This window comes from Capsicum annuum, chromosome 1 (genome assembly GCF_002878395.1).
Source record: "Capsicum annuum cultivar UCD-10X-F1 chromosome 1, UCD10Xv1.1, whole genome shotgun sequence".
Lineage (NCBI taxonomy): Eukaryota > Viridiplantae > Streptophyta > Magnoliopsida > Solanales > Solanaceae > Capsicum > Capsicum annuum.
Window position 1 is genome coordinate 1,706,162 of NC_061111.1, and position 65,803 is coordinate 1,771,964.

The 65,803-nt window shown below is 42.5% G+C and overlaps 2 protein-coding genes and 1 non-coding gene across 3 annotated transcripts; 2 read left to right on the forward strand and 1 right to left on the reverse strand.

Moving 5' to 3' along the window:
- The first annotated feature begins 47,390 nt into the window (after window positions 1–47,390).
- Window positions 47,391–52,219, forward strand: LOC107855325 (putative glucose-6-phosphate 1-epimerase). Its single transcript, XM_016700329.2, has 8 exons — window positions 47,391–48,321; window positions 48,662–48,736; window positions 49,331–49,387; window positions 49,486–49,649; window positions 49,783–49,917; window positions 50,081–50,183; window positions 50,726–50,825; window positions 51,746–52,219. Exons 1-8 carry the CDS (start codon window positions 48,214–48,216, stop codon window positions 51,913–51,915), a joined length of 912 nt encoding a protein of 303 aa, XP_016555815.1. The 5' UTR covers window positions 47,391–48,213; the 3' UTR covers window positions 51,916–52,219.
- A 65-nt stretch (window positions 52,220–52,284) lies between these two features.
- Window positions 52,285–52,356, reverse strand: TRNAM-CAU. Its single transcript has one exon. It is a non-coding gene; the product is annotated as a tRNA-Met (tRNA).
- A 5,669-nt stretch (window positions 52,357–58,025) lies between these two features.
- On the forward strand, window positions 58,026–63,128 carry LOC107855302 (probable inactive receptor kinase At4g23740). Its single transcript, XM_016700297.2, has 2 exons — window positions 58,026–60,490; window positions 62,091–63,128. Exons 1-2 carry the CDS (start codon window positions 59,218–59,220, stop codon window positions 62,756–62,758), a joined length of 1,941 nt encoding a protein of 646 aa, XP_016555783.2. The 5' UTR covers window positions 58,026–59,217; the 3' UTR covers window positions 62,759–63,128.
- The last annotated feature ends 2,675 nt before the right edge of the window (window positions 63,129–65,803 follow it).

A 65,803-nucleotide genomic window follows, 5' to 3' on the forward strand; every position in this document is an offset into this window, starting at 1 on the left:
AAATGGCCAAAAAAATTAAACAGACCATAATGGGATGATTCCTAACCTCCCTGGCATGCCCCGGTCGATTTTTGGCCCACAGCACGCCCGTACCCATGGCCCACGCCTAAAATCATAGGCTATAGCAGAACGATTTGGCCTGAATATGCCCCGTTTGCACCGTTTCGCCCGTTTGTCTACCCAAATGGCCACGAAAAATTAAACGAACCACACTAGGATTATCCCCAAACTCCCTGGCATGTCCCGGTCAATTTTCAACCCATAACACACCCATACCCCAGCCCACCCCTAAAATTGTGGCCTATAACATACCGATTTGGCCTGAAAATGCCTCGTTCACGCCGTTTCGCCCGTTTGCCCACCCAAATGGCCATGAAAAATTAAATGAACTACACTGGGATGATACCCAACCTCCCTGGCACTCCTTGGTTGATTTTCGGCCCACAGCACGCTCGAAACCCGGGACCACCCCTGAAATCGTAGGCTATAGCACACCAATTTGGCCATAATATGTCCCATTCGCACCGTTTTGCCATTTTTCCACCCCAATGGCCACAAAAAATTAAACAGACCACACGGGGATGATCCCTAACCTCCCTGTCATACCTCGATTAAGTTTCAGCCCACAGCACGCCCGGACTTAGAGTCTACCCCCAAAACCGTGGGCAATAGCACACCGATTTAGCCTGAAAATGCCCAATTTGCGCCGTTCCACCTGTTTGTCCACCTAAATAGCAGCAAGAAATTAAACGGACCAAACTAGGACGATCCTTAACCTCCCTGGCATGCCCCGGTTGCATTTTAGACCACTGCATGCCTGGATGCGGTGCCACCCCCAAAACCGTGGGCTATATCACACCAATTTAGCCCAAAAAGTCCCCGTTTGCACCGTTTTGCCCGTTTGTCCATCCAAATGGCCACAAAAAAGTAAATGAACCATACTAGGACGATCCCCAACCTCCCTGGCATGCCTCGATTGATTTTTGGCCTACAGCACGCTCGTACCCACGACGCACCCCCAAAACTGTAGGCTATAGCACACCAATTTGGCCTGAAATTGCCCCGTTTGCGCCGTTTTTCCCGTTTGTCCACCTAAATGGCCATGAGAAATTAAACGTACCACACTGGGATGATACCCAAACTCCCTAGCATGCTTCGATCAATTTTTGGCCCATAGCACGCCCAAACACTCAGCCCACGGCTGAAACTCTGGGCTATAGCATACCAATTTGGCCCGCAAATGCCCTGTTCGCACCGTTTCACCTGTTTGTTTATTCAAATATCCACGAAAAATTAAACGGATGACACAGGGGATAATCCCCAACCTCACTGGCATGCCTCGGTCAATTTTCGACCTTTAAAATGCCTGGACCTGGGGCCCACCCCCAAAATCGTGTGTTATAGCACACCACTTTGGCCTGAAAATGCCCCGTTCGCGCCGTTTTTCCTATTTGTCAACCCAAATGGCCATGAAAAATAAATGGGATGATCCCCAACCTCCCTGTCATGAATCGATCCATTTTCGGCGAACAGCACGCCTGAACCCTTGGCCTACCCCCAAAACCATGGGCTATGGCACATTGATTACTCCTGAAAATGCCCCATTTATGCTGTTTCACCCGTTTGTCCACCCAAATGGCAACTAATAATTAAAAGAACCAAACTGGGACAATCCTCAACCTCCCTAACATTCCCCGAACGATTTTGGGCCCACAATACGCTCGAACCCTGGGAGCACTCGAAAAACCATGGGATATAGCACACCGATTTGGCTCGAAAATGCCTAGTTCACACCGTTTTGCCTGTTTGTCTACCCAAATGTCCACAAAAAATCAAATGGACCACACTAGGCTGATCCAAAATCTCCCTGGCATGAATCGATCGATTTTTGTCCCACGAAATACTCAAACCCTGGGCCCACCCCTAAAACCGTGGGCTATAGCACACCGATTTTGCCTAAAAATGCCCCATTTGCGCCTGTATCCCTTTTTGTCTACCCAAATGGCCATAAAAAATTAAACGGACGACACTGGGATGATCCCCAACCTCACAGGCATGCCTCGATTAATTTTTGATCAACAGCACGCCCGGACCCTAGGCCCACCATCAAAACCGTGCGTTATAGCACACTCATTTAGCCCGAAAATGCCCAATTCATGCCGTTTTGCCCGTTTGTCCACCCAAATAGACACTAAAAATTAAATGGACCACACTGGGATGATCCTCAACCACCCTGTCGTGCCTTGGCTAATTTTCAGCCCACAACACGCCCGGACCCTCGGCCCACCCCCAAAACTATGGGCTATAGCACACTGATTTGCCCCGTTCATTCTGTTATGCCTGTTTGTCAACCCAAATGGCCACAAAAATTTAAACGGACCACACTGGGATGAACCCCAACCTCCCTGGCATTCCTCAATCAATTTTCGGCTAAAAGCACGCCCGGACTCCAGGCCCACCCTCGAAACCATAGGCTATAGCACAGTGATTTGGCCTAAAAATGCCTCGTTTGCGCTGTTTCGCCCGTTTGTCCACCCAAATGGCCACAAAAAATTAAATAGACATCACTGAAAAGATTCGAAACCTCCCTGGAATGCCCCGGTCAATTTTTGACCCACAGTACGCCCGAACCCCGGGCTCACCCCTGAAGCACACCAATTTAGCTTGAAAATGCCCCGTTTGCACTATTTCGGTCGTTTGTCCACCCAAATGGCCGTGAAAAATTAAACGGACCATATAGGGATGATCCTCAATCTTCTTGAAATGCCCCAGTCAATTTTTGGCCCACAGCACGCCCGCACCCCTGGTTCACCCGTAAAACCGTGGGGTATAGCACACCGATTTGGCCTAAAAATACCCATTCAAGTTGTTTCACCCGTTTGTCCACCCAAATGGCCACGAAAAATTAAACGGATCACACTGGTATGATGCCCAACCTCTCTAGCAAGCTCCGATTAATTTTTGACCCACAGAACTCCCAAACCCCGGGCCCTACCCTAAAAATGTGGATCATAGCACACCGATTTAGCCCGAAAATGCCTTGTTTATGCCATTTTGTCTGTTTGTCCACACAAATGGACACGAAAAAAATAAACAGACCATACAGGGACGATCCCCAAACTCCCTATCATGCCCCAGTCAATTTTTGGCCCACAGCATCCTCGAACCCCAAGCCCACCCCTAAAACCGTGGGTTATAGCACACCGATTTTACCTTAAAATTCACCGTTTGTGCTGTTACGCCGGTTTGTCTTCCCAAATGGCCATAAAAAAATAAACGGACCACACTGGAATAATCTTCAACCCCCTGGCATGACCTGATCAATTTTTGGCCAAACGCATGCTCAGACTCCACGCCCAACACCAAAACCCCGGGCTATAGCACACTAATTTGGCCCTAAAACGCCCCGTTCTCGCCGTTTTGCCCTTTTGTCCACCTAAATGGCCATAAAAATTTAAATGAACCATGCTGGGATGATCTCCAACCTTCCTGGCATGACCTGATCGATTTTCGGCTCACAACACGCCCGTACCCTAGACTCACCCACAAAACCATATGCTATAGCACACCGATTTGGCTCGAAAATGCCCCTTTCGCACCGTTTAGTCCGTTTGTCCACCAAAATTGGCACAAAAAATTAAATGGACCATACTGTGATGATCCCAAACCTCTCTGGCATCCCCCGATCAATTTTTGGCAAAAAGCACCCCTGTACTCTAGGCCCACCCCCAAAACCATGGCCTATAGCACACCGATTTGGCTCAAAAATATCCCATTCGCGTTATTTCGCCAGTTTGTCCACCCAAATGTCCATAAAAAATTAAAATGACCACACTGGGATGATCCCTTACCTCCCTGGCATTCTTCGATTGATTTTTGGCCTAAAGCACACCCGAACCCTTTCCTAACACCAAAAATTTGGGTTATAGCACACCGATATGGACTAAAAATGCCCCGTTCACGTTATTTCGCCTGTTTATCCGCCCAAATGGCCAGAAAAAATTAAACGGACCATACTGGGACAATCCCCAACCTCCCTGGCACGCCCCGATAGATTTTTTGTGCAAAGAACGCATGAGTCCACTCCAAAATCGTGGGCTATAGTACACCGATTTGACCCAAAAATGCCCCGTTCGCACTATTTCGCCCGTATATCCATCCAAATGGCGATGAAAAAATAAACGGACCTCACTGGGATAGTACCAGACCTCCCTGGCATGCCTCAGCCAATTTTTTGCCTACAGCACTCCCAGAGCCCGGGCCAACCCCTAAAACTGTCGGTTATAGCACACTGATTTTTCCTAAAAACGCCTTTTTCATGCGGTTTCATCTGTTTATCCACCCAAATAGCCATGAAAAATTAAAAGGACCACACTGGGATGATCCCCAACCTTCCTGGAATGCCTTGGTCAACTTTTGTGTCACAGAATGCTCGGACCCCGAGCCTAACCCTAAAATCGTGGGCTATATAACACACCAATTTTGCTCAAAAATACCCAGTTTGTCTGCCAGGCCAACCCATGAAACCCCAACCTCCCTAACATACCTCGATCAATTTTTACCCACAGCACGCCCGGATCCCAGGCCCACTCCAAAAACTGTCGGCTATAGTACACCAATTTGGACGAAAAATGAGTCGTTCGCGCCGTTCCGCTCGTTTGTCCGCCCAAATGGCCACAAAAAATTAAACAGACCATACTTGGATGATCCCCAACCTCCCTCTAATACCTCAATCAATTTTTTGCCCACAGCACACCCGAACCCCAGGCCTACCCCCGAAATCGTGGGCTCTAGCACACCAATTTGGCCTGAAAATACTTCGTTTGAGCCGTTTTGCCCGTTTGTCCACCCAAATGGTCACAAAAAATTAAACGGACTACACTAGGATGATCTCCAACCTCCCTGGCATGCCTCGATCAATTTTCAACCCACAACATGCCCGGACCATATGGCCACGCCCGAAACCGTGGGCTATAGCACACCAATTTGGCCTGAAAATGCCCTGTCCGCGCCGTTTTGCTTATTTGTCCACCCAAATGGCAATGAAAAATAAAACAAACCACATTAGGACGATCCCCAACCTCCCTGGCACGCGTCAATCAATTTCAACCCACAACATGCCCGAACCCTGGGCCCACCCAAGAAATCGTGGGCTATAGCGAATCGATTTTGCCTAAAAATGCCTTGTTCGCGCCGTTTTACCCATTCGTCAATCCAAATGGCCACAAAAATTAAAGGGACCACACTAGGATAATTTCCAACCTCTCTAGCATACCTTAATCAATTTTTTGCCCACAGCGCACCAGAACCCCGGGCCCACTCCTAAAACCATTGGCTATAGCACACCAATTTGGCTCAAAAATATCCCGTTTGTGCTGTTTTGCCAGTTTGTCCACCCATATGGCCTCGAAAAATTAAATGGACCACAATAGGATAATCCCCAACCTTCTTGGCATGCCTTGATCAATTTTTGGCACACAACATGCTCGGACCCCGGGCCCACCCCCAAAACCGTGGGTTATAGAATACCGATTTGGCCTAAAAATGCCCCGTTCACGTCGTTTAGCCCGTTTGTCCACCCAAATGGCTACAAAAAATTAAATGGACCACACTAGAATGATACCCAACCTCCCTGGCATGCCCCAGACAATTTTTGGCCCACAGCATTCCCGGACCCTAGGTCCAATCCCAAAACCGTAGGCTATAGCACACCGATTAGGCTCGAAAACACCCCGTTTGCACCGTTGCGCCCGTTTGTCCATCCAAATGGCCATGAAGAATTGAACGAACCATATTGGGACGATCCCCAACCTCCCTAGCATGCCTTGATAAATCTTTGGCCCACAGCACGCCCAAAACCTGAGCCCACCCCCAAAACCATGGGCCATAGCTCACTGAGTTGGTCTGAAAATACCCCATTCGTGCCGTTTCCCCCGTTTGTCCACCCAAATCTCGACAACAAAATAAACAGACCATAGTGGACGATCCCCAACCTCTCTGGCATGCCCCGATAGATTTTTAGCCCACAGCACGATTGGACCATATACCCACCCCCAAAACCGTGGGCTGTAGCACACCGATTTGGCCCAAAAAAGCCCCGTACACGCCATTTCGCCCGTTTATCCACTCAAATAGCCACAAAAAATTAAACGAACCCCGCTAAAATGATCCCCAACCTCCCTGGCATGCCCCAGTCAATTTTTGGTCCACAACACACCCAAACCCCGGGCCCACCCTGAAACCATAGGCTATACCACACCTATTTGGCCCGAAAATGTCCCGTTCGCGTTGTTTTGCCTGTTTGTCCACCCAAATAGCCACAAAAATTAAACGGACCACATAGGGACGATCCCCAACCTCCCATAAATGCCTCGATCAATTTTCAACCCACAGCACGCCTGGACCCTAGGCCCACCCCAGAAATCATCGGCTATAGCACACCGATTTGCCTCAAAAATGCCCCGTTTATACCATTTTGCCAATTTGTCCGCCCAAATGGCCACAAAAAATTAAATGGAACACACTGGGATGATACCAAACCTCCCTGGCACACCCTGACTGATTTTTTGCCAACAGCACGATCAAACCCCAGGCCACCCTCGAAACCGAGGGCTATAGCGCACCGATTTTGCCTAAAAATGCCCCGTTCGTGTCGTTTTGCCCGTTTGTCCACCAAAATAGCCACAAAAAATTAAACAGACCATACTAAAAAGGTCCTCAACCTCCCTGGCATGGCCTGGTCAATTTTTGCCCACAGCATGCCCGCACCCCAGGCCCACTCCCAAAACTGAGGGCTATAGCACATCGACTTGGCACGAAAATGCCCAATTTGCGCCGTTTCGCCACTTTGTCAACACAAATGGCCAAGAAAAAATAAACGGACCACACTGGGATGATCCCTAACACCCTGGCATGCTCCGATCAATTTTTGGCCAACAGCACGCTCGGACCTCGGGCCCATCCCTTAAACCGTGGGGTATAGCACACCAATTTTGCCAAAAAATGCCTAGTTTGCACCATTGCACCCGTTTGTCCACCAAAATGGCTACAAAAAATTAAATGGACCATACTGGGATGATCGCCAACCTCCCTGGCATGTCCTGGATAATTTTTGGCCCACAACACTCCCAGAACCCAGGCCCACCCCCGAAACCACGGTCTATAGCACACCGATTTGGCTCGAAAACACCCTGTGTGTGCCATTTCTCCCGTTTGTCCATCAAAATGGCCATGAAAAATTGAATGGACCACATTGGGATGATCCCCAACCTCCTTGTTATGCCCCGATCAATTTTTTTCCTACAGCACGCCCAAACCTCGGGCCCACCCCCAAAACCGTGGGTTATAGCACACCGATTTGGCCTAAAAATTCCCCCTTCAAGCTGGTTCACCCGTTTGTCAAACCAAATGTCCATGAACATTTAAATGGACCACAGTGGGACGATCTCCAACCTCTCTGGCATGCCTCGGTCGATTTTCATCCCACAGCACGCCCAGACCCCAGGCCCACCCCAAAAATCGTGGGCTATAGCACATCAATTTGGCCCGAAAAAGTCCTGTTTGTACCGTTTCGCCCGTTTGTCCATCCAAATGGCCACGAAAATTAAAAAAAACCCGCTGGGATGACTTCCAACCTCCCTGGTATGCCCCAGTCGATTTTCAGCCCATAACACACCTAGACCCCAGGCCCACCCCCTAAATCGTAGACTATAGCACACCGATTAGGTTTAAAAGTGCCCCGTTCGCGCCATTTCTCCCGTTTTTGTCCACCAAAATGGAAACAAAAAATTAAACGAACTATACTGGGATGATTTCCAACCTCCCTGTCATGCCCCGATCGATTTTTGGCCCAATGCACACCCGTACCCTAGGCTCACCCCTAAAATCATAGTGTATAGCACACCGATTTGGCTAGAAAATGCCCCGTTCGTTCCGTTTTGCCTGTTTGTCCATGCAAATGGTAACAAAATACCCTGTTTGCGCCATTTCTCCCATTTGTCCACCCAAATGACCATGAAATAATAAACGGACTATATTGGGATGATCCTTAACATGCCTCGCATGCTTGGTTGATTTTCGGCCAACAGCACGCCAGACCTCAGGCCCACCCCCAAAACTGTGGGCTATAGCACACTGATTTAGCCTAAAAATACCCCGTTCAAGCCGTTTTGCTGGTTTGTCCACCCAAATGGCCATAAAAAATTAAACGAACCACACTGGGAAGATAACCATCCTCCCTGGCATGTCCCGGTCAATTTTTTGCCCACTGCAAGCCCAGTCCCTGGCTCACTCCCAAAACCGTGGGCTATTGCACACCGATTTGGCCCAAAAATGCCCCATTCGCATCGTTTGTCCGCCCAAATGGCCGCAAAAAATTAAACGGACCACACTGGGATGATCCCCAACCCCCTGGCACGCCCCGATAGATTTTTAGCCCACAACAAGCCCGAACGCTGCGCCCATTCCCAAAACTGTAGGCAATTGCACACTGATTTGGCCTAAAAATGCCCCATTTGCACTATTTCACCCGTTTGTCCACCAAAATAGCCACGAAAAATTAAATGGAACACAATGAGATGATCCCCAACTTCTCTGGAATGCCTCAGTTGATTTTTGGCCCACAGCACTCCCGGACCCTAGGCCCACCCCCAAAACCGTGGGCTATAGCAATCTAATTTGGCCCAAAAAATATCTGGTTCGGGCCATTTTGCCTGTTTGTCCACCCAGATGTCCACAAAAAATTAAATGGACGACACTGGGACGATCCCTAACCTCACTGGCATGCCCCGACCGATTTTTGGCCCACAGCACTCCTGATCCTTGGGCCACCACCAAAATCATTGGCAATAGCACACCAATTTAGCCGAAAAACATCCCATTCGCGCCGTTTCTCTCGTTTAGCCACCCAATTGGCCACAAAAAATTGAAAGGACCATACTAGGATGATTCTCAACCTCCCTGGCACACCCCAATCAATTCTCGACACACAACACGCCCGGACCCTTGGCCCTCCTCTGAAACCATAGGCTACAGAACATCGATTTGGCCTAAAAATGCCTCATTTGTGCCGTTTTGACCGTTTGTCCACCCAAACGGCCACGTATAATTAAACGGACCATACTGGGATGATCCCCAATCTCCCTGGCGCGCCTCAGCCAATTTTGGTACACAGCATGCCCAGACCCTGGGCCCACCTCCAAAAACGCGGGCTATAGCAACTGATTGGCCCAAAAATGCCCTGTTTGTGCTATTTCGCCTGATTCTCAATCCAAATAGCCACTAAATATTAAACGGACCTGACTAAAATGATTCCCAACCTCCCTGGCATGCGCCGATCGATTTTTGGCCAACAAAACGCCCGAACCCAGAGGCCCTCCATAACTGTGGGCTATATAGCACACCGATTTAGCCCAAAATGGCCTGTTTGCACCGTTTCTCCAGTTTGTCCACTCAAATGGCCACGAAAAATTAAAAGGACCATACTGGGATGATCCCCAACCTCACTGGCACGCCCCAATCAAATTTTGGCCGACAGAACTCCCGGACCCTGGACCTACCCCCAAAACCATGGGATGGCATAGTGGTTGGGCCCGAAAATACCCCGTTCGCATCATTTGTCACGTTCGTCCTCCCTAATGGCCACGAATAATCAAACAGAACATATTGGGATAATCCCCAAACTCCCTGCCACACCCCGATCGATTTTTGGCCCACAGCACGCCCGGACCCCAAACACACCCTCAAAACCGTGGGCTATAGCACACCGATTTAGCCCAAAAAAGCCCCAGTTCCTCCATTTCGCCCGTTTGTTTACATAAATGGCCAAAGAAAATTAAACGGACCATACTGGAATGATCTCCAACCTCCCTGTCATGCCCCAATCGATTTTTAGCCCACAGTAAGCTCGGACCCCGGGCCCACCCGCGAAACTGTGGGCTTATAGCACATTGATTTGGTCCAAAAATGACCCTTTCGTGCCTTTTTGACTGTTTGTCCACCCAAATGGCCACAAAAAATTAAACAGACCACACTAGGATGATCCCCAACCTCTTTGGCATGCCTTCTTTTTATTTTGGGCTAACAAAATGCCCGGACCCCGGTCCCACCCCAAAACCGTGGGCTATAGCACATCGATTTGGCCCGAAAATGCCACTTTCGTGCCGCTTTTACTGTTTATCCACCCAAACGGCCACGAAAAATTAAACGGACCACACTAGGATGATCCCCATCCTCCCTGGCATGCTCCGATAGATTTTTGGCCCACAGTACGCCCAGACCCTGGGCCCACCCCCAAGCTATAGCACACCGATTTAGCTTGAAAATGCCCTGTTCACGCTGTTTCACTATTTTTCTACCCTAATAGCCACGAAAAATTAAACGGACCATACTAGGACAATCCCCAATCTCCCTGGCATGCCCCGGTCGATTTATGGCCCACAGTACTCCTGGATCTCGGGACCACCCCCAAAACCATGGGCTATAACGCATTAATTTAGCCTAAAAATGCCTCATTCGCTCCGTTTTCCCTTTTGTCCACCCAAATGGCTACAAAAAATAAAACTGACCACACTGGGATGATTCCCAACCTCCCTGGCACGCTCCGAATGATTTTCAACCCACAACAATCTCGGACCCTAGTCCCACCCCCAAAAGTGCGAGCTATAGTGATCCAAACGGTATCTAAATTAGAAAAAAATAGTCCACAATCTTTGCAAAACAGTGCACACGACAAGACACCAACAAAAACAAAAAACACAAACTTAAACGAAAAAGTAGATAGGTAACTTGACACAAAGAGAACACATAATGTAGCAACTAAAGAGTAAATTAAACTCTAAAATCTCTACAAAATACGTTAACAAGCACCAAGTTCTTACGGTGACCGCCAAGGGAATCAACTCACCTCAAGATCCATCGTTTCCAAGCAAAGAATAATATTGGATTTTCCAAGCCCTAAGCTACAGTGGCTAGTCCAAGCCCTAACTAAGAACTACACTATGGTGGTCTACTCTCAAGAGAGAGGATTTTAAATGTCTCATATTTTCATCAATAAACAACTGAAGAGAAAAAAATTAATAAGAGACTATATATAGCCTAGCTTATTACATAATATAATGGACCAAAATACCCTTAATGAACGGAGAGGTCATGGGTTGTTTCTTTAACATATGCACACCCCAAAATACCCTTAATGAAGGGTGTTTCTTTAATGCTCCAAAACCATGGGGTCACACTTCAAAACTTATAGTCTCGAATTGGCATCAAATGTAAGCCCCTACGCAATCTTCCACACACGAGTTTGTTTAATGGCATGCTCAAAACGGGTCCTCTATTCATGTTCTCGTATCCTCAAGGAGACCAAGTATTGAGCTTCTATGTGTTGGCCTCTAAAGATGTCATCAAAAGATAAGATTTCCATTTGTCCCGTATCATCCTCCCCTTCTTAAAAAGGATTCGACCTCGAATCCAAACCTTGTAAAACCAAAGAGAGGACAAAAAAATACAAACTCCTCATGGTATGAGTGTTAGGGTTAGCACAAAAAATCATCTCAACATGTCAAGGTTGCACATATTTGAAATAGAACCAAGGATCCTTTGAATGAAATATTAAAAACTCAATGAAAGATGTACGAAGGATTTGGTTATGGGAGTCACCAAGAGTGACACTTTGTTTGTCGTGTAGACCAAGCAACAAGTTGGGTGCACCAACATCACCATTTACATATTTGGCACTGGGTTCAAACGGGAAGAGTGGCCATAGACACGGGTCTAGACAACACTCTCTTTCCCGTGGTCTCCACCAAACTAAATGACATACTCTCTATAATAGCATATATATCATCGAAAGAAAATAGTGAGTAGATAAAAGTATCACTCAAGTCGACTTCTACAAATGTGCTCTCATGTGTGTACTCACTACGAGTTTCCCAATCATCACCACGAGTAGTCTCAACAATAAAGTCACACAAAGTAGAAGGAGTAACTTCCAAGACTACACATTCCTTACCCTAAAGAGTACTCTCATCTTCCAAGAAGATATTTCCATCTTTAGGAGGAATGTTGTCACACCATAGTGGGTTAACATATAGGCTATAGCCTCCAAGGTAAGCTATACCATCTTTTTCACCACTAGGCTCATCAGGAATGTTTATATCATTTTCAAACAAGACATTATACCTAAAGAGTGCATGATCCAACCCACGGCCAGATTTGGAACAAGCAAATTCCTCACTCTCTAAGAGATCAATATCAAGTTTCAAAGTGGTTTCAAGCACAAGATTGTCCCAAGAATAGCTCTCGGGTTCACTCCCCTTTTGTTGACCAACTTTTTCAAATAATTTACTCACTTGAGTTTGATTAATCACATCACACACATACTCAAGTGGTGGAAAATTTTCACAAATAGGTTGATCAACACCAATTATACAAGACGATGTACTTCTGTTCAACATATCGGCTTCAACACTAGGTGTACATAAATTGATGTCACAAGAAGAGTCAATTTGGTCATAAATAGGATCAACTAGTGTATCCACACTCACAACATGTACATCATTAACAAAAGTCAAAGAATCATTAGACTCACAAAAAAGTAAGCTACTACTCACACTCAATAGGCTACTAGCCACACAATTATCATTCACATGCAAAAAAGTGTAAGAATTAGCTATTTTACCTTGAAGTTCTTGAGTCGACTCTCCTTTGTTGTGTTATGAAGGTCCTCTACAAGCTTGGGCAGCAACTTGACTTCAGAATTTCTCTCCTTCACTTTCCATGTCGGTACCTACACAAATGTCCTTAGAAATAGAAGGACAAACAATGTTACCTCGGTTTGGTGGCAATCCCCTCACTTCACTCCACACAACCTCTCCTTTTTCCACTCTCGGATTATCACCTTGAACACCTTTACTTCTCTCAATATTTTATCTCTCATAAGCATTCGGATTGCAGTAAGTATTCACTTCTCTTTGCAGCTGGGGCAGCATGTATGTCACGAGGTGATTTTCCCACCGGTCTCTTACAACATTCGGCCAATTTTCCACATTTGGAACTCTATGTTGTGCAAACCAATCGGCACCTAAACATACATGACCGTATGTCAATGGAAGAATATCGCACCATACCTTCTCATGGTATTCAAATTGGGAGAAGATAACTTTGAACCTCTTGGTAACCTTAAACCCATCCAAGAAGTATGGAATAAGTAAAGGCTCGTGAAACAACCCCAAGTAGTCAACCATGGATGGAAGGATGTAGTTTCTATAGTACCTATTATTTAACACAACGAGATGGTCACTTTTCCGGAGTGTACACTCCTTCTTAGATCAACATTGTAAGGCACACGAATACCTTTCAATTTTGGAGATGCATACCCTTTTCTTCTCGTTGGACAACCTCCACTAGAGCTAGTATAACCATTCACACTATATCGACCTTGATAAGAAGTACTACAAGGTGGAGGATATGAATCTTCATACCCCTCACATGTACTCTTATCATAGCTCTCATAAGCTTTGCGAACGAAAGGGTTATACCTAACACCAAATCTAGGTTCGGAGTGAGAAGTGTAAGACTCCTCATATGCCTCAATATCATCATAAGATATATCACGAGGTCCTACATCATCTCCAAGTTCACCATAAGCACTAGGCACTTCATTTACCTCGTTTTCTCCCTCAAAACCGTAACTCTCAAATCTGCCCAAGTTTTGATCATGGCTATTTTCATAGCCTCTGCAATCTCCCTCAACTTCGTAGCCATAAAACCCCTTACTAAAATCATAGTCTCCCATGTTGTAGTCACAATAATCCCCATCTATCAAAGACATGTTCCCCTTATATCACCTTTGTACCTACACAATGAACAAACAAGATTAGTAGTAAAAGCTCCTCACCAACACTCGTATACACCCACTTTTGTTATTCTCACAATTGAAGCGGTGAATATTGAAAGTTGCTTATACTCCGGTAGTCAATAGGATGTCAATTCTACTTGGCGGCCGGAATGGATTCTTGTTTGATCGACTCAAGACACAAAAATAAAATTTACTTACGAACTTGAAACAAAGAAGTTACTACGAGTTAAAAATGAGAAAAACACACAAATAACGAAGACACAAAAGAAACGGATTCAACAATTAATCTACAACTAAGTAGGTGATTACTAGTTGTTAATTAATTCTAGAATCAAGCCATGAAACTAATGAAACAATAAAATGAAACTAAGAATCTAAAATTTCTGAGCTTAAGCACTTTCGATGATGACATGGCAGCCTCTCATTGGTTGTTGAAAATTATTGAAAGTTTTGAGAAATTTTTTTCTTGTTTTCAATTTGTATTGATCAATGTTCAATTGGAAGAGTGTATTTTCAGTTTGGGAGGGAAACAACAAGACTTAGAGGCTTTTCAATGTTCAAATAAAAAGCTTGACTTTTCTTTCACCCTTTTGGCAAAACACCTTTTAAAGCCTTTGTCCCTCTTTCCTCATTTGTAGGTCTTGGGAAGACCCCTTTCTTTCTTTTGGAAATAAGACTTTTTAAAAGTCTTTTAGGCCCCTTTCTTCTTTTATAATAGTCTTGGAATGTGTTTCAAGACTAACAAGACCACACATTCTTTCTTCTTTGATTTTAGATCAAACAAACCACTTTCTCTTCAACAAGATATGAAGATGTTGAAGAACACCAAGAACACAACTTTGAATCTTGGAGTTCTAAGGTTAATGTTGGACCTCTCAAACATCAACAACACATATTCAAGCTCCAATCTTCAACAACAACATCAACAAAACATTTTTTCAGCCACCAATCTTCAATAATAACATCAACAAAATATTTTTCCAGCCACCAATCTTCAACAACAATATCAACAAAACGTTTTTCCAGCCACCAATCTTCAACAACAACATCAACAAGATATTTTTCCAGCCACCAATCTTCAACAACAATATCAACAACCTTCCAACATTCAAGAACCGCTTGGATTTAGCTTTAAATTTAGATGTAGACTCTATTAGTGTTAGTGAAGAAGGGATTAACACTAGAAACAGCAAAACACAAAAAAAGTACAAGAAAACCAAGCCTCAAATCTCAGTCCAAACACAAAAATGGGACAGACTACTTTTTTTTGCATTTTTTCAGTTTTTCGAACACTATTTTTGTGATTTTTCAAGATAGCAAGCCCAAGATTGATCTCGTGGGAACGAAATCAATGATGGCTCTGATACCAAATGATATCAAATGGTATCTAAATGAGAATAAAATAGTCCACAATCTTCGCAAAATAGTCCACACGACAAGACACCAACAAAAACAACAAACACAAACTTAAACGAAAAGAAGATAGGTAACTTGACACAAAGAGAACACATAATGTAGCAACTAAAGAGTAAATTAAACTCTAAAACCTTTACAAATTACGTTAACAAGTACCAAGTTCTTACGGTGACCGCCAAGGGATTCAACTCACCTCAAGATCCACTGTTTCCAAGCAAAGAACAATATTGACTTTTTCAAGCCCTAAGCTACAATGGCTAGTCCAAGCCCTAACTAAGAACTACACTAAGGTGGTCTACTCTCAAGAGAGAGGATTTTCAATGTCTCATATTTCATCAATAAACAACTAAAGAGAAAAAAAACTAATAAGAGACTATATATAGCCTAGCTTATTACATAGTATAATGGACCAAAATACCCCTAATAAAAGGAGAGGTCATGGGTTGTTTCTTTAACAAGTGCACACCCCAAAATACCCTTAATGAACGGTGCTTCTTCAATGCTCCAAAACCATGGGGTCACACTTCAAAACATGTAGTCTCGAATGGGCATCAAATGTAAGCCCCCACAGAATCTTCCATATACGGGATTGTTTAATGGCATGCTCAAAACGGGTCCTCCATATATGTTCTTGTATCCTCAAGGTGACCAAGTCTTGAGCTTCTATGTATTTGCCTCTAAAGATGTCATCAAAAGATAAGATGGCCATTTGTCCCGTATCATATAGCACACCGATTTGGATAGAAAATACCCCATTTGCGCCATTTCACCCGTTTGTCCATCCAAATGGCCAAAAAAATTAAACGGACCACATTAGGACGATCTCCAACCTCCCTGGCAAGTCCCAATTGATTTTTGCCCAACAGAACGCCCATACCTCAGGCCCACCCTCAAAACCATGGGCTATAGCACACTGATTTGGCCCAAAAATACCCCATTCGCGCCGTTTCGCCTAATTGTACACCTAAATGGCTACGAAAAATTAAACGGACCATAATGGGAGATCCCCAACCTCTCTGACATGCCCTAGTCAATTTTTGGCCCAGAGCATGCTTGGACACCAGGCCCACCTTCAAAACCATGGGCTATAACTCACCGATTTAGCCCAAAAAAGCCTCATTCACGCCATTTTGGCTCTTTGTCAACCCAAATGGCCACAAAAAATTAAACGAATCCCGCTGGGATGATTCTTAACCTCCCTGGCATGCCCCGGTAAAATTTTGGCCCACAGCACGACCAACCCCAGGACCACCCCTGAAATCGTAGTCTATAGCACATCGATTTGGCCCAAAAAAGCCTCGTTCGTGCTGTTCTGCCCGTTTGTCCATCAAAATGGCCACAAAAAATTAAACGCACCACACTGGGACGATCCCCAACTTCCCTGGTATGCCCCGATTGATTTTTGGCCCACAGCATGCCCGAACCCCAGGCCTACCCCAAAAATCGTAGGCTATAGCACATCGATTTGGCCTAAAAATACCCCGTTCGCACCGTTTCATCTATTTGTCCACCTAAATAGACATAAAAAACTAAGCGAACCATATCGGGACAATCCCCAACCTCCCTGGCATGCTCTGATCTATTTTCGACCTGCAGTACGCCCGAACCCGGGCATACCCCCAAAACCGTGGGCTATAGCACACCGATTTTGCTAAAAAATGCCCCATGCATGCTGTTTTGCCTGTTTGTCAACCTAAATGGCCATAAGAAATTAAAAGGACAATACTGGGACGATCCCTAATATCCTTGGCATGGCACGGTCGATTTTCAACTAACAGCATGCCCGAACCCCGGGCCCACCCCCAAAATCGTGGGCTATAGCACATTGATTTAGCCTGAAAATGCCCCGTTCACACCGTTTGGCCCGTTTGTCCACCCAAATGGCCACAAAAAATTAAATGGACCATACTGGGATGACCTCAAATCTCCTTGGCACATCCCGATCGATTTTTGGCCCACAATATGCTCGGACCCCAGGCCCATCCCTCAAACCGTGGGCTCTAGCACACCGATTTGGCCTACAAATATCCCGCTCGCGGCATTTCGCCCGTTTGACCACCCAAATGGCAATGCCAACCCAAATAGACCACACTGGGACGATGCCCACCCCCACTGGCACGTCCAGGTCAATTTTTGGCCCATGGTATGCTTGAACCCCGGGTTCACCCTCAAAATCATGGGAAATATCACACTGATTGTGCCCGAAAATACCTCGTTTGAACCATTTAGCCTGTTTGACCACCTAAATAGCTCTGCCAACCCAAACAGACCACACTGGGATGATCCTCAACCTCCCTGGCATGCATAGGGCGATTTTTGCCCTACGGTACGTCCGGACCCAAGGCCCATCCCCAAAAGCGTGTGCTATAGCATACCGATTTAGCCCAAAAGTGCCTCATTTGCACTGTTTCGCCCGTTTGAATACCCAAAAGGCCCCGCCAATCCAAACGGACCACACTAGGATGATCTCCAGCCTCCCTCGCACTCCTAGGTCAATTTTTGGCCCACAACATGCCCGAACCCTGTGCTCACCCCTTAAAATGTGGGCTATAGCACATCGATTTAGCCCGAAAATGCCATGTTTGAACCTTTTTGTGTGTTTGACCGAAAAATAGCCCGCCAAACAAAACAGACCATACTAGGATGATCCCAGCCTTTCTGAAACTCCTAGGTCGATTTTTAGCCTACAGCACGCCCGGGCCCACCCCCGAAACCATGGGCTATGGCACACCGATATGGCCTAAAAATGCCCCATTTGTAATATTTCGCTCATTTGACTACCTAAATGACCCCGCCAACCAAAATAGACAAGACTAGGATGATCCCCAGCCTCCCTGGCACTCCCAGGTCGATTTTAGGCCGACGATACACCCGAACCTCAGGCCCACCCCCTAAAACGTTGGGCTATAGCTCATCAATTTATCCCAAAAATGCCCCGTTAGCTCCATTTTGCCTTCTTTACCACCCAAATAGCCCCGAAAACCCAAACGGACCACACTGGGATGATCCCCAACCTTCCTGGCATACCCAAGTCATTTTTTGGCCCACAGCACATTCGGAGCTCAGACCCACTCTCGAAATTTTGGTCTATGGTACACTGATTTGGTTGAAAAATGCTCTGTTTGAATCATTTCACCTATTTGGCAACCCAAATGGCCCCGACAATCCAAACGGACCACACTGAAATGATTCCCAGCCTCCCTGGCATGCCCTGGTTAATTTTTCACCTACGACACTCTCGAACCCCGGGCCCAACCGAAAAATCGTAGGGTATTACACACTAATTTAACCCAAAAATGCCCTGTTTGTACCGTTCTGCCCGTTTGACCACCCAATTGGCCCCGCCAACCCAAACGGACCACAATAGGATGATTCCCAGCATCCCTGGCATGTCCAGGTTAATTTTTAGCCTACGAAATGCACTAACCTCAGGCCCATCCCTTAAATCATGGGCTATATCTCATCGATTTGGCCCAAAAATGCCCATTTTCATCGGTTCGCCAGTTTGACCACCCACATGACCCCGCCAACCCAAACGGATTACACTAGGATGATCCTCAGCCTCCATGGCATGCCCAGGTCTATTTTTGACCCACGGCATACTCATACCTCGGGCCCACACTAAAAATCGTAGGCTATAGCACACCGATTTGACCTAAAAATTCTCCGTTTGCACCGTTGCCTATTTAACCACCCAAATATTCTAGCCAAGCCAAACGGACCACACTGGGATGATTCCTAGCCTTCCTGGTATGCCCAGGTTGATTTTCAGCCCAAGGGACGCTCGTACCCCGAGCCCACCCCCGAAACCATGGGCTATAGCACACTAAATTGGTTCAAAAATACCCCATTTACACCGTTTCGCCTGTTTGACAACCTAAATGCCTACGCCAACCTAAACGAGACCATACTGGGATGATCCCCATCCTCTTTGGCACGTCTAGGTCAATTTTTGATCCATTACACGCTCGAACCCCATGCCCACCCCTTAAAACGTGGACGATAGCACACTAATTTGACCCGAAAATGCTCCGTTTGCACTATTTTGTCCGTTTGACAACCCAAATGGCCTTTCCAACCCAAACAGACAACACTGGGATGATCCCCATCCTCCCTGGCATGCCCAGCTTTATTTTTGACCCAAGGCACACCCGAACCCAATGCCCACCCCATATAACGTGGGCTATAGCACACCGATTTAGCCCAAAAATGCCCTATTTCCATTATTTTGCCCGTTTGACCACTCAAATAGCCCTGGCAACCCAAACAGACCACGCTAGGATGATCTACTTTAGTTGGTTGTTGACCAACGGAAAGCATGGGATCAAAAAAGGCAAAATTGAGAATCTCAAAAAAGGCCGGCATTCATTTCTGAATGAATATTCATAGCTGAGTCTACTAAAAGAGGGACCAGCCTCATCGTGGTTATTAGAGGACACCTCTGATGCTCCATGGAAGAATATTTTAGCAATAAAGGAAGAATTTCAATCGTCAGATCAAAAGACTATGTATGGATGGTATGAACTGCCTAAACAAGAATTCTTGAACAGCAAACAACCAATTCAGTTTTCGATGCGAATTTGACACGACATAGGAGAAGCCGCCCCTTATCAAAAGTTGTCACACTCCCTGCCTTCCAAAGGTGCTAGGAATTCTAGGTAACTTTCTGTATTCCTTAAGGTTACAGGTGAAGCTTACTTCCTGCAGTAGCCCCTTCGACCTTAGCCTCTTAAGGGTTCAATTCTAGTGGCCCCAGCCTTTCTGTCATGCCCAGGTCAATTTTTGGTCCACGGCACGTCCAGACCCCGGCCCCAGCCCCGAAACCATGGGTTATTGCACACCAATTTGGCCCAAAAATGCCTCGTTAACGCCGTTTCGCCCGTTTGACCACCCGATTGGCCCCGCCAACCCAAACAGATCATACTGGGATGATGCCCATCCTCCCTAGCATGCCCAAGACGATTTTTGGCCAACGGTATGCTCGGACCTTGGGACAACCCCTGAAATCGTGGGCTATAGCACACCAATTGGCCCGAAAATGCCCCATTTGTACCAGTTTGCCCGTTTAACTACCCAAATAGCCCTGCCAACCCAAACGGACCACAATGGGATGATCCCTAGCTTTTTTGGCACACTCAAGTCAATTTTCGACCCATGACACATCCGAACACCTGGCCTACCCCTAAAATCGTTGGCTATTGCACACCGATTTCTCCTACAAATGCCCCATCTGCACCATTTTTTATGTTTGACCATCCAAATGGACCCGCCAACCAAAACGGACTATACTGGGACTATCCCCAGCCTCTCTTTCATGCCCAAGTTGATTTTTAGCCCATAGCACACCCGGACCCCGAGCCCACCCCCAAAACTGTGGGCTATAGCACACCAATTTAGCCCAAAAATGCCCCATTTGTACTGTTTCATCTATTTGACAAGCCAAATGGCCTCGCCAACCCAAACGTAGCACACCAGGACAATCCCCAGTCTCCCAGGCATGCCCAGGTCAATTTTACAACACGGCATACCCGGACCCCGGGTCCACCCCCAAAATCGTGGGGTATAGCACACTGATTTGGCGCAAAAAAGCCCTATTTGTACCGTTTCACCAGTTTGACAACCCAAATATCCCCGCCAACCCAAACAGACCATATGAGGACAATCCGCAGCCTCCTTGGCACACCCAGGTTGATTTTTGGCTGACGAAATGCCTAGACCGCAGTCCCATCCCTAAAATCGTGGGCTATAGCACATCAATTTGGACCGAAAATGCCCCGTTTGCACCGTTTTGCCAGTTTGACCATGTAAATAGCCCCTCCAACCGAAACAGATCACACTGGAACAATCCTCATCCTTTTTGGCATACCCAGGTCAATTTTTAGCCCACAGCACGCCTGAACACCGAGCCCACCCCCAAAACTATGGGCAGTAGCATATCGATTTGGCAAGAATAAGGCTAAATTTGCACCATTTCGCCAGTTTAACGACCTAAATGGCCCTCCAACCCAAACAGATCACACTGGGATGATCCCCAACCTCCCTGGCATGCCCAGGTTAATTTTCGACCAACGGCACCCCCGGACCCTGGGCCCAACCTCAAAATCATGTGCTATAGCACACCGATTTAGCTAGAAAATGCACTGTTTGTACTATTTTGCTCATTTGACCACTCAAATGGCCCCGCCAACCCAAACAGACCACACTAGGACGATCCCAAGCCTTCCTGGCATGCCTAGGTCGATATTCAGCCCATGGCATGCTCGAGCCCTGGGTCCACCCCCAAAATTGTGGGCTATAACACAATGATTTAGCCCAAAATTACCTTGTTTGTTTCGCCTGATTGACCACCTAAATAGCCCTTCCAACCCAAAAGAACTACACTGGGACTATCCCAAGCCTCCCTGGTATGCCCAGGTTAATTTTTATCCCACGACGAGCCCAAACCCTGGGTTCACCCTCAAAACCAGCGGCTAAAGCACACTGATTTCCTTTGAAAATGCCCTGTTTGCACCGTTTTGCTCGTGTTGCTACCCAAATGGACCCACCAAGCATAACGGACCATACTGGGATGATCCCTAACCTCTCTGTCAAGCATAGATCAATTTTCGGCCCACGACACGCCCGAACCCTGGGGCCATCCCTAAAATCAAGGGCTATAGGACACTGATTTAGCCAAAAAATACCTCATTTGCGACGTTTCGCCCATCCAATATGCCCCGCCAACCCAAACAAACTATACTGGGATCATCCCTAGCCTCTTGATACGTCCACATTGATATTCAAACATGGCATGCCCGGATCTCGACCCCAACCCTGAAACTGTGGGTAATAACACACGGATTTAGCCCGAAAATGTGTCGTTTGAACCATTTTGCATGTTTGACCACCCAAATGCCCACGCCAAACCAAACAGACCATACTAAGACTTTCCCCATCCCCACTAGCAAGTCCAGGTCAATTTTTGGCCCATGGTACGCTCGAACCCCAGGTACACCCTTGAAACCGTGGGATATAGCACACCAATTGTGCCAGAAAATGCCTCATTTGCACCATTTAGCTTGTTTGACCACACAAATGGCCCCGCCAACCCAAATAGACCCCACTAGGATGATCTCCAGCCTCCCTGGTATGCATAGGTCGATTTTAGTCCCACAGCATGTCCGGACACTAGGCCCATCCCTGAAATCGTAGGCTAGCACACCAATTTAACCCAAAAATGCCCCATTTGCACCGTTTTGCCTGTTCGACCACCGAAACGGACTCACCAAGCCAAACGGACCACACTGGGATAATCCCCAACCTCCGTGGCATGCCTAGGTCAATTTTTGACCAACGGCAAGCCCGGACCCCGTGCTCACCCCCTAAAATGTAGGCTATAGCACACCAATTTGGCCCGAAAATGCCTTCTTTGCACCATTTTGCCTGTTTGACTACCGAAATAGCCCCGCCAACAAAAATGGACCACACTGGGATGATTCCCAGCCTTTCTGGCATGCCTAGGTTGATTTTTGGCCCATATCATGCTCGAGCCCACCCCCGAAACCATGGGCTATGGCACACCAATATGGCCCAAAAATGCCCCATTTGCACCATTTCGCCTGATTGACCACCCAGATAGCCCCACTAACCCAAACGGACCATACTGGGATGATCTCAACCTCTCTGGCATGCCTAGGTCGATTTTCAGCCCACAGCATGCTTGAGCCTTGGGCCCACCCCCAAAATTATGGGCTGTAGAACAACGATTTAGCTCAAAATTGCCTCGTTCATTTTGCCCGATTGACCACCCAAATGGCCCTTCCAACCCAAACGAACCACACTGGGATGATCCCAGCCTTCCTGGCATGCCCAGGTCAATTTTTGGCCCACGACGATCTCAGACCCCGGGCCCACCCTCAAGACCATGGGCTAGAGTATAGCGATTTCCTTCGAAAATGCCTCGTTTTGCCCGTTTGACCACCCAAATAGACCATCCAACCGAAACGGACCACACTAGAATGATCCCATCTTCCCTAGCACGCCCAGATCAATTTTTGACCCACGACACGCTTGCACCCTGGGCCCACCCCTAAAACCATGGGCTATAGGACACCGATTTGGCCTAAAAATAACTCGTTTCAATCATTTCGCTCATTTGACCATCCAATTGTCCCCGCCATCCCAAACGATCGATACTAGGATGATCCCCAACATCCTGGAATGCCTAGGTCGATTTTCAGACATGGCATGCCTGAACCCCGAGCCCTCACCCCCGAAACTATGGGAAATAGCATACACATTTGGCCTAAAAATGCCCCGTTTACACCATTTCACCTATTTTATCACCCAAAATGGCCCCGCCAACCCAAACGGACCACACTAGGATGATACCCATCCTCCCTTGCATACCCAAATTAATTTTTGACCTATGGCACGCTTGGACCCTGGGCCCTCCCACGAAATCGAGTGCTATAGCACACCTATTTGGCTCAAAAATACCCCGTTTGCCCTGTTTTACCTATTTGACGACCCAAATGGCCTCGCCAACCCAAACGGACCACACTCGGATGATTCCAAGCATTCCTAGCATGCCCAGGTCAATTTTTAACACACGACATGCTCGAGCCCGGGGCTAACCCCCGAAATCGTGGGCTATAGCACAACGATTTGGCCTGAAAATGCCTCATTTATACTATTTTGCCTGTTTGACTACCCAAATGGCCCCGACAACCAAAAGAACCACCCGAGGACGATCCCCAGCCTCTCTAGAATGCCCAGGTTGATTTTTGACCCAAGGATCACCCGGAACAATGGACCACCCCCAAAATCATGGTCTATAGCCCACCAATTTGGCCCAAAAATGCCCCGTTTGCACCATTTTGCCAATTTGAGCACCCAAATGGCCCCTTCAACCCAAAAGGACCACACTGAGACCATCCCCAGCCTCCCCTGGCATGCCCAGGTCAATTTTTATCTGACGGCACGCTCAGGCCCTGGGTCTACACCTAAAACCGAGGGCTATAGCACACTAATTTGGACTAAAAACACCCCGTTTGCACCGATTTGCCTGTTTGACTACCCAAATGGCCCCGCCAACTCAAACGGACCATACGAAGATAATCCCCAGCCTCCCTAGCATGCAAAGGTCAATTTTCATCCCACAGAATGCCAGGATCCTAGGTCCACACCGTAAACCATGGGTCATAGCACACTGATTTGGACCAAAAATGCACCGTTTGCATCGTTTCACCTATTTGACAACCCAAATGGCCCCGCCAAATCAAACAGACCACACTAGAATGATCCCCAGGCTCTTTGTCATGCCCAGGCCAATTTTTGGCCCACGGTACGCCCAGAACCTGAGCCCACCCTCGAAACTGTGGAAATTAGTACACCAATTTGGCCCAAAAATGCCCCATTTGCACTGTTTCACCTATTTGATCACCAAAATAGCCCCGCCAACCCAAACAGACCACACTGGGATGATCACCAGCCTTCTTGGCATGCCCATGTCAATTTTTGACCTACGAATCACCCGAACCCTGTGGCCCTCTCACAAAATCGTGTGTTATAGCACATCGATTTATCTCGAAAATGCCCTACTTGTCACTTTTTTCCTATTTTACCACCCAAATAGCCCCTCTACCCAAACGGACCATACTGGGAATATTAAAACCCTCCCTGGCACACCCAAGTTGATTTTTAGCCCCCGATATATTCGGGCCCTGGGCCCACCCCCAAAACTGTGGGTTATGGCATAGTGATTTGGCTTGAAAATGCCTTGTTTGCACTATTTTACTCATTCTACCCCTGAAATCGTGGGTTATAGCATAATAATTTGGTCCATAAATGCCCCATTTGAACCATTTCTCCTGTTTGACCACCCAAATGGCCCCACTAAATCAAACGAACCACACTGGAATAATCCTCAGCTTCCTAGCACGCCAGGTTAATTTTTGGCCTACGGTACGATTGGACCCCGAGCCCACCCCTGAAACCTGGGCTATAGCACACCAATTTGGCCAAAAAATGCCCTGTTTGTACTGTTTCGCCCATTTGACCACCCAAATTGCCCTGCCAACCTAAATGGACCATAATGGATGACCCCTAGCCTCACTGGCATGCCCAGGATAATTTTTGATACACGGCACGCCCGAATCTCGGGTCCACCCTTGAAATCGTGGGCTATAGCACATCGATTTAGCCCAAAAATGCCTCGTTTGCACCATTTTGCCTCTTTGACCACCCAAATGGCCCTGCCAACCCAAACGGACCACACTGGGATGATCCCCAGCCTTCATGGCATGCCCAAGTCTATTTTCAACCCATGAATTGCTCGGACCTTAGGCCCACACCCAAAACCGTAGGCTAAAGCACACCAATTTGGCCCAAAAATGCCCCGTTTGTGCCCATTTGACCACACAAATAGAACATCAAAGCCAAACGGACCACACTGGGACAATTCCTAGCCTCCCTAGTACACCCGAGTCAACTTTTGGCCCACAGAATGCTTGGACCCCAGGCCCACCCCTGACACCGTGGGCTATAGCACACTGATTTGGTTTGAAAATGCCCCGTTAGCACCATTTTGCCTATTTGACCACCCAAATGGATCCACCAAACCAGGACCACACTAGGACGATCCCCATCCCCAATGGCACGTCCAGGTCAATGTTTGACCCATGGTACGCTCGAACCCCGGGTCTACCCTCAAAATCGTAGGCTATAGCACACCAATAATGCTCGAAAAAGCCTCATTTGTACCGTTTAGCTCATTTGACCACAAAAATACTCCCGTCAACCTAAAAGGACCACACTTGGATGATCCCCAGCCTCCCTGTCATGGCTAGGTCAATTTTTGGCCCACAGCACGCCCAGACCCCGTGCTCACCCCTAAAACGTGGGCTATAACACACTGATTTGGCCTGAAAATGACCTATTTGCACCGATTTGCCTGTTTGACCCCGAAAATGGCCCTGCCAACCAAAACAAACCACCTTGGGATGATCCCAACCCTTTGTGGCACACCTAAATCAATTTTTAGCCCACAATACGCCCGGGCCCACCCCCGAAACCATGGGTCATGGCACACTGATATAGCCCGAAAATGTCCCATTTGCAATATTTTGCCCATTTGACCACCCAAATGGCCCTTCCAACCCAAACATACCACACTAGGATGATCCCCAGCCTCCCTGGGATGCCCAGGTCAATTTTTGGCCTACGGCACGCTCGAACCCCGGGTCCACACCCAAATGGCCCCGCCAACTCAAACAAACCACACGAGGACAATCCCCAGCCTCCCTAGCATGCCTAGGTCAATTTTTGTCCCACGGAACGCCTGGACCCGAGTCTACACCGAAAACTGTAGGCTATAGCACACCGATTTGGACCAAAAACTCCCTGTATGCATTGTTTCACCCATTTGACCATACAAATGGCCCCGCCAAACTAAACGGACCACACTGGATGATCCCCAGCCTCTCTGTCATGACCAGCTCAATTTTTGGCCCATGGCACACTCAATCCCCGAGCCCTCACCCCCAAAACTGTGGGAAATAGCACACCTATTTGGCCTAAAATGCCCCGTTCGCACCGTTTCGCCTGTTTCACCACCCAAAATAGCCCCGCCAACCCAAATGGACCAAACTAGGATGATACCCATCCTCCCTTGCATACCCAGATTAATTTTTGACCTACAGCATGCTCGGACCTTGGGCCCTCCCATGAAATCAAGTGCTATAGCACACCGATTTGTCTCAAAAATGTCCCGTTTGCCCTATTTTGCCTATTTGACGACCCAAATGGCCTCGCCAACCCAAACGGACCACGTTCGGATAATTCCAAGCCTCCCTAGCATGCCCAAGTCAATTTTCAACCCACGACATGCTCGAGCCCTGGGCCCACCCCCAAAACCTTGGGCTATAGCACAATGATTTGGCTTGAAAATGCCTCGTTTATACTATTTGGCCCGTTTGACTACCCAAATGGCCCCGCCAACCAAAAAAAACCATACTGGGATGATCCCCAGCCTCCCTAGCACGTTCAGGTTGATTTTCGCCCACGACAAGCCTAGAACCCTGGCCTACCCCCGAAATCGTAGGCTATGGCACACTGATTTGGCTCAAAATACCCTATTTGCACCATTTTGTGTGTTTGACCGCCCAATGACCCCGCCAGCGCTAATGGACTATACTGGGACAATCCCAAGCCTCCCAGCATGCCCAAGTTGATTTTAGGCCCACGGTATGCTCGGACCTCAGGCCCACCATCAAAATCGTGGGCTATAACACACCAATTTGGCATAAAAATGTCCCTTTTGCTCTGACCGTTTAACCACTAAATGGACCCGCCAACCCAAATAAAAAATATTGAGATGATCCCCAGCCTCTCTATCATGCCCAGGTTAATTTTTGGCCCACGAGACACCCGTACCCCAGGCCCACCCCCAAAAATATGGGATATAGCACATCGATTTGGCTCAAAAATACCTCGTTTACACCGCTTCGCTTGATTGACCACCCAAATAGCCCTGCCAACCCAAACAGACTACACTGGGATGATCCCCAGCCTCTCTAGCATGACCAGGTCAATTTTTAACCTACGGCGAGCCCTGACCCCAGGCACACCCTCAAAACCGAGCGCTAGAGCATACTGATTTGCTTTGAAAATGCCTCATTTGCACTGTTTCACCAGTTTGATCACCCAAATGGACCTACCAACCAAAATAAAACATACTGGGATGATCCCCATCCTCCCTAGCACTCCCAGGTTAATTATCGGCCCACCAAACGCTCAAACCCTAGGCCCACACCTAAACCTTGAACTATAGCACACCGATTTGGCCCGAAAATGCCCAATTTGCACCGTTTCGCCTGTTTGACCACCCAAATGGCCCCACCAACCCAAATGGATCACACTGGGATGATCCCCAACTTCTCTGGCACTCACAGGTTGATTTTTGACCCACGGCATGCCCGGACCCTGAGCCCACCCCCAAAACTGTAGGCTATAACACACCGATTTAGCCCGAAAATGCGTCGTTTGCACTATTTTTCCTGTTTAACCACCCAAATGGCCCCATCAACCCAAATGGATCACACTGGGATGATCCTCATCCCCATTGGCACGTCCATTTTGATTTTTGGCCCGTGGTACGCTCAGAACTCGGGCCCACCCTAGAAACCATGGGCTATAGCACATCGACTATGCCCGAAAATGCCTTATTTGCACCGTTTAGCCCATTTGACCACACAAATGGCCCTACCAACCCAAACAGACCACATTGGGATGATACCCAGCTTCTCTGGCACGCATAGGTTGATTTTTGGTCCAAGGCACATCCGCACCCTAGGCCCATCCCCAAAATCGTGAGATATAGCACACCAATTTAGCACAAAAATTCTCCATTTGCACCGTTTCTCCTGTTTGACAATCCAAATGGCACCGTCAAGCCTAACGAGCCATACTGAGACGATCCCCAAGTCAATTTTCAACATACGACATGCCCGAACCCCATGCCCAGACCCTAAAACGTAGGCTATAGCACACTAATTTGGCCTAAAAAGCCCCGTTTGCACCGTTTCGCCCATTAGACCAACCAAATGGCCTCGCCAACCCAAACGAATCACACTAAGACAATCCCCCAGCCTCCCTGGCATGCCCAGGTCGATTTGCAGCCCACGGCTTGCCCAAACCCCGGGACCACCCCCTAAAACATGGGCTATAGCACATCGATTTGACTCAAAAATGCCCCGTTAGCATCATTTCTACTATTTGACCATCCAAATGGCCCCGCTAACCTAAACAGACCATACTGGAATGATCCCCAGCCTACCTGGCATACCTAGATCGATTTTTGGCTCATGGCATATCCAGACCCCGGGCCTACTACCGAAACTGTGGTCTATGGCACACCGATTAGTCTTGAAAATGCCTCATTTGTATCGTTTCGCCTATTTGACAACCCATATAACCCCATCAACCTAAATGGACCACATTAAAATGATCTCCAAGATCTCTGGCACGCCCTGGTCAATTTTTTGCCCACGACATGCCCGAACCCCAGGCCCACCCCCAAAAACGTAGGCTATAGCACACCGATTTAGCCCAAAAACACCCCATTTAAACTATTTTGCCTGTTTGACCACCCAAATAGTCGGGCCAAGCAAAACGAGCCATACTGAGATGATCCCCAGGTCAATTTTTGGCATATGGAACGCTCGTACCCCGTGTCAAGACCCTGAAATGTGGGCTATAGCACACTGATTTGACCCAAAAAATGTCTCGTTTGCACCGTTATGCCTGTTTGACCACCCAAATGTCCCTGCTAACCCAAATGGACTACACTGAGATGATCCTCAGCCTCCCTGACACACCCGAGTTAATTTTAGTACCATGGCATGCCCAAACCCCGAGCCCACCCCCAAAATCGTGGACTATAGCAAACCGATAGCCCAAAAAATATCTCATTTACACCGTTTCTCCTATTTGACCACTCAAATAGACCCGTCAACCTACACGGACCATACTAAGATGGTCCCAACACTCTCTGGCATGCCCAGGTTAATTTTTGACCAATGGCATGCCTGGACCCCGGGCCCACCCCCAAAACCATGAGCAATGGCACACCGATTTGGCTCGAAAATGCCTCATTTGCACTATTTTGCCTGCTTGGCCACCCAAGTGGCCTCGCCAGCCCAAAAAGACTATACTGGGACGATCCCAAGCCCCCTGGAATGCCCAAGTCGATTTTCGATCAATGACACGCTCGGAGCTCAGGGCCACCCAGGCATTCCTAGGTCAATTTTTGGCCCACGACATACCTTTAACCTGGGCCTACCCCAAAAATGTAGGCTATAGCATACCGATTTGGCCTGAAAACACCCCGCTTGTACTTTTTCGCCCGTTTGACCACCTAAATGGCCCTGCCAACCCAAACAGACCATACTGGAATAATCGTCAGCCTCCCTGGCATACCCAGGTCAATTTTTGGCCCACGACACGCTCGAACCCCAAGCCCACCCCCAAAACCATGGGCTATAGTGCACTGATTTGGCTCGAAAATGCCCCGTTAGCATTCTTTCGCCCGTTTAACAACCTAAATAGCCTCGCCAACCCAAACAGACAATACTTGGATGATCCCTAGCCTCTCTGGCTCGCTCAAGTTGATTTTCGCCCCAGGACATGCCTTGAACCCAAGCCCACCCTCGAAACTTTGTCCTATTGCATACCGATTTGGCCCGAAAATACCCTGTTTGCACTTTTTGGCCCGTTTGACCACCCAAATGTCCCAGCCAACCCAAACGGACCACACTAGAATGATCCCCAGCCTCTCTGGCATGCCCAACAACCCAGGTTAATTTTCGGTCCACTGTATGCCCAAAACCCGATCCAACCCCCAAAATCGTTGGCTATAGCACACAAATTTGGCCCGAAAATGCCCTATTTAAATTGTTTCTACTATTTGGTAACCGAAATGGCCCCGTCAATCCAAACGGACCATACTGGGATGATCCCAAGACTCCATGGCATGCCTAGGTCTATTTTCGACCCATGGTAAGCCTGTACCCACGATTGACCCCCAAAACCATGGGCTATAGCACACCAATTTTTCCAAGAAATGCATTGTTTCCACTGTTTCACCCGTGTGACCATCCAAATAGCCCCGCTAACCCAAATGGACTACACTGGGATAATTATTTGCCTCTCTGGCACTCCAGGTCAATTTTCGCTGACGACACACCCACACCCTGGGCCCACCTAAAAATCCTAGGTTATAGCACACCGATTTTGCCCGAAAATGCCCCGAATTAGTATGCACTAGTTCACCAGTTTGACAACCCTAATAGCCCCGCCAACCCAAACAGACCACAATGGAATGATCACCAGCATTCCTGGTATGCCCAGGTAGATTTTTGACCCACAGGTCCACCCCCAAAACTGTGAGCTATAGCACACCAATTTGGCCGTAAAACACTCCGTTTGGACCCATTTCGCCCGTTTGACAACCAAAATACCCCGATAACCCAAACAGACCACACTGAGACTATAACCAGTCTGCCTGGCATGCCCAGGTCAATTTTCATCCTATGGCATGCCCGAATCGCAGGCCCACCCTCGAAACTGTGGGCTATAACATACTAATTTTGCTCGAAAACACCCCATTTGCACTGTTTCTCCTAATTGACAACCTAAATGGACCTACCAACCCAAATGTACCATACTGGGATTATCCCCAGCCTCCCTAGCATACCCAGATCAATTTTTGGCCCACGGTATGCCTAGACCCCATGTCCACCCACAAAACCAAGGGCTATAGCACACCGATTTGGCTCAAAAATACCCTATTTGCACCGTTTTGCCTGTTTGACCACCCCAATGGACCCGCCAATCCCAAACGGACAATACTAGGACAACCCCAAGCCTCTCTAGCATGCCCATGTAGATTTTTAGCCCACAAAATGCCTGGACCCTGGGCCTACCCCTAAAACCATATGCTATAGCACTTTAATTAGGCCCAAAAATGCTCCGTTTGTATCATTTTGCTGGTTTGACCACCCAAATGGCCCAGCCAACCCAAACAAACCATAATGGAACGATCCTCAGCCTCCCTGATATGCCTAGGTCAGTTTTTGGCACACGACATGCTCGAACCCCGTGCCCACCCCCAAAATTATGGGTTATAGCACACCGATATTTCTAGAAAATACCCCATTTTCACCGTCTTACTCGTTTGACAACCCAAATCGCCCTGCTAACCCAAATGAACTATACTGAAATGATCGCCAGCCTCTCTGGTACACCCAGGTCGATTTTTGGATAATGGCACGCCTGAACCCCGAGCCCACCCCAGAAACCAAGGGTTATAGCACACCGATTTGGTCCAAAAATACCTTGTTTAAATCGTTTCTCCCATTTGACCAAATAATTGGCCCCGCTAACCCAAACAGACCATACTAGAATGATCCCCAGCCTCTCTGGCACGTCCAAGTCAATTTTTTGCCTACACACGCTCGGACCCCTGTCCCACCCCCAAAATCGTGGGCTATAGCATATCGATTTGACCTAAAAATGACTCGTTTGTACCATTTGGCCCGTTTAACCATCCAAATGGCTCTGCCAACCTAAACGGACCACACCAAGATGATGCCCAGCCTCCAAGGCAAATCCAGGTTGATTTTTGGTACACAGCACGCCAGGACCCCGTGTCAATTTTTGGTACACAGCACGCTAGGAACCCAGGCCCACCCCTGAAACTGTTGGCTATAGCACACCAATTTAGGCTGAAAATGCCCCGTTCGCATCATTTTGCCCGCTTAACTACCCAAATATCCCCGTCAACCCAAATAAACCACACTGGGATGATCCCCAGCCTCATTATCACACCCAGCGGCGCAGGTAAATTTTTGACCTATGGCACACCCGATCCCCAGGCCCACCCCCAAAATTGTGAGCTATAGCACATCGATTTAGCTCAAAAATGCCTTGTTTACAACGTTTTGCCCGTTTGACCACCTAAACAAACCATACTAGGATGATCCCCAACCTTCCTCGTACACCTAGCTTAATTTTTAGCCTACGACACACCTGGACCCTAGGCCTACCCCCAAAATTGTATGCTATATCACACCGATTTGGCCCAAAAATACCCTGTTTCGCCTGTTTGACCATCCAAATGGACTCGCCAACCCATACAAACCATACTGGGATGATCCCAAGCCTCTCTAGCACTCCCAGGTTAATTTTCAGCCCACGGCACGTCTGTACCCTACCCCACCCCCAAAATATGGGCTATAGCACATCGATTTGGCCCAAAAATAACCCATTTGCACCGTTTCGCCCGTTTGACTATCCAAATGGCCCTTTCAACTCAAAAGGACCACACTGGGATGATCCTCAATATCCCTGGCATGCCCAAGTTGATTTTTGGCCCATGACATACCCAAACCCTAGGCCCAACTGGAAATCGTGGGCTATAGCATACCGATTTAGCCCAAAAACACCTCGAGTGCACTGTTTCTCCTGTTTGACCACACAAATGGCCCCGCCAAAATAAACGGACAACACTAGGATGATCCCTAGCCTTCCTGGCATGCTCAGGTTGATTTTTGGACCATGACACGCTCAAACCCAGGGCCCACCCACGAAACTGTGGGCTACAACACACTAATTTGGCCCAAAAAATGCCCCATTTGAACCGTTTTCCCCATTTGAAAACCCAACTAGCCCCGCCCACCCAAATGGGCCACACTAGGAATAACCCCAACCTCCTTAGCAAGACCAGGTTAATTTTTGGACTACGACACGCTCGGACCCCGATCCCACCACCAAAACCATGGGATATAGCACACCGATTTGGCTAGAAAATGCCCAGTTTGCACCGTTTCGCCTGTTTTACCACCCAAATGGCCCCGCTAACCAAAATGCACCACACTGGGAAGATCACCAGCCTCTCTAGCACACCCAGGTAATTTTTGACCCACGACACACTCGAACCCCGGGCCCACACCTATAATAGTGGTCTATAGCACACCGATTTGGTTAAAAAATGCCTCGTTCGCACTGTTTTGCCAGTTTAACCAGACAAATATCCCCGCCAACTTAAACAGACCACACTGGTATGATCTTCAGCTTTCCTGGCATACCCAGGTCAATTTTTGACCCACGAAATACCCGAACCGCGGGTCTACCCCCAAAACCATGGGTTATAGCACACCTATTTGGCTCAAAAAAGCCCCGTTTGCATTGTTTCGCTCGTTCGACCACCCAAATAGCCTCGCCAATCCAAAGGGACTACACTGGGATGATCTCTGGCCTCCCTGGCATACCCAAGTGGATTTTTAGCGTATGAAATGCACGAACCCCGAGCCCACACCCAAAACCGTGGACTATAAACATCGATTTGGCTTGAAAATGCCCAATTTCAACTATTTCACCCGTTTGACCACCCAAACTACCCCCCAACCCAAATGGTCCATACTGTAATAATCCCCAACCTCCCTGGCATGCCAAGGTCGATTTTCAACCCACGACACGCCCGAACCTCGGACCAACCCTTGTAACCATGGGCTATAACATACCGATTGAGCTCGAAAATGCCTCGTTTGCACCGTTTCCCCCATTTGACCACCCAAAAAACCCCGCCAACCTAAATGGAAAATATTGGGATGATCCCCAGCCTACATGGCATGCCCAGGTTAATTTTTGGCACACGACACATCGGACCCTGGGCCCAACCCCAAAATCATGGGCTATCGCACATTGATTTATTTCAAAAACACCCTGTTCAAAATATTTTGCCCATTTGACCACCTAAAATGGCCCCGCCAACCACAACGAACTACACTGGGATGATCCCAAACCTCCCTAGCATGCCCACATCAATTTTTAGCCCATGACACGCTACGACCCCGAGTCGATCGCCAAAAGTATGGGCTATAGCACATCGATTTGGTTTGAAAATGCCTCATTTACATTATTTCACCCGTTTGACTACCCAAATAGTCTCGTTAAACCAAACGGACCACACTGGGATGATCCCTAGCCTCCCTGGAATGCCCAAATGATTTTGGTCTCACGACACGCCCGAATCCCAAGCCCACCCCCAAAACTGTGGTCTATAGCACATCGATTTGGCCCAAAAATGCCCCGTTTGAATTGTTTCGCTCGTTTGACCACCCAAATAGCCCCGCTAACCTTAATGGACCATACTGGGATGATCCCCAACTACCCTGGTATGCCCAGGTAGATTTTTAGCCCACAACACACTCGGACCCTGAGCCCGCCCCCAAAACCATCGGCTATAGCACACCAATTTGGCCTAAAAATGCCCCATTAGTACCATTTCGCCTGTTTGACTACCCAAATGAACCCGCCAACCAAAACGAACCATACTGTGATGATCCCAAGCCTTCCTAACATGCTCAGGTCAATTTTCAATCCACGATACACCCTGAACATGGGCCCACCCCCAAAACTGTGGGCTATAGCACAATAATTTTGTTCAAAAATGCCCCGTTTGCATTGTTTCGCCTGTTTGATCACCTTAATGACCCCTACAACCCAAACAGACCACACTGGGATGATCCCCGGCCTCACTGGCATACCCAGGTTAAGTTTTGGCCCACGGCACGCTTGAACCCCAGACTCAGCCTTGTAACCATGGGCTATAGCACACCGATTAAGCTCGAAAATGCCTTGTTTGCACTGTTTGACCACCCAAATAGACCCACCAACCTAAACGGACCACACTGAGATGATCCCCAGCCTTCTTCACATGCCCAAGTTGATTTTTGACTGATAGCATGCCCGGACCCTGGGCCCACCCCCAAAACCGTAGGCTATAGCACATCGATTTGGCCTTAAAATGCACCGTTTGTACTGTTTCTCTTGTTTGACCACCTAAATGGCCCCGTCAACCCAAAAAGACCATAGTCAGATGATCCCCAGCCTCCCTGGCATGCCCAGGTCAATTTTCGGCCCACGAAACACCCAGACCCCGGTCCCCCTCATAATTGTAGGTTGTAGCTCATCAATTTGGCCCAAAAATGCCCTGTTTGCACCGTTTCACCCGTTTGACCACCCTAATGGGCTCACCCAAACGGACCATACTACGATGATCCTCAACTTTTCTGTCATGCCATGGGCAATTTTCAGCCCATAGCACGCCCGAACGCTAGGCCCAATCTTGAAATCATTGGCTATAGCATATCGATTTTGGCTTAAAAATGTCTCATTTGCACCGTTTCGCCCATTTAACCACCCAATTGGCCCCACAAACCCAAATGGACTATACTGGGATGATCCTTAGCCTCCCTGGAATGGCTCGATCGATTTTTGTCCCACGAAAGGCCCGTACCCCAAGCCCACCCCTAAAATCGTGGGCTATAGCACACCGATTTGGCACGAAAATGCTCCCGCTGCACTGTTTCGCCTATTTGACCACCCAAATGGCCCCATCAACCAAAACAGACCATACTGGAATGTTTCTGTGCCTCCTTGTAATGCCCAGGTCATTTTTTAGCCCACGACACACCCAAACCTCAGGCCCACCCCCAAAACCGTAGGCTATGGCACACAAATTTAGCTTAAAAATGCCCTTTTTTGCTCGTTTGACCACCCAAATGGCCCCGCCAACCCAAAAATACCATATTGGGCTGATCCCCAGCCTCACTAGCACGCCCAGGTCAATTTTTGACTCACGACACGTCCAGACCCCGCGCCCACCCCCAAAATCGTATGTTGTAGCACCTCAATTTGGCCCGAAAATGCCCCGTCTTTATCGTTTCGCTCATTTGACCACCTAAATGACCTCGCCAACACAAACAGACCATATTAGGATGATCTCCAGCCTCTCAGGTACGCCAGGTAGATTTTTGACCCTTGGCATGCCTAAACCTTGGGTCCACCCCTAAAACCGTGGGCTATAGCACACCTATTTGGTCCAAAAATGCCTTGTTTGCACTATTTTTCCCGTTTGACCACCCAAATGGCCCCACAATCCCATACGGACCATACTGGGACAATCTCCTACCTCCCTGGCAAAACTAGATCAATTATCCTCCCACGGCACGGTCGGACCCCGAGCGCACCCCCAAAAACGTGGGCTATAGCACACTAATTTGGACCTAAAATGCCTCATTTGCATCGTTTCGCCCGTTACACCACCCAAATGGCCTCGCCAAGTCAAACGGACCATACTAGGATGATCCCCAGCCTCCCTAGCACGCCCAAGTTGATTTTTAACCCACGACACACCCAAACCTCAGGCCCACCCCCAAAACCGTGGCCCAGAGCACACCGATTTGGCCCTAAAATGCCCCGTTTCCACCTGTTTGCCCGTTTGACCACCCTAATGGTCCCGCCAACCCAAATGGACATACTGGGATGATCCCAAGCCTCCCTGAAATGCCCAAGTCGATTTCCACCGTTTTGAACATTTGACCACCCAATTACACCACTAACCCAAATGAACACCCCGGAAACCATGGGCTATAACACACCAATTTGGCCTGAAAATGCTCCATTTACACCGTTTCACCTGTTTGACCATCCAAATGGCCCCGCTAACCCATACGGACCACACTGGAACGATCCCCAGTATCTATGGCATGCCCAGGTTGATTTTTGGCCCATGAAAGGCCCAGACCCTGAGCGCACCCCGAAAATCTTAGGTTATATAGTACACTGATTTGGCACGAAAATATCTCGGTTGTACTGTTTTGCCTGCTTGATCACACAAATGGCCTCGCCAACCCAAACGGACCATACTAGAATGATACCCAGCCTCCCTGGCATGCCAAAATTAATTTTTAGCCCATGGCACGCCCAGACCCTACGCCCACCCCCGAAACCATAGGATGTAGCACCTCAATTTTGCCCGAAAATGCCCCATTTGGACCATTTTGCTCATCTAACCACCCAAATGGCCTCTCCAACCCAAATAGACCATAATGGGATGATCCTCAGCCTCCTTGGCATGCCAGGTAGATTTTTGGCTCGCGGCATACTCGAACACCGGGCCCTCCCCCGAAACCGTGGGCTATAGCTCACCTATTTGGCTCGAAAATGCCTCATTTGCACCGTTTCTCTTATTTGACCACCCAAATAGCATTCACCATCCTATACGGACCACACTGGATGATCCCCTACCTCCCTGGCATGTCCAGGTCAATTTTTGGCCCACGGCATGCAAGAACCCCCAACGAACTCCCAAAACCATGGGTTATAGCACACCAATTTGGACCGAAAATATTCCGTTTGCACCGTTTTGCCCATTTGACCACACAAATGGCCCTGCCAACCCAAACGGACTACACTAGGATGATCCCCAGCCCCCTGGCATACCCAAGTCAATTTTCGGCCCACGACATGCGTGGACCTGTGGCCCACTCCCAAAACCATAGGCTATAGCACACTGATTTGGCTCGAAAATGCCCCGTTTGCATCTGTTCGCCCGTTTGACCACCCTAATGGCCCCGCCAACCCAAACAGACCACACTGGCATGATCCCCAGCCTCCCTGGCATCCCCAAGTTAATTTCCGCCCATGGCGCGCCCAAACCCTAGGACCACCCTAAATCGTGGGCTATTGCACACCGGTCTGGCCCGAAAATGCCATGTTTCCACTATTTTGCATGTTTGACCACCCAATTACACCGTCAACTCAAGTAAACTATACTATGATGATCCCCAGCCTCCGTGGAAATCTTAGGTCAATTTTTGTCCCAAGGCACGCCTGGACCCCTGGCCAACCCTCGAAATTGTGGGCTATAGCACATCGATTTGGCCTGAAAATGCCTCATTTGCACTATTTTGCCCGTTTGACCATTGAAATGGGCCCGCCAACCCAAATGGACCACACTGGGACTATCCCCAGACTCTCAGCACGCCCAAATCAATTTTTGGCTTACAGCACGCCCGAACCCCGGGCCCACCGCCAAAACTCTGGGCATAGCTCACCGATTGGCCTAAAAATTCCCTGATTGCACCGTTTCTCCCGTTTGACCACTAAAACATCCCCACCAACCCAAACAACCATACTGGGATAATCCCCAGCCTCCCTGGTATGCCCAGGTCAATTTTCAACTCACGACATGCTCAGACCCTGGGCCCACCCCCAAACCGTGGGCTATAGCACATCAATTTGGCCCAAAAATGCTCAATTTACACCATTTTGCCCGTTTTATCACCCAAATATCCTCGCCAACCCAAACAAACCACACTGTGATGATCTCAGACTCCCTGGCATACCGAGGTTGATTTTTAGCCCACAGCATGCCCGGACCCTATTCCCGCCCACAAAACCGTGGGCTATAGCACATCAATTTAGCCCAAAAATGCCCCTTTTGCATCGATTTGCCCATTTGACAACCCAAATATCCCCGCCAACACAAGCGGACCACATTAGGATGATCCCCAGACTCCCTAGTATGCCAAGGTCAATTTTAGAACCACGGCATACCTGGACCCCGATCTCACCCCCCAAATCATGGGCTATAGCACATCAATTTTGGATAAAAATACTCCGTTTGCACCGTTTTGTCCGTTTGATCACCTAAATGGACCCACAACCCAAAAGAACCATACTGAGATGATCCCCAGCCTCCCTAGCAAGCCCAAGTCAATTTTCAGCTCACGGTACACCCGGATCTAAGGCCCACCCCTAAAATCGTGGGCTATAGCACACCAATTTTGCTCGAAAATGCCCCGTTTACACCGTTTTGCCTGTTTGACCACCCAAATGGCCCTGCTAATCCAAATGGATTACACTGGGATGATCCCCAGCCATTTTGGAATGCCCAGGTCATATTTTACTCATGGCAAGCCCGAACACTGGGCCCACCCCTGAAACCGTGGGCTATAGCACACTAATTTGGCATGAAAATGCCCCGTTTGCACTGTTTTGATCGTTTGACCACCCAAATAGCCCCGCCAACCTAAATGGGCCATACTGGAATGATACCAAGCCTTCCTGGCATGCCCAGGTCATTTTTCGGCCCACGACGCGGCCAGACCCTGGGCCTACCCCCAAAATCGTGGGCTATAGCACACCAATTTCGCTCGTTTGACCACCCAAATGACCCCTCCAACCCAAAAGGACCACACTGGGACTATCCCTAGCCTCCCTGCCACGCCAAGGTCAATTTTTGGCCAATTTTATGCCCACCACCAAAACCGTAGGCTGTAGCACCTCAATTTGGCCCGAAAATGCCCTATTTGCACCATTTTGCTCCTTTGACCACCCAAATGGCTTTTCCAACCCAAACGAACCACACTGGGATGATCCTCAGCCTCCCTGGAATACCCAGGTAGATTTTTAGTCCACGGCATGCTTGAACCCCGAGCCCACTCCCAAAACCGTGGGCAATAGAACACTAATTTGGCCTAAAAATGCCTCTTTTGCACTGTTTCACTCATTTGACCACCCAAATGGCCCCGCAAACCCAAATGGACCACATTGGGATGATTTTCTTCCTCCCTGGCACACCCAAACAATTTTTGATCCCCGGCACGCCTGAAACCCGGGCTCACCCCCCAAAACTGTGGACTATAGCACACCGATTTGGCCTAAAAATGCCTCGTTCTAACTGCTTCGCCTGTTTGAATACCTAAATGGCCAAGCCAACCCAAAAGGATAACACTGGGATGATCCCCAGCCTCCTTGGCAAGTCCAGGTCAATTTTTGGCCCACGCTAGTTTCGGACCCCGGTCCCACCCCCAAAAACATGGATAATAGCACATCGACTTGGCCCAAAAATGCCTCAATTACACCGTTTTGCCTGTTTGACTACCGAAATAGCCCCGCTAACCCAAACGAATCACACTAGGATAATCCCCAGCCTCGTTGGCACGCCCAATTTGATTATTGTTCCACTGCCGCCCGGACCTTGGGCCCACCCCCGAAACTATGGGCTATACCGATTTGGCCCAAAAATGCCTCGTTTGTACTGTTTTGCCCATTTGACCACCCAAATGACCCCGCTAACCCAAACGGACCATACTAAAATGATCCCCAGCCTCTCTAGCACGGCCAAGTCAATTTTTAATCCACGGCACACCGGACCCTGGGCCCACCCCCAAAACCGTGGGCTATAGCATATTGATTTGGCCTGAAAACACCCCATTTGCACGGTTTGACCACCCATATGGCCTCGCCAACCTAGACGGATCACACTAGGATGATCCCTAGCCTCCTTGGCATGCCCAGTTTACTTTTTGACCCACGGCACGCCCAAACATTGGGCCCACCCCAGAAATTGTAGATCATAGCGCATCGATTTAGACCAAAAATGCCTCGTTTGCATCGTTTTGCCTGTTTGACCAGCCAAATAGCCCTGCCAATCCAAACGTACCAAATTGGGATAATCCCAGCCTCTCTGGAACACCCAGGTCAATTTTCGACATACAACACGCCCAGACCCCGACCTACCCCTAAAATCGTAGGCTATAACACACCGATTTGGCCCAAAAATTCTCTATTTACATCGTTTTGTCCTTTCGACCACCCAAACAAACTATACTAGGATGATCTCTAGCCTCCCTGGCACGCCCAAGTCAATTTTTAGCCCACGATACGCCTTGACCCTGGCCCACCCTCAAAATTATGGGGCTATAGCGCACCGATTTAACCCAAAAATGCCTCATTTGTACCGTTTTGCCTGTTTTACCATCCAAATGTCCCTGCCAACCAAAACGGACCACACTAGGACAATCCCCAGCCTCCCTGGCATGCCCAGGTTGAATTTCAGCCCACAGCACGCCCAAACCATGGGCCTACCCCAAAAATCGTGGATTATAGCACACCGATTTGGCCAGAAAATACTTTGTTTGCACCGTTTCGCTTGTTTGACCATCCAAATAGCCCGGCTAACCCAAACAGACCACACTGGGATGATCCCCAACCTCCCTGACACTCCCAAGTCAATTTTTGGGCCATGGTACGCCCGAACCCCGAGCCCAACCCCAAAATCGTAGGCTATAGCACACCGATTTTGCCCGAAAATGCCTTGTTTGCATTAGTTTGCCCGTTTGACCATCCAAATGGCCCCGCCAATCCAAACGGACCACACTAGCACAATCCCCCAGCCTCTCTGTCACTCTCAGGTCAATTTTTAGCCCACGGCATGCCCGTATCTTCGTCCCACCCCCAAAATCATGGGTTATAGCTCACTGATTTGGCTTAAAATGTCTTGTTTTCACTATTTCACCTATTTGACCACCTAAATGGCTCCGTCAACCCAAATGGACCACAGTAGGATGATCCCTAGCCTCTCTGGAATGCCCAGGTTGATTTTTAGCCCATGACACGTCCGTACCCTGGGCCCACCCCCAAAATCGTAAGCTATAGCACACCGATTTAGCTCAAAAATTTTTCGTTTACACTGTTTTGCCCATTTGACCACCCAAATAGCCCCGCTAATCCAACGGACCACACTGGGATGATTCCCAATCTCACTGGCACGCCCAGGTCAATTTTCAGCCCACGACACGCTTGAACCTTGGGCCCACCCCCGAAACCGTAGGCTATCGCACATCGATTTGGCCCAATAATGCCTTGTTTGCACCGTTTCACCCGTTTGACTGCTCAAATGGCCCCGTCAATCCAAATGGACCACACTAGGACGATCCCAAGCCTCCCTGGCACGCCCAGGTCAATTTTCGGCTCACGACACCCCCGGACCCCTGGCTTACCATCAAAACTGTAGGTTATAGCACTTTGATTTGTCCCGAAAATGCCCCGTTTGGCCGTTTCTCCTATTTGACCACCTAAATGGCCCCGCCAACCCAACTAGACCACACTGGGATGATCCCCAGCCTCCCTGGCATGCCCAGGTTAATTTTTGACCTACGGCACGCCCGCACCCCGGGCCCACCCCCAAAATCGTCGGCTATAGAACGTTGATTTGGCCTGAAAATGCCCCATTTGCACCGTTTTGCCAGTTTAACCACCTAAATGGCTTCACCAACCCAAACAGACCACACTGGGATGATCCCCAGCCTCGTTGGTACGCCCAGGTCGATTATCAGCCCACGGCATGCCCGGACCTCGAGTCCACCCTCAAAAACGTAGGCTATAGCACACCGATTTAGATAGAAAATGTCTCGTTTGCACCGTTTTGCCCGTTTGACCATCCAAATAGCCCCGCCAACCCAAAAAAACCAGACTGGGACGATCCCTAGCCCCCCTGGCACGCCCAAGTTAATTTTTGGCCCACGATACGCTCGTATCCTAGGCCCACCCCCAAAATCGTGGGCTATAGCACACCGATTTGGCCCGAAAATGCCCCGTTTGCACCGTTTCGCCCGTTTGACCTCCCAAATGGCCCCGCCAACCCAAACAGACTACACTGGGATGATCCCCAGCCTCCCTGGTATGCCCAGGTTGATTTTCGACCTACGGCATGTCGGATCCCGGGCCCACCCTTGAAAACATGGGTGATAGCACACCAATTTTGTCCGAAAATTGCCCGTTTGGACCGTTTCGCCCATTTGACCACCTAAATGAACCACGCTGGGATGTTCCCCAGCCTCTCTGGCACGCCCAAGTCAATTTTCTGCCCACGGCATGCCCTGGGTCCACCTCCAAAACCGTGGGCTATAGCACATCGATTTGGGCCGAAAATGCTCCGTTTGCACCATTTCACCCGTGTTCAAAATATGAAGAAGTAAATATACAAAGAAGTCAAGAGAATTCAACACCTACTATATATTACATGAAAAAGAATAATTTTAACCTCCAGTAAACAACATAACTTTCTAATGAGGTGGGTTCCTATGTTGTCTCTTGACTCCGCCCCCGGACATGTGTATATGTGTAATGTATTTCATTGGTTAAGTAATGTAGAATTGGGTAACTCGAAACACACAAGTACTTATCATATAGTCGATAAAGTTACACTCATAAAATATATCACCTAGGACATAAAATATATCACCTAGGAACTTATAAATATTGAACTCAAACAACTAATATAAATATTGTTTCTTAAACCATCGGTGCATATAACTTATAATTCTTTATGACGCTGACATTCAGATCGAATTTTATCCATGTTTTCTTTTTTATTCGAATTTAAAGCACTTGTATCGAGGATCTTTCAGAAACAACTGCTCTATCTTAATAAAATACTGATATGATCTGTATACTTTATTATTTTATCTTTATTTGTGGAACTTCACTTGCTATATTTGTCCTGTGGAAATATGAAAAAACTTATGTAAGAGCAGTTTTTGTGACTATTCTAGAGGCACTTTTATAAAATTATCATATTATGATGATGGGGTAAGTGATGTTTTATGAATTTTGTCATTTGGCTATGGAAATGGCCCCATATTTTTAGTTGGGATGGCCATGGATTTTGTCACTTTTCTTCAGTCCGAGCATTGTCCCCATGTCTCTTTTTGTTGGTTGGCTAAAAATTTATGTATAGAATCACCATTTTAAAACAAATAATGAATTGGTCTAATCAATGGTGGAGGCTGAATTTATATAAATTTGAGAAAGAGCATAGATATATAAATTAAAAAATAACTAAATTTTTAATAAATATTAATTTTTGAATAAGTGAAATTTCACTAAATATGTTATTATTGTTATATTAGTTTTTAAATCAAAATTTTAGATGTATAATTGATTCAAGATAAAGAATCTATAGACTGAATCCATCAAATCAAAAAGATTATGTAAACTCAACAATATTTCCCTCTGTGACACAAAAAAAGTTTATCCAAAATTATTAGTTAACTATTGTATTGCGCCTAAATTTTTATTATTTGGCAAGTACTTTTATTTTACTTTTATAATGACTCATTTTTGCTTTCGAAATATCTAAAAATCAAAGATACATTTTTGTTTTAAGAAATTTGAAAAAAAAAAAAATCATAGAGTCAACTTAGGACCCATATTAGATAGCAGAGAATGGGCTAATTATCTACAAAAAGCTATAATTAAGATCTGATTAGATCTAATTATTGACTAAACAGATTGTTCAAGAAAATTATATTCGAGTGTTTTTAATAAATTCTTGATATGCTTAATATATTATATTTAATTATTTTTTGCTTGGCTGACAAGGTGCTTAATTAAATCATGTCATAGTCACTAGCCATCCAAGTTGTGCTTAAATTTGAATATATTTACAAGCTATTTAGTCAAATTTTTGTTCTCTTTTTTTCTAATCTCTCACTTTTTCCCCCTTTTTATGGCCCAACTTGATAATTGTTGGATCGAGTTCAATCCTAGAATACAGAGTCGTCTTTGATAGGAGAAAGATGTCGGATCAATTTAAATATAATTCTAATCATCAGGTTGTAAATTCTAGGACTGATATTATCGTTGTTAGTGTTTATACAGTGATTCTGCCACAAGCTACTAGATCTCCTGTAGACTTTTGCTTATATAATATCTACCATTTTTATCAAAAAAAAAAAAAAAACAAATTCAAATCAATCAAACCCTAAAATAAATATCAAATAAGATAACAGGAAAAACAAAAAGACATAGTTGGATACTTCAACAACTATATCCCTACTAATTCAAATCATATTCCTCCCCCACCTTGGAATTGACTCATAGCATATTAAATATACGAAAATTAGATAGTTGTTGGAAAAAATAAATAAGAAAGAAGACTATACAATAGCAATAACATACCTAAGGGAATTTTAGCAGTAGAGTTCTAAAAAATATAGGTAGAACTCAGAGCCTCGCTTTGAATGGCTTCACTTGTTGCATGAATGTTGTTGAGGGTCTGATCACCCCGCTTAGTTTCAGACGAGTTACTTGATGTTTTAATTCTTTTTTTTATAATAAGTAACGTAAATTTTCTAGTGTAAATTCAGATCAGTCGACTACAAATTATGTATTATTTCTCAAAAAAAGGAGAAAAAATAGATGTACTCTCTCCAACTCATCAATTCAATTTGCTTGTCTTACTTTCTTTTTAGTCCATTTTAAGAATGATATTTCTTTCTTTTTTATCAACTCTTTAATTTTAATTTTCAAATGACATGTTTAAAATTACAAAATTAAAATAAATTTTGATACTTTATATATATCATTAATAAAACTACAAACAAATTGAAACGAACAGAACAATTAAATATTCCAACAACCATATACCAACTAACTACAAAAGGTTGGTTCAAGAGTCCTTTTTAATCTAGACATTCTTAATGATGTTCCTATCAAAATAAAGTGAATAACAAGAAATTCCTAGGATGCTTAAAATTCAAAACAAGCAATGAAATGACAAAAATGTCATAAAGGTTGACGATAAAGAGCGAAAAATATTATGCTAAGTGAATATTCAATATAGTGTATTTGATCATTACAAGAATGAAAAATTATACTCCGTATTTGAGAGTTAAGTTATAGTCATTATACTGATCAATAAAAAGAAAAAAAAAAAAAAGGCTCATATGATATTACCAAAAAAGATATATCGTTATTAAATCACTCTGTTAATTTTAATAGTGGATCAAACTTAATGTAAATACAACATGCTATTTTTTTTATTATCATGTTGAAGATTCATACAGTAACTTGTTTAGGACTAAACATACTTATTGTGTTATTACACCTTGTCATAATTTTCTTTCTAAGAGATGAGAGTAAAAGACTACATATTTTGACCAACATTTTAGATTATTTTTTTATTTTACTTTTTGTATAGTTTTTGATATCTAAATTTTAAATTTTGGAATATCACACTAATCTAATGTTATCAACTTTTAGAATTATTCAAATTGACTCTCGAAAAGCAAAATATGAGAATGATTATTATTATTATTGAAGGATTGTCTAAGCTTTTTGACGAAACAATATTCTAGGTTTATCAGTATCACACAACTAATAGGTAAAATTTTTGGCGGGTTCAAAATCTGTATATGAAATTACGTTTATTAGAAACCGCTTTATCTCTAGCATGAAACTTTTCGATATAAATTTAAATTTGATCAAATTTCAATACAGAAATAACGGATGAGAAATTAAAAAAACATTTATACAAAGGTTTAACCGGAAAAGTCAACAGGGCATATAATTTGACTAATAAAATTGTCTGCAAAGGCCGTTAATTCAGGTAATCAACGTCCGATTAATTGTAGAATTGACAAATTCTTTCATAAAATACTACCGCTTAGGGGTCGTTTGATAGAGTGTATTGAAAAATTAATGTATGCATTAGTTTAATGTGTATTACTAATACCTTATTTGGTATACTTTTGCACCCTATGTATAACTAATGTTTGCATTAGTTATCACTCTATTGTATATTAAGGTGTGTATTATCAATACCTCAAAATCCATGGTATTAGCAATACAATAGATCCAATACATGCATTAACATGATTAAAAACATTATTATCCCTCAAAAAAAATTCACGTTCTTTCCAACATATATACGTAAGATATTTTTATAAAAAAAAATTAAAAAAAATTATTTAATTTATGTTATTTTTAATACATCAAACCAAACACTACATAAGAAAAATACAAACACAACTAATGCAAGCATAAATAACACAAATATTACTAATACAAGCATTATTAACACACCATATTTTACATTATTCTTATACACTCAATCAAACCAGCTCTGTGAATACATAAATACATTTATGCTCCACATTATTCCTTTCAATTTTTTTTGACTTTTCTCAATATTAAAAAATTTCTTTGTTAGCTGCAAATAAGTCCAAATAGTCATTATGACAAAAGAAAAAACCAAAAAAATCACTATTGCTTTTTGTAAATTTTCTTATTTGAAGAAATAATTGGTTAGAGAATTTTGATTCTTTATTTGAATCTTCCCCTTTTTGTTTTTGAAATTATACACAATTTTAGATTCTTGGGGTTGCTTTATTTTGATAAAAGATAAACAGAAAGTTTAAATCTCTTTGAGTAAAGGGTGAAAATTCTACACAATTATAGGTTCTTGGGGTTGTTTTATTTTGATAAAAGGGAAAAAAAGTTCAAATCTTTTTGAGTTATAGGGGATATTCTACACAAGTATAGATTCTTGGGGTTGTTAATTTTGATAAAATAGAAAAAAGTTCAGTTTTTTTGAGTAAAGGGAGGAAATTCTACACAATTGTAGATTCTTGGGTTGATTTATTTTTAGAAAAGAAAAAAAAGTCAATTTTTTATAAGTTAAAGGAGCAATTTTTGTTTTTTATGGTCAGACAGTTGTTCAAGAGAAGATAAATTGAGTATTGAATTGTGGTAAAGAAAAGTTAGTTAGGATTTTGGTACAGTTTCACGGGAAAACTGGGATTGTCACAAGGAAAAAAAAGCAAGATTTTTCAACTACCTTGAGTAATTGAGCTCAAGTGTGTATTTTTTTGTCTTTATAAGAAATTATTTGTGTAGTTATTATATAAAGTTAGAGGCTTTATGCTGTATTTTATCAAAGAAAAACACAAGTTAGTTCTTATTGATATCCAATTTGTGTTCTTGAAATGGATCAGTCTGCAGCAGATAAGGAGTTTAAAGCTGTAGAAATTGCAAAGGATAAGAATGGTGTTGGTCAAGTTTTGCTTCGAAGTCTACGTGGTGCCTCTGTTCGAGTTAGTAACTATTTAGATGGGAATTATAATATATGAAGTCTTTCGATATTAGTAGTCGTAGTATTACTCTTGTAGTTTCTTGTACTTTGATTTGTGTTACTATATGTTGTTTCTTGTACTTCGGCTATCGTATTGTTTTGTTGTAGTATTGTTCTGTTACTATCTGTTGCTCTCGTACTTCCATTCGACTGCTTTGGACTGTTTTTCTTGAGTTGAGGATCTGTCGGAAACAGCCTCTCTACCTCTGATGTAGGGGTAAGGCCCCACTTTGGGGGACGTCACTGGGTATGTTGTTGTTGTAAGTCTGAAACTGAGATTTTTGTATTATTATTTTGTTCAGATTAGCCTGCATGGTGGACAGGTACTTTCATGGAAGACTGACCATGGTGAGGAATTACTTTTTATAAGCAGCAAGGTAAACTTCTGAATCCAATCGTCCTGGTTGTTCTACTTTTGTCTTTCTTTTCAATTTGAGTTATGGGCGAAAAGCTTGTAATCAAAGGCGAATTCAGAATTGAGAGTTGTGAGTTCAGTATGAGCATGATTGTATTTGCATTACATTTTAAAATCTTTTTGGGCATATGCTGATGAACATACATAATTCGAACCAAAAGTACTGAGTTCACTTGTACCAATAGAATCTTCCTAGATCCGCCTAGTTTTGCAGGACTTATGCTTCCGCTGCTCTTGCTATTGAAAGCTGCATTTGGTTCATGTTGAATCACTTTTTTTGAGCTTCTATAAAATTATTGTTGATGAAATGTGACTATGTGAGTATCATTTTGTTAGAATTTCTGCTACATGGTGATATTTTTCATCTCCATTTCATCATCCCCTTCAGACCCTCAGATTCTAGTCCTGCATCAAGGTGGTTTCTTGAGTCGGACTTGTTAAAAAATCGGATTTGGAAATCTTGTAAACTGAAGAGAATAAAGGAGCTAAAATATGTGAACAAGAGAATTTGTTGCTATGTGAAAACTGATAGCGCACTCTCCTTTATGCGTTGTAGGCAAATTTTAAGCCACCAGCAGCTGTGAGGGGAGGGATTCCCATTTGTTTTCCACAGGTAATGTGGTAGTTGTCTTTATGCTTCATGTTCCTCTTAAAATATGACTCATACTGATCGTTTCGAAATGTGACTGATGTGTATGTATACTTCTGAAGTTTGGAAACCGGGGCTCTCTCGAACAACATGGATTTGCCAGAAATAGGACGTGGCTCATTGATGAGAATCCTCCGCCACTGCCCCCTAATGAATCCAATGGAAAAACATATATTGACTTGCTACTTAAATCATCTGACGATGATCTTAAAATCTGGCCTCATGGGTACGAACTTTATCATGAATACTCTTAACGGTCTTTCAATATAATCTATTTCTTTTCTCAATAGTAACATATTTATTTATCTAGTATATTTCCGGCTAGTGATGTCAGACCTCTCTCTTCTCTCTTTCTCCAGTTTTGAGTTCCGCTTGAGAGTGGCTTTGGCTTTTGATGGATCTCTTATGCTGACATCACGCATCCGGAATGTCAATTGCAAGCCTTTTAGTTTCTCCATTGCATACCATACGTATTTTTCTGTCTCAGATATCAGGTAACTATCATAAACAGTTTGTTACTGAAGGATTCTTCTAAACAGAATGATGGCTTTCCATCTCTAGGTTCGACCGAAGGATTCTTCTGTGTCATGACATGTCCATACGGTCTCCCCTATTTTGAATTTGAGAACAAAGCTAAACTAACTGCTCTTATGATAGTGAAGTGAGAGTGGAAGGCTTGGAGACTCTTGACTACCTTGACAACTTGTGCAACAGAGAACGTTTCACAGAGCAAGGAGATGCCTTAACATTTGAATCCGAGGTAAAAAGATTGCATACTATTTAATCTTGCTTGGCAGAGGACTGAAAATCCTCGTGTCACCAGTTCAAATCTGGTTCCTGGCACATGATTAATTTGTATGGGTCTCTCTTCACTAGAATTAATTTCTGATTAATTGATATGAATCAACATACATATTCTTTTAGAGTCTAGATTAGAATAATAGCTTTATCCAGTTTGTCGAGAAGTAATTTCAGCCTGTATCCTATCAAACTCGCATGCCATAGTTCAATACGGTCCTGCCAAAACTATTTGGCTATTAGTTAGTCTAGACTGTATTCTGCTATTCTGCTATAATCTTTTCTATGCTATTGGTTGATATTATTAGCTCCTATGTGGGTGAGTAGAAGTACTCAAGCTAATCCCCATCTGAGCCATCAAGCAAAATATGTGATGTTTATGTTTGGATACACGTCTGCAGAAGCATAATATATAATTGAACTTGCATGATCAGTTTGTTTGTGTTTCACATACTGGTTAATACGGTTGTAAGTCTTACCTTTTCCAATAACTCTTTTTGGTAGGTGGATCGAGTTTATCTTAGTTCATCTGATGTGATAGCAGTTTTCGATCACGAGAAAAAGAGGACTTTTCTGATAAAGAAGGAAGGGCTTCCTGATGTTGGTAAGCTCGAGTATACTTTTGCATTTATTTTTTTGGAACAAAACCAAGGAAAAAAAAAATAGCAGCACACAAAACTTGGTTTGGTCAAAAGTGAGAGGTATATCAAAAGCATATGAACTTATTCAAGGACCCCTAAAACATCAGGAAGATTGTCGTTAATTACAAGAATTATATGGTCTTCTTTATAAGAATATTAAAGTTATTGTCGAAAAACTGAAAATGCAGAGAAACAAAGATAAGGGAGGAAAATAGATCCATTAGACAAGTTACTAAGACTATTGTTTTCGAGCAACACCGCAGATTTGTATATGTAATCCCTTTGTGAAAGGAAGTTACTAAGACTATTGATATGAACTCTGGAGAACATTTGGCTTAGTTAAGTGAAAGCAATTGATAAGCATCAAATGCTAAATAAACAATTATGTGTTGAGATAGAAGTGTAGGAATTGATAATAAGTGGAGTATTGGCATGAGAAATATTCAATTCCGTTCGTCATTTTTTCTTAGATTTGGGTAGTCCGGTGCACTTCACTACTGTTGTTCCTTTTATTACTACTTTGACTTGCTTCACTTGAGCTGAGGGTCTTTCGAAATAACCTCTCTACCTCCACGAGGTAGGGGTGAGGTCTGCGTAACTCTGGAGCCCGTTTGACTTAATCGAGTGAAAGCAACTGATAAAAGCATCAAGTACTAATTAAGCCTTTACATTTTAGTATAGAAGTGTTAAAACCGATAATACATCGAGTCTTGGCATATCCTATATTCACTCCATTCATCACTTTATCTTGGATTTGGCTAGTTTGGTGCACCCAACCCCTGTAAGGTAACTTCAAAACATTGGAGATGCTCTGTTTGTAATGTAGTTACGACATCTTTTCCTGTCTGATTGTCGTTCAACGTCGTGCGTTAACATATGACAGTGGTTTGGAATCCATGGGAGAAGAAATCTAAAGCCATAGCAGATCTTGGAGATGAAGAGTATAAGCACATGCTTTGTGTAGACGGAGCAGCTATCGAGAAACCAGTCACCTTGAAGCCAGGTGAAGAATGGACCGGGAAGTTGGAGCTGTCTGTCACGCCTACAAGTTAAAGGATCACTTGAGTCTCGCGTAACACATGGTTCGCGCTCAACGCAACCTAATTACTGAACGTATGACCTCCTTAATATTAACAGCGACGTCGTACACTAAAAGCCAATATCATTGTTTTTTTATTGGTGTGACATTAGTAGTTGCACTTAGATGATTGATGTTTAAAAGTTCCAATTGTTATTGTCAAGTGTACATCACAGTACATGTAATGGAAGTGGGGAAAGGTCCTTTTTAATGTATCCCCCAACTCTTGTAATTTGAATGAATTTGGTTATAATAATTGCAGAAATGAATCTCCCTGTACTGTATTCTCCTTTATATCATTCATGCATACATAGTCTAAGCAAATTTGAGTAAAATAAAAGTAATATCAGAGCCAGGTTTCGATCCTGGGACCTGTGGGTTATGGGCCCACCACGCTTCCGCTGCGCCACTCTGATCTGCTGGCAATACAACTCTCAATATCCATATATATATATGTATGTATATACAAGCTCATATTTCAAAGAAAATAATAGAATTTCCTGATAAATTAACAACAAAACAAGAGATACAAAGGTTTCTTGGTTGTTTGAATTACACAAGTAAATTTATCCCAGATCTTGCAAAAAAGAGAAATCTTTTTGTAAAAACTCATTCAGAAGTCAAACCAACTTGGATGGACTAACGAACATACTATTTGTGTTCAAAAATTAAAAGAAGAATGTGCTAAATTACCAAAGCTTAGGTTACCAGAACCAAAGATAATTTGGTTTTACAAACTGACGCCTCCGATTATCATTGGGGAGCATTATTACAAACAGATTTAAATGAAATCTGTAGATATAAAAGTGGTACTTTTAACGAAGCTGAAGTTAACTAACACTTCTATTCATTATTCATTTTTCTTAGATGATATAAATAAACTATACGTGATTATACACATATTATAGATTATACATAGTATAAGTAATCGACTGCTTAAGTTAATTCTTCCGAATTAGAACCTTAAATTTGAATTATTTGTTTTTCCCATAAAGACATGCCTTTATGTTTTTTCTAGGGCTTGGAGGGCATGTAGTGATTGTACTAGACAATTATTGATTTAAATCATTTTCTTTATAAATTTGGTACGTAGTTTTGTAAGAAACGTGATGTCTAATTTAAATTTTGTTGAAATCGAATAAGTGAGATGGTGAGATTGTTATTTGTTACAAAAATAGCTTGTTAGGAGAATGGATGATTATTCCATTAAACTAATTGTTGCTTAGATTAAGACGTCTCTCTCCTTATTCGTACTTTTTTTTTTGGAATATTAATAAATAAGATAGAGGTTGATCACTTTTATCTCAAATTTTCATTATCACGAACGATGAAAGTCTGAATAATTAAATATCACTAACAAAAATTTAAGAATTTATAATGTGACGCATGATATGAAAATTTTCAAAACTATCCTCCATCACATACAATTGACTAGTTCACAATTATTACTTATTGAAATCTAAAAAAGATAAATTGAAAAATTCCACTATAACAATTGTAAGTAAATATCTTATTATTTTAATTGATGCTAAAGAGTATAAGAAGATATTGGTGAAGTCCCATCATACACATTCATCGGCTCATATAAGTAAAGCATCAAATCAAAATCCAAATGCATGAATTAAACTAGCAGACAAATGATTTTCTAACTCTTTATAAACTTTTCTTTTAGTTTTAATAGTATCTTTTTTCATGATCTTTATTTTTTTGTGTAAGAGATTTAAAAAGATCATTTTCTTTTATTCAAATTATAAAAAACCAAAAATTTCATATCCTTCGAAATGATCTATCTTATCTTGATATGATCATCTCCAATCTTATTTCGATAAGAGGGCAAGGACTTTTTATGATATTTCATAATACAAACCACCAAAAAACAAGAAATAGTCAAATCTAAAACCTAAAATAGGAAGCAATACACATGGATTCTATTATTCTAATGTATATCTCCAATACAAAGCAAAAAGAATAATTGTAAAATGTTCCCCTTCAAATATATGAATCCGTATATTTAAGGACAATCAACATTGGTTCACCACCAAAGATGTGGTGGATGAGGTTGCTATTTACTTAACCAGAAGTCCCGGGTTCGAGCCCTGAGTATGAAAAAATCCTTGGTAGGGAGCGCTAATCTCCGAAAGGGGTCCTATTCGGTGTGAATTCGAATTAATCGGGCTCCAATACGAGGGTATCAGACACTGGATGAAAAACCATAAAAAAATTGGTTCTGGTTTCGGTGATGATTGGAATACCTTCATTCTTAATCAGATAAGCATTTCGTTTAAGAGATAAGCATCCAACTGTACTCCTCTACACTCAATTTTAATGTATTTTTGTTATTCTTTTGTGTTGATGTGACATCTTTATTACATAAAAATGGAATCCACGTCAAAGGTGTCACGTCAGCTAAAAAGTGCGACATCAGCTAAAAAGATTGACAAAAAAGACGCTAAAATAGGACCCTGATGAAGTTGGAGTGTGTCGTAACAAATCCAGTCATAGTTCAAGGGGATACTAGATGCTTTACTCTTCGTTTAATGAAGAAGTCGGTTTTACAACTTGCTCAAGACCGTTCGTGATTCCTACTTCACTCCCATTTCATTTCTTTTGATCGGTACTTGTGTCTAAAGTTTGACTCAATCTAAACTTATTCGCTCAATCAAAGATAGTTCAATTCGATCTTAATACCTTTCCCCAATTTCCCCTTCTCATATTTTGATTTTCAAAAATATAAAAAATTAAATAAAGAGCAAACATCCAATGAACAATTAAAAAGAAAAAAACAAATCAAAGTTGATGGTGAAGTGAAGAAATCACAAGTGCATTGTCCCTGTTTGTATAGGATACTCCCAAAAGGGCAGTTGACTATCTTTATTATCCTAATAATTATCCAAGATGAATTTTTTTCCCTTTTTTCTTTCTAAATTTAATTTAATTAACTAATGGTATGATGCAAGTGCCTTATAATAATTCCACATTGACAAAGCATTTTTTACCAACCAACATGAAAAACCATAGTCAATGATTTAAAGCATTAGGAGTGCATTAGCTATGCTATACAAGATTCTCCAGTTTTTAAATATTAAATAATCGACTAATTGTAATGGATATTAGCATTTTTAGTCCTTCAAATATTGATTAATTATAATTTTGGTTATAATAACTTTTTATGTGAAATGTATAGTGTTGCTCCATATTTCAAGGTGATATAATTTTAAAAATACTCTAAATATCACAATAACTTACCCAATATAGTTTTATATATGAGGTAATATCACGTATTTAATATATTTTACATAGAGGACTAAAACAAATATTTAGATAATTGAATGTAGAATACTAAAATAGCCAAATATTACATCGAGTTTCCCAACAACACAAACACTCTTTCTATCGGCCGTCATAGCGTTGCTGGATGCTTATGAATTATGATCTATAGTATAGATCACAAATAAGAAGTGTAGGAATTCGTTTTAAGGGCGGAACTAGCATTTATTTATTATTAAGGAACTAAACATGCAATTGTCCCATAAAACTTTTTTTTTTTTTTTTTTGAGGGGGTAAGATTTCGTAATAATGCTATATGACCTGTTGGTGTACCTCGAATCTTTTTTATATTATAGCAGTTTATTAAGTCATAATTTAAAAATAATCCTGTAGTAGTGTCGGTTGATTAGAATTAACCAAAAAAGAGAGAGAGAAAAAAGGTTAATGCATTATAGTTTATAGCATAATCATTAAATTAAGAAACAACAGAAACTGGTTTATTAAATTTTCACAGCTGTGGAGTTGCTATTTTGAAAAACAAATTCAAAAAATAAATCAAAAGAGATATATTTTATCATATACTATACAAATGAGATTTGTATCCTGATAAAGGATGGATGTTCATTTGTCATTCACGTGGAATTATATGCACCATCACTTGCATTTATATAGTTTTGGCATGTATTTTTTCGAGGAATAAAATTGATGTAATATAGGGGGGTGCAATAATTTATTAAAAATATATAAATATTAGATCTAGAATTCAGTTATTAATTTTAGAATTTCAAATACATAAAATTTAAATTTTAACTCTGTCTCTCTGAATATACGTTATCATATATTCATCATCTAATATTTTTTTTTTTGTTAAAACCCAATGGTGAAATGTACTTCTACAAAGCTCTTTTTTGTGAAATTCTTTTATTACCATTTTATAACCTTTTCAAAATGACCAGACAATATATTTCCAGCTACTTGCAAAATTGGCCCCTAATGATAGAATTGCGTAATTATAATTGGATGGATAGAGATGTGTTTGGCTTGTAGAAGAGAGCCACAAGAGTTGTCATCATTTCCAAATTTGTCCTATTTTTTATTATCTCTGCAATATTTGTATGACAATGATACATACACCTAAAATAGTCCACACTAAATTGTACTGCTAATTAAATAGTGAGTTATACGACAAATATTTGTAAATTAAAGTTGGACCCAATGTGGTACCAGGAGGTGCGACTAATCTATTTAAACTCGTAGCACGTATTGTCCGCTTCAAGTCAATCGATTTCATCAATTTTTATTTGGATTGTACACTATTTTTGTGCTTAAAAATGTATGAACGTATTTATCACTTTATTCTTTTTTGTTTTTTAATATGCAATTTACCTTAAAAGTGTTATATGTGTTCTTTATTCACTGAGATGAATTCAGATTTTGAAACTTCACTTATGGATATTTAATCTATTGAGAACTCCTTACTTGCCACCAAATTTGCAATCCTATATGCTAGAGTTCATAGTTTATTAGTACTAAGTACATATTAAGTAATTTGTTTTATCACATATATAAAATTCGAGCAAAAATTATAACTATTTATGAAATTTGTGTCATATATCATACAATTATCTCTCTTCGTATTAAGAAATAGAAATTAATTAGCATCACAATTAAGTAGAACGTTAGGTTGATTATGAAAGGAAAAATAAAGAAGTTAACTGACCTGTCCTACTTCATGTGATGTTACTTTAAAAGTCAAATGATTTTTTATTTCATTAGGATTTTAAGAAAAGTAACCTTAACAAAATTTATACTAATAACAAATTGCGATTTATTCTTAAATTATTTTATTGGTTCTTAGTTACCTTTTTATGTTTTTTTTTTTTTTTAAATTTGATTGATCTTTTGTGGGGTAAATGCCAACAAGATCATTTTCATTTGTTCATCTCGTGACTTTTAACTCTATTTTCTGTGCAGATAGGTCCATTTTGTACATATGTTCAATGGTATGCTATAATATTTAAATGAACAATTTTGTACTAGATATAGTTGGACTAAAATAATTATAATTAAACGTAATTAACTTGCAAAAATTAAGATTTTAATATTAAAGACTCCAATCTGCATAGTAAGGGAAATTGATATAAATAATCTTCATTCGTCCATCAATATAAATATTTTTTGACTGTGGTCAAACGTGTGATGACTCTTTAGTAAATGAGACCATTGATCATTAATAATGTAAAAGAGTTTTTACATTGTAAGATTATTCAAAGATAGCTAAAACAAATAAATCATACAGTAAAAAGTTTAGATCAATAATCTGAGAAATAAGACAATGTGGGAATCCATGATAATGGTGAAAATATACTTTTTCTCTTGAAAAAACAAAACATACTTTTTCTCTAGAAAAACAAAAACAAAAACAAAATGCATCATAAATTGGTGGATAGTAAATTTCATTATTCCATATTTCATGTTTCCTTTTTTCTTTAATTTATTACACTCTTAAGGATCTTCAAAAAAAAAACAATCTCTCCACTATATACGACTATGAAGTAGGAATAAAATTTGTGTACTATTTTCAATCTTCTTAACGAAATTATATCGGGTATGATGTTATTGTTACTAGTATAAGAGTTCATTTTGATTTTTATTTGGCCTTTTTACATTCGTATCGGACGCTCCCACACTGACTCATAAAGTATTTACAAAAAATTCAAACTCAACTCAAATTAAAAACGAAAAAATACTTACCACTCCACAATAACGTTTCGCGGATCACGGTATAAATATGAGTTTTGACAAGTGAATTTTTACAAAAAAAAATCAGAAAAATGTTTTTGATTAAAACATGATAATTGTACTACACTGACCATCTCCATACGCTCCCATTCACGAGCAATGCACACCATTTTTTTTCTCTTTCCCACCGATTAAATCCATCCTGATTTCTCCATGAACAAGAGCAGTAGTGAGAAATTCAAGAAAATTTGAGCATTTAGCATTTTTTTTTTCTTGGTTTTGGCATTCAGATGGAAAGTAAAAGCATAAAGAACAAAAAGAAAAGCTTCTTCTACAGATTCTGACTATATAACAGCTGCTTTCATTTAAAAATTACACACTTTTTGACCCTAAATTCTCCTATTTCAAACCTTGTGAGTGTGACCAACAATTTTTTAATCTCATTTTTCAGAACCCCACATTGCTTTTTTTGCAGACACCAGTCTTGGGAATTTGACTCTTTTTTCCTACTTTCTTTACACCTATATATATACATATGCATATTCATGTTGTTGTTGTCAGAGTGCATTTCCTTTTTCTTATCTTTTTTTCACTTTTAAGCTTGTGCTAAGTTTTGCTACTACTACTTCCTTTGTTGTGTATCTTCAAAAAAGCTTATGTTTTTGAATTAAAGTATTGAGCTTTAGATTTCCTAGCTTAGTGTAGATTGAGGGTGTTGTAGAGTTTTTGAAAATAGTTGGAAAGTGATGTTCTTTTCTTGTTCTTATGTGACTATAAAAGCTAAGTTCTTGAAGGGTTTTGAATTAAAGTTTTGAGCTTTGAGGGTGTTGTAGAGTCTTTGAAATAGTTGAAAAGTTTTGAGCTTTAGATTCTTGAATCTTGATGCTCTTTTCTTGTTCTTGTGTGACTATAAAAGCTAAGTTTTTGAGGGGTTTGAATTAAAGTCTGGAGCTTTAGATTTCCTTTTGTTGTATTGAGGATGTTTCAGAGTCCTTGAAATAGTTGAAAAGTTTTGAACGTTGAGATTCTTGAATCTTGATGCTCTTTTCTTGTTCTTGTGTGACTGTAAAAGCTAAGTTCTTGAAGTGTTTTTAATTAAAGTTTTGAGCTTTAGATTTCCTTTTGTGGATTGAGGGTGTTGTAGAATGTAGAGTCCTTGAAATAGTTGAAAAGCTTTAAACTTTAAGATTCTTGATGCTTTTTTCTTCTTCTTATGTGACTACAAAAGCTAAGTTTTTGAGTGGTTGGGGGCATTCAGAGTGTTTGAAATGGTTAAAGTTTTGAGCTTTAGGTTCTTGACAATGGAATGGTGGGGGATTTTTTCTTTGTGTTTCTTGGTGGGGTTGTTTCTTTTGTCAGAAGGCACTGATGCTCTTCTTGAAAATGATAAGCAAGCATTGTTGGATTTCGTTAACCAGTTGCCTCATTTTCACCCTTTGAACTGGGATGCAGATTCTTCAGTTTGCAAGAATTGGACTGGAGTTGGCTGTAATGAAGATGGTTCTAGAGTAATAGCATTGAGGTTACCTGGGGTTGGGTTCAATGGTCCAATTCCTAATAATACATTGAGTCGTTTGTCTGCATTGCAGATCTTGAGTCTTAGATCTAATGGCATCAATGGGAGTTTCCCTCTTGATTTTGGTAACCTCAAAAACTTGTCTTATCTTTACCTTCATTACAACAATTTCTCAGGTCCTTTGCCTTTTGATTTATCTGTTTGGAAGAACCTTACCAGTTTGAACTTGTCAAACAATAGATTCAATGGCACCATTCCTAGCTCGATATCGGGTTTAAGTCATCTTACTTCCCTGAATCTTGCTAACAATTCACTTTCCGGTACCATTCCTGATATTAATTTGCCCAACTTACAGCTATTGAATTTGTCAAACAATAACCTTATAGGTACTGTGCCAAAATCACTTCAAAGATTTCCAAAGAATGTGTTCATTGGTAATGATGTGTCCTTACTTGGCTACCCCGTCTCTAATTCTTCTAATGTTTCCCTGCCTCAGCAACTAAATCCGAAATCCAAGAATGATGGTAAATTGAGTGAGAGAGCTTTGCTTGGGATCATAGTAGCTAGTTGTGTAATTGGGATTCTTGGATTTGGTTTCTTGATGGTTGTTTGTTGTTTTAGAAGGAAAAAAGATGATTTGTTTCCCGGCAAGATGGAGAAGGGAGATATGTCTCCTGAAAAGGCGATTTCGAGGAGTCAAGATGCTAGTAATAGATTGGTTTTCTTTGAGGGTTGTAATTATGCATTTGATTTAGAAGATTTGCTTAGAGCTTCTGCGGAGGTATTGGGGAAGGGCACGTTTGGTATGGCGTATAAAGCGATATTAGAAGATGCTACCACAGTGGTTGTGAAGAGGTTGAAGGATGTAGGTGCTGGGAAGAAGGAGTTTGAGCAACAAATGGAGATTGTGGGAAGCATAAAACACGAAAATGTAGTCGAGCTTCGAGCATATTACTATTCAAAAGACGAAAAGCTTACTGTCTCTGACTATTTCAGTGAGGGTAGTGTTGCTGCAATGCTCCATGGTATGATCACTTTACGCACTCTCTATAGCTTTAACCTTTTTTAACTATGTCATTTCTTTATAAATTTTCTTGCAGATTCATGCCGCTCCTTTATTTAACGAGAATAGGTATTACTAATTAGTAACTTCTCGTATGATTGTCAAAATCAGTTATTTGTTATCCCTAACTGTGTTGCTCAGACTCTTCAAAATGCTGCCAGGTGCATGTCGGATCCTTCAAAAGTAGTACATATATGGAGGATCCAACATAAGTATGACAACATTCTTGGAGAGTCCGAGTTGCATAGTCCCTAAGTGAGATCTTACGATCAGTCATGTGTTTAGTGAATCGAAAAACATATAGCAATTAAAAACAACATAGAATCTTCCAATCTAAAGGCCAACTAATATAAATTGTTGTGTTATGGGTAGGGCCAAGTGGGAATCCTCTGAGGTATATATATATTGTATGTTCCATATATTATTCTCTTTCCAGCTTAACAGTTAGTTGTACCTAAAATGTGGATGATCCTAACATGTGGTTTAGCATCTCTGTGGGGCAGTGACTCCTTTAGATAATCAAAATCATATCTCTATTTTATAATTCCACAACATATTTTACTATACAAATCATTGTCAATCCTCCTTTGTCGCTAGAGTTTTTCGATTATTACACTATTTGACTGAATTATTTCATAGTATGTAGATAATCATTTTTGATCTCTATCCGCCTTTTCTATAGCAAGTCAAAATCGTTCATAATTCTGTCGAGGTCCCAGCTTCCTTTTACCCAATTCTTTGTCCACCAGGCAAATTGCGCATGATGTCAAAGTGCATGAACGGCTAAGCTTTACAGAGAATTTTGTTTGAGTTTGTTGGCATCTTTCATTACCATTATCACTGGTGGGACCTGATTTGATTGACTAGAAGTTTAGATTAAGGAATCCTAAGCTATTGTCAACCTTAATATGCTTAGAATATTTTGAGAACGTGACGACAAAAGGCTTTATATGTTGCATATTTACTCTCCTATTTTTGCTGTTAGAGTTAGGAGTTCTGTTCTTCTCAAACCAAATGGAGTAAGATCGAAACTTGTTGAAAGTACAATTTCGGCCACAAAAGAAAAAGAAATTCATAGGAGTGCTATGTGTAACTTTCCACTAAGATGATAAGTCCTGCAAGGGATATTTTAATTTGAAGTGCTTCGCAATTTGGTTATTCTAGGTTAAACGACTGACTAGGAGCTTCAAGGCATATTGATTACTCTATTGTTTGTCATGTTATAGAATGACAACTAAAAAAAAATAAACAAACGAGAGATAGAGGATTGAACTCCCGATCCTTTGCTTTTGTTAAAATTGGAATACCTGTGGTGTTACATTCTAACGGGGCACTGATAGGTCGCCTATTTCTTCTCGTCTTGAATCAAAAGAGACAAAAATGCTTTTAAGCCAGTTGTTTCCTTCGTAGTTCTTGTGAAACTTGTTCTTGCATGCATGTTACCCTTAACCTTGTACAAACACGGTATGATAGAAAGACATCTGTGATCTCTGTGTTTACTGCTATCTAATATTGCTTTTGCTAGTTGGCTGCGCCGACACCTATTAATATGCAACTTGTAGGTAAACGGGGAGAATACAGGAACCCTTTAGACTGGGAAACTCGACTTAGGATAGCAGTTGGAGCATCGAGAGGTATTGCTAGGATACATGCTGAGAATGGTGGGAAGCTAGTCCACGGAAACGTCAAATCCTCAAATATCTTTCTGAATTCAAAACAATACGGTTGTGTATCTGATGTTGGTCTGTCAACAATAATGAGCTCGTTAGCTCATCCAGTTGCTCGTGCTGCTGGTTTTCGTGCCCCAGAAATAACAGACACACGGAAAGCCACACAACCTTCTGATGTGTACAGCTTCGGTGTGTTGTTATTGGAGCTTTTGACAGGCAAATCCCCCATCCATACAACAAACGGAGATGAGATCATACACTTGGTCCGATGGGTTCACTCAGTGGTCCGAGAGGAGTGGACTGCTGAAGTATTCGACTTGGAACTGTTGAGGTACCCGAACATAGAGGAAGAGATGGTCGAAATGTTGCAAATCGCAATGTCATGTGTGGTAAGGATGGCAGATCAAAGACCAAAAATGTGTGAGGTTGTTAAAATGATCGAGAATGTTCGTCCCACGAGCTTAGAGAATCAGCTTTCATCTGAAGAAAAAACAGAAAATTCAACATCAAGAGCAGCAGCAGCCACACCAGTGCTTGAGACACAATCTGATTCTCAATGAGCCATTTTTATCACAAGTTTACCATCTTAATTCATGTTGAAAATGCTTTAACTTTTCACTCTCTCAGTGAACAATATGAAATTCTTGTAACTTGATCCCACTTCATGGAAAGAGTGCACCAGTAGTCACTCTTTTTTAAGGCTATCTTGAAATACTACTTTGATTGTAAATTTTAAACTTCTTTTTCTCACTCTCAAAGTATCATCTCTTCCATGTTCTTCTTGACTTAGTGGTCACAAGAACATGGTGGATGTGAGACGAATTCAAGATTTAGAGTCAGTAGTAAGTTTCGAGTAGGTGTGTGGATTATTCATTTGTCATGTTATTTGTTCTCTTCTTAATTGTTTTTAATATTGTTTCTTCACTACCATATTTACTTTACATACTTGATTTTTGATATGCTTACTTGAACCGAGAATTTATTAAAAACAATCTCTTTATCTTCACAATTTCCGAAATCGAATATTCAAGCAGCCTTCAATGGTTGATAATAGATTAATTGAAAACTCCCTTGTTATATCTATACGTAAGCCGGTAGTCTATCAGAAATAACCTTTCTATCTTCCAAGGTAGAAGTAAGGTATGCGTACACATTATATACCACAGACTCTAGTTATGAAATTACACTGATATGTCGTTGTATGGAAACATTGAAGGAAAAATTTTGAGTAAGTATATAACATGGGCTAGTTTACTAATATATAAATGGAAAAACTACAAGAAATAACATACTTAAGACTTAAATTATAAAAAATAATAATAATTTAATAAAATTATATTTTGTAGCAAATATATTATTATTTTAAATGTGGTCCCTCACTTACTACTCAAAGAGTTACCATGTATAAGATTTCTTTTTTATGTCACTTCTCTTTCTATTTTCTTTAACTAATTTTTACTTTATCTTTTATTAACTTAAATCTCTTAGATTCCCCTTTCAATTTTTTTCCTTTCCTCTAAATTACTCTTATTTAACTTAATAGATTTCTTTTCCGAATCAAACTCAATTATGAACATTAATATCTTCATGACATTCAAAATTTTAAAATATCACTCTCTTATATCTTTAACTTTTTTATCTTGCTAGTTTTTTAATTTTTTTTGTTTTATTTTTTTAATTTAATTTTTTTCATTCCACTTTATTTTCTCTCTTCTAGTTCTTTTTTTTTTTTCCTTTTTTTCTTTTTTCATTTTCTTATTTTTTCCTTTCTCATATTTTTTTTTTCGTTTTCTTCTTCTTTTTTTATTTTTTGTTTTTTTCTCTTTTGTTTTTACACTTTTATTCCTAGTTTCTATTTCTCTTTCTTCTTTTCTTTTCTTTTTCACTTCTTTTTTTCAGATTTTTATTTTTCGTTTTCATCTTTTTCTTTTTTTTTTCTTTTTTTAATTTTCTTACTCTTCTATCTGGGACTTTGAATTAAAAGGGACAAACAAGTTTCCTAATTAACTTAAAACAATTTAATGTTGTTTGATAACATTTTTATGTCTTTAACCATTTTTTTTGGTCAATTTTGTTTTCAGCAGATAGTTTTTCTAAATATTTAGTATGTGAGTTTTAAAAAAATAAAGACAATTGTACTATTTCATCGAATTAGATGAAAATCTAACCGATCGAGTTATTATTTGTTCAAACTCGATTTTAATACGTTAAATAGTAATTAAAAAATTCAAATTTTATCGGATTGTATAGTCGATTAATATGTTTGTATATTCAGAATAGTGAAATTGTAATGTACTGATTTTTATCTGTATATATTATTTTCGTTTGTATATGTTGATTATGTTTGTATATTTACAGGTCTGTATATGTATTTTAATTGTATTTTTCAGTCTCTGCATATGTATTTTTCTGTTCTCCATATGTATTTTACAGGTCTGCATATGAATTCATAGGTCATTATATATATTTTTCATATTTTTTAACTTTGTATATGTATTTTATGCAAATCTATACATATATCTTTCATAACACATATGAAAATGCATTATTTAATTGAAATCAAATACATATATATTTATATAAAATTTTTAGCAAGTACATATACATAAATTGTGCATGTATTAGTTATTTGTAATGTCATTATATCTTTTTTTTACTATACATTTACCTAGTTATGTATTGTTATTTATATACAATACTTCTAAAATGGTCCCATTCATGCAATACATTTTCAGTATTTTGATTACCTATATGTGTATATATATATAGTTGTCATTTTTATTGTAGAGATTTTGTGTTCTATATGTTTATATATGAATATGAGTTAGATATGTATTTCTGTAAATACATATGCAGATATATATGTATGTTTTGTACTGTAAATACATATGCAAATCTATATATCTATTTATTTTGTATATTTTTTAAATATGTATATATATGATATAGTGATACAAGACAAACAAGAGGAACACGAAACAGCCACAAAAACAGTCCAATACACCCTCCAAAATAGTCCACAAATCACAACAAATCGTAGACCAAATGGAGACCTCACTCGGATTCGACAAATACAACAAGAATACAAGAAACAAAGGTGTATTTGACACCAAAAACAACCACAAATCGTGAAGAACAAGATGACAATAAGAACATAAATTTTCGGATTCAACAAGACTTAAAAACAGTCCACTACAAACAATAACAAGATTACAATAATAAAAGGATAGATAGTGAGATATAGATTTGTTACAAGACTTAGGAACAAAGTGATTCAAACACTAAACTCCTAATTAATGTAACAACAACACCACACTCTTACGGTGACCGCCAAAGGAATCAATCACCTCAAGATCCACTGTTTCCAAACAAAGAACAATATTAGCTTTTCCAAACCCTATACTGAGGATAGACTTTTTCAAGCCCTAACTAAGAACTATGCTAAGGTGTTGCACTCTCCAAAGAGAGAATAAGTCTTTCAAATGTTCATCATTCATTAACTAAAGAGAAATGACCTAAAATAGACTATATATAGTATATTACAAAAGAAAGATAAAATGACTACAATGCCCTTAATGAGGTGGGTGGCAATGGAGTGTCATTTA

What these genes read in the sequence shown, in the direction of transcription:
- LOC107855302 (XM_016700297.2), top strand. Translation starts at nt 59,218, where the DNA reads ATGGTTAAAGTTTTGAGCTTTAGGTTCTTGACAATGGAATGGTGGGGG. An exon ending in TGTTGCTGCAATGCTCCATG is followed by an intron (nt 60,491 to 62,090) that starts GTATGATCACTT and finishes TGCAACTTGTAG; the next exon opens with GTAAACGGGGAGAATACAGG.
- LOC107855325 (XM_016700329.2), top strand. Translation starts at nt 48,214, where the DNA reads ATGGATCAGTCTGCAGCAGATAAGGAGTTTAAAGCTGTAGAAATTGCA. An exon ending in TTTTCTGTCTCAGATATCAG is followed by an intron (nt 49,918 to 50,080) that starts GTAACTATCATA and finishes CTCTTATGATAG; the next exon opens with TGAAGTGAGAGTGGAAGGCT. An exon ending in CCTTAACATTTGAATCCGAG is followed by an intron (nt 50,184 to 50,725) that starts GTAAAAAGATTG and finishes TCTTTTTGGTAG; the next exon opens with GTGGATCGAGTTTATCTTAG.